At 34.8% G+C, this 72,089-nt stretch overlaps 4 protein-coding genes, 1 non-coding gene and 1 pseudogene across 5 annotated transcripts in view; 3 read left to right on the top strand and 3 right to left on the bottom strand.

The window, feature by feature from the left end:
* The first annotated feature begins 10,437 nt into the window (after positions 1–10,437).
* Positions 10,438–10,561, top strand: LOC115966152. Its single transcript, XR_004086340.1, has one exon. It is a non-coding gene; the product is annotated as a small nucleolar RNA snoR86 (small nucleolar RNA).
* Positions 10,562–16,542: 5,981 nt separating this feature from the next.
* On the bottom strand, positions 16,543–20,979 carry LOC115963403 (stearoyl-[acyl-carrier-protein] 9-desaturase, chloroplastic). Its single transcript, XM_031082393.1, has 3 exons — positions 20,745–20,979; positions 17,963–18,467; positions 16,543–17,463 (listed from the first exon to the last, which is right to left on the bottom strand). The coding sequence occupies exons 1-3, from the start codon at positions 20,867–20,869 to the stop codon at positions 16,903–16,905; spliced, it is 1,191 nt and encodes a 396-aa protein (XP_030938253.1). The 5' UTR covers positions 20,870–20,979; the 3' UTR covers positions 16,543–16,902.
* A 17,892-nt stretch (positions 20,980–38,871) lies between these two features.
* On the bottom strand, positions 38,872–46,091 carry LOC115965031 (annotated as a pseudogene).
* A 4,422-nt stretch (positions 46,092–50,513) lies between these two features.
* On the top strand, positions 50,514–50,843 carry LOC115965030 (uncharacterized mitochondrial protein AtMg00860-like). The gene has a single exon (XM_031084240.1). It carries the CDS (start codon positions 50,514–50,516, stop codon positions 50,841–50,843), a length of 330 nt encoding a protein of 109 aa, XP_030940100.1.
* Positions 50,844–50,990: 147 nt separating this feature from the next.
* LOC115965029 lies at positions 50,991–52,859 on the top strand. Its single transcript, XM_031084239.1, has one exon. The coding sequence runs from the start codon at positions 50,991–50,993 to the stop codon at positions 52,857–52,859; it is 1,869 nt and encodes a 622-aa protein (XP_030940099.1).
* A 19,090-nt stretch (positions 52,860–71,949) lies between these two features.
* Positions 71,950–72,089, bottom strand: part of LOC115965386 (stearoyl-[acyl-carrier-protein] 9-desaturase, chloroplastic-like) — a 4,356-nt gene continuing 4,216 nt past the window's right edge. The window contains exon 3 of the mRNA XM_031084592.1: positions 71,950–72,089. This exon is cut by the window's right edge and continues 424 nt beyond it. Within this exon, the coding sequence (XP_030940452.1) occupies positions 71,959–72,089 (131 nt within the window). The 3' untranslated portion in view covers positions 71,950–71,958.

The following is a 72,089-nucleotide window of genomic DNA, read 5'->3' as shown; positions in this document are numbered from 1 at the left end:
TGCATGTAATGAATGTTTTCAGTGATGCGTTGTTTGTGACGCTCATCTATCTCTGTCGGTTTCTGACTATGTAATGCACGTGTCCGAATAGAGGTCCCTATTAATTAGTACTTTCTTCCAGTCTGATTTTACTTTCTTTTTTTGTTGGGCTTGATTGTGTAGTTTTTGATCTATTTTAAGTATGGCCACAAGTTTTGACATTTGTAGTACAAAGCTGAATTCTAGGCCCATCAGATCCCAAGCCCAGTTTGTTACCAATGGATTCAGGCCCACCATGATTCCCTCTTCCCAAACTGGCCCACCTCCCATCCATTCGGCCCATAAAACATAAACGGGGACATATCTGTCATTTCTCAAAAAGCAACTCTAAGGGCCCGTTTGGTTATAGAGTTCAAAACTTATTGTTTAAAAAGATGTGAAAATTGTAGTTTAAAAAGTGTTATTGAAATACATGTTTTTAGTGTTTATAAAACAAAAAAATGTGTTTGGTATCATGGTTTAAATAACTTGTTTCAGTGTTCAAAAACATAAAATATGTGTTTGGTATGTGTGTGTTAGATGGTAAAAAAAAGCTGAACAAAGTACAAAATAAATATTTTTTAAATCAACAAAGTACAAAATAAATATAAAATATTTTTTAAATGCTGCCGGGTTGTGTCTGTGTGGGTGAGACCATTCTTTCAAAAAGCTAACCGGTGGGCCCTAATACTGTTCAACTTAATTACAAAAGTGCCACTCAGCAATAATTTTTGTTATTCAAAATCAGTCCAAAGGTGATTTCAAAAACTATTGTTTTAAACATATGTTTTGAGCAATATTTTTCAAACACTCCTGTTCCGAAATGGTCTACCAAACGTATTTTTTTTGTTTTTGAACAATATTGTTCAGTGTTTAAACACTGAGCAATATGTTTTGAAATCAATGACCAAACACCCTCTAAACCATCGTTTTCTAACCACAGCACACTTTTGCGTTTCCTCCTCAAAATCTCTGGTTCTCAATCGCCTAGCTTTCTATCAAATACGAGCATACCGGTCGGCGCAGTGGTCGGTGTCCACCTGTCTATCACACACACAGAAAAAGAGAGATCTAAAACCAAAATCAAACCCAGAAAACTCAAGGATTCAAACCACAAATCAAAACTTAGATCATAGGATTCAAAACCCACTACAAACCCAAATATAAAAACCCAAACAAGCTGAAGATTCTTGGGAATAACCATCGATTAACTCACCTGCAAAGTCTAATCAACCACCAGGCGATGGAGGCAGAGACAATACCTTGAAGATCTGACCTGGGTGACACCGCCGCAGCAAAAGCAGAGGTGGCTTGAAGATAAAAAGCTGAAATGGTGTTGGGGGATGGAAATCTTAGATCTGACTTGAAGGGGGTAGAAAAAATCAAACGGTGGTGCGGATCGGTTCGGCTCCGGCCGGTTTCGTCGGTGGCGGGCGGTGCCTGTACAGCCCTTGGCACTTCTCAATCGCCTAGGTTCCTGTCAAATACGAGCATACCGGTACTTTTAATTTTCGGGGTTATTTTTTTCTTCGAAAATAATTTTAGTAAATTAGTATTATTTTTAATTTTACGGTAGTTTTTTTTTATTATAAATTTTTTCGTCTATAAAATAATATATTTTTACCTTTGTGTTTTTTGTGTTTCCCAGTTTCTGATGGATAATTATCGGTCAATTTGGTTTTGGCCCGTTTGTTTGGGTTTGGAAAACCCATGATTATAGTCTCAAATGTACTTTTTGGGATATCCTACCCCTAATTGATAGGTAAGTGCCCTGAAAATGTCCGTGATTATAGTCTCAAAATGATGGCAAATTAACTTAGGGCATTGGATTTCTAGTATTGTTATGAACATGTACATTGGGCACATTTGCTTCTACAAATTTCGCAATTTTTGGAATTCAGCTCTTCAAATCAAATAAATTCATTACCACATTTATTCTCGGACCCCTCTTAACTGAAACAAGTAGCTGACCATGAAACTAAGAAAATAGTGACTTCTGAGTGTAGCTTATCCATTTAAATACCTCTTTCGTGTAAGCTTAATTGGTGTACCTTTGATTCATCAAGGTCAAGCCCAAATTGCTTGGTTGTAAATGAAGCTTCAATCACATTACCAGCAGAATCATACCCAACTACTTGATACCATTTACACTGTTACTTTTATATATGAGTACATCGAAATTAACCTTATTAACAATCGTGACGGGTACCCCCATTTCCCTAGCATCTGATCAGAAATCATCACCAAAACACACATTGCCCATCATCATTCCAATGATGAATCAATCAATCGTGCATATGGCGGATGGGGTTCTATAAGGGTTGGATTGGTTGGGTTCTTTAGCTTTTCGGGGTTTCTCTATGTAGGCCTAGGGAATAATTAAACCAAACCATACTAATCCTTTAGTGGCGGATTTGGATTGTCAGTTTGAGCCCAAGCCGTTTGGAGCATTTAGACCTCATCTTTACTCTCTAGTGACAATTCGGATTATTCTGGGTAAATGATTTTTCATTTGGGCATTAATATTCAATACTGTCCTTTAATATTACCTTTTGGAACAGCTTGTGCCAAAAGGCCCAAAACGTTAAAATACAGGCACAAATTAAGCTAATATTTTTTTTAATAAATAAATAAACACACCTCCCTAACAAGGGAGGAGGGAATTAAATGGAATGGAATGAACAATGAAATGAGATTTAGGTGTGTAAAAAGGAGTAAAGTTATTAGGGGTTTTGAGTGAAGTATATGGTGTACTTTGAACTCTATTACTCTTCCTCTTTGTATGTGTTTGTTTTTGCCGAGACTCACCTACTTTGAGAGAAAAATGGTATGATGTGTGAGATCCACCTGTTGCAAATGGTATGATGTGAGATCCACCTGTTGTAAGAGAGATAATGTATACACCCAAAACAAGATATAATTTTTTATCAACAAGGATTATCTTTCTTTGGAGAATAATATTAGAAAACTCAACTGGAGCAACCCCAAGAGAAAAACAACCTCCAAATCGAATTATGCCTATTTAGATGGAATTTAAAACTTATAACCCTCAAATTGACAAGTTTATTCTATTAAAAAAAAAAAAAAATCGACGTGTTTATTTTCCATGCGGAAATTGTAAAATTCTAAATTCTAATGTTGTGAAGCCAAACTAGGAGTTAAATTAAGAAATTCTATCCCCCAAATCCCGATTTCTTTATAAATCTTGGTCTTACCATACCCTCACTCAAATATGGATGGTGGCCTTTTTTTTTTTTTCTTTTTTTTTTTTCAATGAAATATTACCTTGAAAAATCTATCAAAAGGTATTAATAGGTCATGTTAACGAGTGCCGTATGGCATTGGTTAAAAATCCATTTTAGGAAAGTTTTGACATCACTTTTATGGGAAATGAAAAAGGCTATCAAAATATTAATTGCTTTTTTTTCTTTTTCCATAAAATATTTCTTTAATTAGATTCTTAATCAATGTTATACGGCACTCGTTAAGATTTCCCTTAAAAATATCCCTTTCGACTTTTGACAGATATTTCAAAATCATGGTTCATTGTGAAAAATACCATCATCCTTAATTAAGGGAGGGTAAGGTGATCTTGACCATGTGTTTGGACCAATAAAGGAATCTAACCACCAAGAAAAGTGGATGCCTCCGAGAAAGGAGTGATTTGTGGCCACTAACCACCAATAAATTAATAAAGTGCATGATCTTGACATGTGGACAATATTTACCAAAAGAAAAGACATGACCCGACATGAGAAATGTTAATGAGTGTCGTATGGCATTGGTTAAGAATCTAATTAAAGAAAATTTTTATGAAAAAAGAAAAAAAAGAAGAAAAAAAAAAGCAATTAATATTTTGATAGCCTTTTTCATTTTCCATAAAAGTGATGTCAAAATTTTCCTAAAATGGATTCTTAAAATCCGAATTTGATAAGAACGGAATAAGTAAAATAACATTAAAAGTAGTTGTATTTTATTATCGCCTCCATAGTTCCAAAAGTAGTTGTATTTCATTATCACCTGTGAAGGCAATAATATCTGAAATTGTTTTGCATCCTAACCAAATTCGGTGTAGGACTTATCATTTATAGAGTTATACAAGTGCCAGAATTCAAATACAAGAAGTTTGAATTATAAACAACTCTATCCTATATTATCTTATCTTATCACAATCTAGGGCTGTTACAATTTAGAAATTGAATTTAAACTATCACATTATCACGCTACAATTTTGAACTTGAAAATTATCACTCTATCACAGTTGCTGAAACATAGCTGGATTTGCTGCTAGCTGTTATGCTGACTGTGATCCTTAACATCGCCTTCCGCCTTCATAGTTCCAAGTGATCTCCAGTTAACCAACAAAAAGCAGCAATGAACTTAGATGGGTTTTAAATGCACCCAAAAAACTGCAATGCAAGAGTGTTTTTTTTGTTTTTTTGTTTTTTTCTTTTTATAGATACAATAAAAATTCAATCTGTCATCCACGTTATGATGGTTTTGAAATATAAGTGAAAAGGGATATTGTTAAATTAGTCTGAATTTGATAAGGAGGAAATAAGTAAAATAAGGTTAAAATTAGTGGTATTTTACTTTCGCCTTACGGCTTCTACTTATCCTACACCTTTCAAGTCATTTTACAAAGTTGAACTAAATTCAAGCTCAACAAGGTCTTCTTTTCTTGCTGATTACATTATTCAATAAGTGATTGTCATATCAATATTTTACTTAAAATTCAATACATCTTACTACACCTAATAACATCTCAATAAACTCCCAATTTGGTTGGATTTTATACGGGTATTAGAATTGATTGAGTGTAATTGTGATTGTTTTTAAATATATGATAAGATAATGTGACATGTTGGGATTGAAAAAGTAAAACATGAATTTTACATCACATCCTTACAGAATTTTATCACCTGTGAAGATCATGTACCTTCTTCTTCATCTTCATATTCAAAATGGTTTATTAATATATACTTTTATGTTTGAATGTTATTAAAGCAATAATGATCTTTGCCTAATAAAAAGGTTTAAGATGAAAATAGGTTATGAATTAGGGTTTAGGGGGCTAGTTGCTTGTGGGCAGCATGCTGTCTACAATTTTTTAACGTTTAAAACTCAAATCAAGAGAAATAGGGAGAGGAAACTTCTTGGGTCTTCTGTAATACAAAAATTTTAGGACCACAAATTTTTACACAATTTTTATCATAATTACCTATGTGGTTAAGTGTGAAAATAGTAAAAAATTGGAGGATCTATGTGAAAACAATGTTATGAATACCACTTCAATCATTGTTTCGGTTTGTCTATTGGGATGAAATATTTCAGTATACCAACCTATTTTCAATGTATCATTATTAAATTTCAGCTAATAATAATAATAATGAATTTAATATGCTTTTTTAATAATAATAAAAAACTTAAATAAAGTGGGATTATTATTAAAAAAATTATTTATAATTTTTCTACAAATTAAATTCATATTTTGGGTATTTGTAAACAGTACAATAAATGTGAAAACACCAACATGAAAGCACCTATTGCATTTGCACGCACCAAAGCTTAGAGGCTGTTTGGATGGCTTGTTTCCATAATTCAGTTCTCTATTTCCATAACTCATAACACAAAAATGGTAGGACCTATAGCTCAATATCCATTTGACTACACGATAACTCTGTTTCCATAACCCTGTTTTCATCACTTAATTCTCTGATTTTTGAGTTATGAGTTATGGAAACTGAAAAAATATTTTAACTATTTTCAGTTTCCATAACTCATAACTCAATGGTATTTCCGTAAATAGCACTACATGGAGGGACCCACTGTCAGTCATAGCCACAACTTTTGACCATCTCTTTTTTTTTTTTCTTTCTTTCTTCACTGGGTTCAGTGCATGCGTTTCTTCATGTTCTTTTTTTTCATTTTCCTTTCACACTAGTGGCTTCTTCTTCTTCCTTCACTACGTTGGGTTTTTTTTTTTTTTTTTTTTTTGTTTCTTTCACTAGGTTCTTTTTTGGCTAGGTTTTTCTGGGTTCAATTCTTTCTTCTTCTTTTTTTTTGGGTTCGGTGAGTTTGGGTACTAAAAAAAAAAAAAAAAAAAAAAAGCTGCACCAAGTGACAAGTATGGGGTCCACAAATAGTGTAAAAAATATTGAGTGATGGAAAGTGAGTGATGGTGCCGAACAGGTGTGAAAATTTAAGTGATGAGTTATGAGTGATAGAAATTGAATGATTAATTTTTGCATCCAAATAGTCTCTTACTTTTCCTTTTTTTCCCTCTCTCTCTCCCTCTCTCTGAAAACAGTAGAGATATTACTCATGTGTTAAGTGTAGTTATTAGTCACCTAAGCACGCAACTTATGAAGCACCAATTGCATTTTTTTTTTTTTTTTTTTGGTGCGTGTGTGTGTTTGTGGATAAAAGCACCTATAGGCTATAGCATTCTAGTCTAAAAACATCGGGAAAGCAATACATTGAAAATGGATACGGTTTGGATCCAATGTTCAGTTATACTAAACCTGTTGAGATTATAACACGTGTCCACTTTTGAACACATGTTTCCATCTTGATGGAACCCATTGAAAATAATCTTAGCAATGCATGTTCTCTCCTAATGATTTTTTAATTTTATTTTTTCCAACACCTATAAATTTTTTAAGAGCCCATGTTGATCAAATTCCAAGGAGACTGCTCAACTTTATATCTGCCGTTAACTCTGCATTTATTGATTTTGGTTCTGTATCCTTTAGTTGGGTTCATCGTGAAGTAAATTTAGCAGTCCATGAACTAGCTAAATGGTCACACAATTAATTTTTATTTTGGTAGTTTCGATCTTGGTCATTGTTCTCCTAGTGTTGAAGGTGATACATACTGCAAAGGAGCGAAACCCTTTTGTATTGTTTTCTTCTTTAATAAAGTCTTTCCATTAAATTAAAAAAAAAAATTTATTTTATTCACCCCCCAAAAAAAAAGGGATTGGGTTGCCATTTAAACCCCTTCCTTGCGATGGGCTAGCTATACAGCAACAGTATACATCAAGTAACCTTTTTTTTGGGGGGTGGGGGGGAGAAGCAAGTAACCTAATTTAGTGAGCACCATATACCTTGATCGAATAATTTATGGTGAAGTCCTCTTCAACGGTTCGATCAATATTTCACTTGGAGCGCACGGTGTGAATACAAAGTGCAGAAAATCTCTGAAACAAATTAAGCCACTGTTGATGAATGAGTACTCTGTGACATGGAACCCCAAAAAAAGGATATTTTTATGGAAGATGTGGTATTTTATGAGTAGTGTTAAGAACACAATATTTTAATAACATTTTTACAACAAATTTTAGGTTGTAACTTGTTATTGATTCTAATTTAGACTTATCACTAAAATTATTTTTTTCTCACCAATAACAGTTAAAAAAACAACCTATCACTTAGAATTTGTTGTTTAAGTGTTGTGAAAATAAATTTAGACATAACATTTTTCATATTGTATTTTCATTTAATTAAAATTATAAAGATATTTAGGATCCGTTTGGGATCCACTTATTTTGCTGAAACTGAAAACTTTTTACTGAAAATAATGTAAATAAAGGTAAAAGTTAGCTGAAATAGTACAGTGGGACTCATGAATAGTACCAAAAAGTGCAGTGAGACCCATAAATAGTAAAATAAGTTGATAAAAATAATCTTTGTCAAATGGATACTTAGGAACCATTTGGATTGCGTGTCTACACGTCCACGTTTTAGTGTGTTTTTTTTTTTTTTTTAACCATCGCCTCTTGCACTATTCATAGGCAAATGAACAGTATTTTCATTTGTGAACAGTAATCGAAAATTATTTTTTTATTGTTTTCAGTTTTCAGCAAAATAAGCGATATCCAAACGCACCCTTAGTATGTATGTCTATGATATCAACTTATAATAAGCGTCGAGGGAGGGGATCAAGTATTCAATGTGTGTGTGTGTGTGTGTGTATAGAATCTTATACTTACAAGTTTGTTCATGAATACATTATTATATTTAAGCATGACTTGTTTAATAATTGAGGGAAAATGCTAAAGTTACAAACTATTTGGTAACATTTTTTACAAAATACTAATATGATGAGTAGTTATTGGTAAATGAAAAAGTGATTTAGTACTGAACCCAAATGAGAACTAGTATGAATTGACAACATCAATAATTTGTATTGTAAATATGTTGTAAAATAGTTTGTAATGGTAGTATTACTCATAATTGAGTATAAACTTAAACTGGAAGTTGACTCACTGGCTAAAAAAAGAACATAAATATTTTTTTCCGAGAGAAATGATATGTCCACAATATTTTCACAACAAATCTTAAATGGAAAATTGTTACGGGTTGTTATTATTGGGGCAAAAAAGTAATTATAGTGTTAGGTTCAAATTTGAACCAATAACAACTAACCATCTATGATTTATTGTGAAAATGTTGTAAGAATGTTGTGGACATAGCATCTCTCTTTTTTCTTAATTGAGCCCTAACTTTTCGTAAACAATTTGATACTTTGCTTAATTTGCAGCCTCAAAGAAAAACCCAGGGGACCAAAGGTAAAAACAAAATCAAATATCACCTTCATAGTCCCAAGTGACCTCAAGTTAACCAACAAAAAGCAGCAATGAACTTAGACGGGTTTTAAACGCAGCCAAAAAATTGCAATGCAAGATGCAAGGGCTTTTTTATTATTATTTTTTTTTTATAGATATGATAAAAATTCAATCTGTCATCCACATTATGATGATTACTCTTTATTATTATACTAAAACACTTAATTGAGTTATCTATAACCCACAACAAGTGTTTTATATTTTTAATTAAAATCATTTGTACTAAGTTAATAGTTGGCCAATAAGGTCATGCATGTTGGTATCTCTCGCATTGGCAGACAACATGATTTGCAAAGGATTGTTACTATAAGGTCCCATAATAAATAATAATCAGACAATGTTTTTCCACAAATTGGTTTGAAGAAATTTCCTTCAACCCATCACTTAGTAATCCATAAAACCATTAATTAGTATTATTATTTAAAAAGTTATATGACTCATTTAAATATGTCATTTGGCTAAAAGTACATGCGGATAGTTTAATTAATTGTCATGCAGTGGGTTTGAGGAATTTTCATCCAAATCAATTTGGATATATACTTATTTCCATTAAATAATTTGGATTGAAAATTTTCAAACGAAAAAGTTTGGCTCTAAAGTACAAGCATGTTTAGAGCTATCTTTTTCCAACACACTATGCAACGATTGAATAAACCAATTTTAGACACATGACTTTGTTAATATGTTATGTAACTTGTTTAAATAGTATACGTTGATAGTCTTATAAAATATAAATAGCCACATAATGAGTTGGAAATGTTTACTCCAAAAAATATGTTTGGACGCTAACTTTTTTCATTTCTAAATCATATCTTGTTTGACGCAGTGCTTGGCCCAGTGTGAGAAAAAGAAGACTTTCATTTCATCATCGAGGCCCAAGGATAGAGCATAATTCCGAGTTGGATGCGAAGAGTTCAAATCTTCTATTTCACTCTTCTTGCTCTATTATATACTCCACAAATAAAAACATGTCATATGTCCATCTATTTTATTGAATGCTAAATTTATGCCTATTATTATTTCAATTATCTAAATATGATGAGTTATTTATTTATTTATTTTAGAAAATTGAAATAATAGAAGGTATAAATTTAGCATTCAATAAAATAGATGGACATATAACATATTTTTATTTGTGGAGTAAAAAGAATGAGACAGAAGATTTGGATTTTGATGGGAATGCTTGTTTCGTTTGCCAATTGCATTGGTTTAAAAAGCACCAAGAGGTTTACTATGCCTGACTATAGAATGGCCATTTTGAGTAGGCCTGTATATTATGATTTGAAGTAATTGGACCGAAACTGGCTCTTTTTAAGGGCTCTTATCAATTCACTTTGAAGCCATTTGAGATCTGCACCACTCTACGGTCACATGTCTTGTGCCAGTAACATTTTAACAAAGCTGAATTCTAGGCCCGCCCAATCGTAAGCCCATTTCGTTACCAATGGATTCAAGCCCAATTCTCACCCCTACGGCCCAACTCAACTTCCCCTAATAAAAATAAACGGGGGCATTTATGTCATTTCACACTCACACAAATTAGGGTTAGGGTTTTAGTTCCGTGGCCTATAAAAGCTACTCTACATCATCGTATTCCAACCACAACACACTTTTGCATCTCCTCCTCAAATCTCCTACGTTTGCTAGCAAATACGAGTAAAGTCTCGTTCTCTTTGTTTTGTTTTTGTTTTTGGTCTATGTTTCAAAATTTTTGTGAGATTGAATGTGAAAAAAAATTATATATATATATATATATATATATATATTTTTTTAAAAGAAGCCAATTTGCAGAGCAAGAGCGTCTTATGATAAAAATGGCGCAAATTGCATTGAAGGTTGGCAATATAAATAAGCGATTCTCCGTGCCTATTCTTATTTCCGTTTTGATTAAGGCCTCGAACAAGTCGCTACATTTTAATTTTATTCCACACAATTTCGATGTATATCTGAATCGATCATACTAGAATATGTTTCTTAGTTTAGATCTGATTTGCTCTGTGCTGGAATTTATGGGTTTTTTTTTAATGCGTGTTAAAATTTTTGAATGTTTTTAGTTGCTTACATCTTTGTATAATCTGTGAAAATTTTAGGCTTTTATGAACATTTATGTTTTTGACTTAGCATACCAGTATTTTTAATTTTCTGGGTTTTTTTCTTCTTTCAAAATATTTTAGCATTCCCTATCAAAATTTTTTTCTTTGAGCATATTAGTATTATTTTTTATTTTTTATTTCTTAAAAAGTATGTTTCTTTTCTTTTATGTTTTTGGTGTTTCTTTGTTTCTGAACCATTGGGTCCTGGTCGAAAGATCTTAAACCAAAGATAGATGCCTCTAATTGCCAAAGAGCTTAAACCATTTAAGATAGATTACTAAGAGCGAGACATTTAGGCCAATGGTGAATTAGTTTAAAAACTGAAAATTGTTATTAAAAAAATGTGTGGAAATTTTAAAAATTGAAAATTATTGTCTAGAAACACAAACCAAACACTCCCTTAAGATTGAAGTTCTTGTTGGGTATAAACTATCAAATTAATTAAAAAATGAAGGCAAGTTAACTGAGGGCATAGGATTTTGACTATTATGAACGTTTACGTTGGGCACATTTGCGGCTACAAAATTGGCAATGTTTGGAATGCAGTTCTTCATACCAAATAAACTCATTACCGCATTTATGCTCTGACCTCTGACTGAATCAAGTAGCTGACCATGAGCCTAACAAAATAGTGACTTCTGGGTGTAGCAAATTATCCATTCAAAAATCATCTTATGTAAGCTTAATTTGTGCACCTTTTGATCAAGCCCAAATTGCTTGCTTGCCAATGAAGCTGCAATCACATTAGCATCAGAATCATGCACCTACTTGATTCCATTTAGACTGTTAATTTTATATTTGAAAGCATCAAAATATTAACCTTATCAACAATAGTGAGGCGGGTACCCCCCCATTTGCCTGGCATCTGATCAAACAGAAATAATTTATTTGGCTGTGCTTCAATATATTCCAAAGCACACTACTTCTAGCCAACTTTGCGTCATTTTTTGCCATGCTTATATACTTACACCTCATATCTAAACGGGATATATTCTCCTAGCAAAACATACTGAATGACAGCTCAGAAATCATCACCAAAACACACGATCACATGACCCATCATCATTCCAATGATGAGGCAAAGGGCTAGATTGGTTGGGTTCTGGGGGATTTCTCTATATCGGCCTGGAGAATAATTAAACCAAACCATACAAATCCTTTAGTGGGGGATTTGTATTGTCAGTTTGAGCCCAAACCATTACAAGTATTTGGACCTTGTATCTTTAGTCACATATCGGATCATTTTGAATGAAAGATTATCCATTTGAGCATCTGTACTGTTACCTTTAATAATACTAGTTTTGAGGCATTGCACGTGACAAGCATTATCAAAATTCAAAAAAGGTTCATAATAAACGATACTACAATTATATCTAGACTGACTTTAATTAGAAGCTAATAGAAGATAATTAAAAGCAATACAAGGTAACAGAGTTAGTTGAGGACATTGAGAGAGGAAAATGAATTTACGACCGAAGTATTGGTGTCCTCTAAGGATAGAATTGTAGGGCTAGAGCATGAGACAAATGTAATCTATCATGTGGAGGACATGTTTCCATTATTCAAATGAAAAGAATACATAGTCATTCTTTTGAGTTGGATTTTCACATCAACCTTCTTCCTCTATCTTCTTGAGATAGATTAGAAAAATATCTGAGGATACTAATGCTACAAAATATTTGACCAAAACTTATATAAATAAAATCGCCCACCAAAAACTAACCAAAAAGAATTCCAAATTATAGACAAAAAGGTTCTAAATAGTAAATACAATGATATTTAGAGAGAGGTCATAAAACCCTTAGCAATAATCATTGTTGTAAAGATTTCAGGATTTATTTCACCTAAAAATATATATATTACTAGAACATTTGTTTTTTAAAAGTTGAAATAAAAGAATCTGAAGGTGTAGGAAACTTGAAAATTAAAGGTTTTGATTAAATTCTCAATTAACATCACATTAACCATGTCAATCAGGTAAGGCTATGATTCATGATAAATGAAACAAAAATAAACATTTTGTAAATCAGCATATCCCAGACCCATAAATTTTGAAATCTCAAATTCATAACAAAATCTTCAATACAAACCCTCAACACTCATAAGCTCCAAAAACCAAAATTCATAATCAATTTCCATATTGTTTGTAAATCTCATACCAATTAATTAAGATTTAAGCCCAAAAAAAGTTACAAATTTACGAATTTTCTTTCTTTTTCCTTATCTCTATCCCTACCGGTGTCTTGTGTTTATGTCTATCAACAAAGTTGCTGGCTGAACAAAAAGTCAACAAAGAAATAAGAAGAAGCAGTGGTGTGGTGGTTGCAAATTAAAGTGTAAAAGACAAAAAAAAATTGCCAGCAACACCTAAGACTTCACTACTTTTTAAGGATAAAAAAATAATTACGTTTCATATAAATCGAAACATGCCGTTTAAATCCTTCCTAAGTCGTTTTGTCAAATACAAGCAGCTAAACTTTCTATTTTTTATTTTTTATTTTTTTATAGAGAGATACAAATGTATAAACATTTTGAAACATTTGTGCCAAAAGGCCCAAAACGTTAAAATATAGGCACAAGGAAAAGACATTTTTAGAATCCTTCACAATTTTTTAAATGATTGCATAGTACGGAGAAATACAAAGTGAATCCATTTCCATTCTCAAGGTAAAAGCAAGAAATCAAATTTTAAATACCAAGATTGGACAAATCTCAGATGCTACAAGTCGTGGTGCGAGGAACTTCAATGCTACAAGTCGTTGTGGGATTGTCAAATTTTAAATACCAAGATTAGAAAATATAGGAAAGTAAAATGTACATTCAGAAATTAATTTCAAAAAATTAATTATAAGTTGTAGTGGGATGTTATAGCTTGTTATTGGTGGGATAAAAAATTAATTTTAGAGGTCGGTTTAAATTAGAACTAATAATAACAACTAATTACTTATGATTTGTTATGAAAATGTTATAAACGTAATATTTTTTTAAGATGAAGTGTTCAAAAAACCAATAAATTAACCTAATAGACTAAATGATAACATTTAAAATCAAAAAAGTCAATCAAAAAAAAAAAAAACAAACTTAGAGCGATCCTGTCAAAATTAAAATGTAATAAAAGAAATAAATTTCACTTCAAAAGAAGGCACCACCACATATATCTTTAACTATCTCTTGTAACTTTTCTTCAGGAACTAATACTTCTTTCATTCTCTTTCATCACCTTGTAACCTTTAATTCTATAATTAATGCCCAAATCTTACATTTCAAAGTTTGTATTTTTTTGCAAGTATTTCAAATTTAATAATATTTCAAATTCATTTATGTGGTCTAAATTATATTTTATGATTTTATATTTTTTTGATTATCGAAAAATATATGGATTAGTTTGGTTTCTCTGGTTTGTGAAAAATCCCAAATTCGAAACCAAATCCATAAATTTTAAACATTTTTAAAAACCAAACCAACCCAAAGAAACACGCTTGCTTGGGCTAGATTGGTCGAGTTGGTGGGCTAATGGTTTTGTGGTGGGAATGACTTCAATGCTACAAGTCGTGGCTCATGTTTTTGGCAACATTGCTACTAAAATTCGTTCCTATTTATGAGTGAGACACTATAGACTTTAGTGTCCACCGACAAATGGAACCAATAAAAAGCAGCTCATTAAACTTATAAATTCCGACAACGATTTCTACCTTTCCCCAAAATTTGCACCAACTTTTAAAGTCAGTGTAGGGAGTCAAGCTAAAATAATTGGGTGGCTTTAAATCTAGAATTTCTATCTTCCTCAAAATATACACCAACTTAAACAGACTATACAAAGAAAAGTCAAATAATATTAAATGAATTGATATAAACAATAAAAAATATTGACGAATGTCTTAAAAGTATTGATTTAAAAACTATTTATAGAAACATTTTATAGGAAAATGATAAAAAAAAATTAATTTTTTAATAATTTTTTATATTTTTCATAAAAATAGTATTAAAACTTATCTAAGGATACTTGTTAACATGACCTATAAATTATAATATTGAATTAAATCTAATTAGTTTTACTTTCTCAAAAATATGCACCAAATTGAAGAGAGAGAGAGAGAGAGAGAGAGGTGTGGAGTCAAGACTATAATGAATAAACGGATGTTGAGTATCAAATATTTGGATTTTGGCCTACTAAATAAGTAGCCTATATAGACTTTGCCATCAAACTAGCACCAAAACTTGGGGTCACCTTTGATCATACTATAACTAAGTAGACCTACTAGACTCTTGATTGGCTGGATTGGTCCATAGTTGTCTTGTGTTAAGGAATTTTGGAATTGCAAACTGGCCTAGCATTTGAATATTAGGGTAACACAACTCATTATTTCATTGGTGAAAAACTAAAAAAAAGTACTGTTTATTAAATGTTCTACTTTAAGGTCACTAATTAAATTCAATAATATCAATGCAATGTAAAAGACATTGTCTTTTTGTAAGAAAAATTATCGCTTGTTAATCAATATAATCACATGATTGAATTTTTTTCTAAAAAAAAAACATAATTGAATTTAATTAAGGACGTTTATATGGTTATGCCATTTCAAATGATGTAAACTTACATTAACGCGCATCTAATCAGGTGGGCGTTTTAAAACATCCAGCTCAGCTGTTCCCAAGCGTAGTCATAATTTTGTAACCAAACAACCCGATATTGACATCTTTTGTCCCAAGCCTATTCATACTTAAGAAACTGTAGCTGTACATCTGTACTTCATTTTCTGTCATTTTCTATACCGCAAGAAGTTGAAAACTGACCTAACAGTTCGTTATTGGGGAAACACTAATTGCCATTTATTTTATTCCAATAACTAGTAATTAAAAAATGACCCAGCATTTTTTCGGTTGACAAGTTTGGTTTATTTGGTTGTTCCTTGTCTTGTAAGTCATTATCAAACCCTCTAAAGCATGGTTTGGTCTGAGTTTTTTTCTTTTTTTTTTTCTTTTTTTAACGAAAGATTATAATAATTAAAATGAAGAACCATTCGTGTTTGATTCTATACATTATTTATGTTGCAGATGCCAGTTTTGAGTCCATCATATGTTTAAAGCTGACTTGCATGATCAAGATGTCATTTCACTTGAGGATCATGATAAAATTATTGCGGGACAAGTTTTTGCAAAATGAAATCACATTTCATTTTTTGCATTTTTCCCCCTCTAATTCATATTAAATTAAATCCTATTCATGTCAGATTCATGTTTGTGAGAACTTTCTTCTCGGCTCCTAATTAGGTATTGTTCGCTTTGGGATGGATAAGGTTCACACACAATACGGTACACCTTTCTTTAGGCCAAAGGCTTATAAAGCAAGAGTGAAAGGCGTCTCTCTCTGATGTGAGATTGAGCAAATTCGTGCAGGTGGGATGTACATCGATACACCTCTCACCCTTGCCTGATAAACCTTTAGCTTGAAGAAGGGTATACCATAGTGTGAGTGATCGGAGACCGAGACAAGAGTCCTCATATAATTTTATTCGTTTTAAATGTCACAGTACTATGTCAATTACTAAGGTTATCCATTCAGGTTGTTCTTAAATACAATGGCAGGTTCAATAAATATTCAATACCATAAAGATTTTTTTTTTTTTTGGGGGGGGGTGCAAAATAAAAAAGATTGATTAATCTGACTTGTTACATAGTACCATATATTTTCAATGGCCCTATGGCCTCTGCGGATTTCATATAGATTGTTCTTCACAGAAAGGCTAATGAATTAAATTGGGCATATATCATACGAATGTCAGTCATAATGAGGCAAAAAAATAGGACAACTTAAAGCAGTACTTGAGATTTCCATCATCATCAAAATTGCCATGAAGATTGTTTTCTTACACTCGGAACAAACTAAAAACTATGGAGGAACAGAGACTCATAGAAGACATAACACTGAAAAGAACACAACATTAAAACTACAGCTGCCCTTCTCTGCATATATCTAATGACACCACACAAGAAACAACTGTATCTACAGCCAGAGTCACTCCCCCAACAAATTCTCTCCACACTAGGAGGGAAGAATATAATAGGGAAACAAAATGCAACTTGAAAACTTCTACCTCTATTTATGATTTAGTGAGAAGGTATTTGCTGGGGAGTAAACCTTTTTTTTATTCCATAATGCATTTAGAGCTTCACTTCTCTATCAAAAAGCCAACTGAATGGAACAGTGGGTGCCTCCTTGGCCCTTTCTTGAGCTCTTTCCTCTAGCCTTCTGATTCTTGGAGGTAACCTACAAACATAATCCTGTGCTTTCCGCCCCTCAGCCGAAAGTCCAGTCATTTTTTCCACATTCCATCTGCCCACCAAAAACTCCAATATATCGGCATAGTCCCTGGCAGTGTAGACACCCAGCCGTTGTGCAACAGCAGAGAAGTGCTCAAAAAGGTTATCATCACGGCCATCATACATCAAGTGGGCTGGCATGGAGATCTTCTTCCTCATCATGTCGGCAAATGCCATGACAGTTCCATCAGGATCAATCTCAAATAGCTTTTCCACTATCTTGGTGTAGGCAGTTTCATGGCGCTTCTCATCTGCAGCAATTGTGCCGCATATTTGTGCCAATTTTGAGTCTCCATGTTCCTTGGCATGCCTGGCTGTGTTCCCATGGGAGATAAAGGTTGCCCTTTCTTGGAATGAAGTATAGATGAAACCAAGGTAGGGACTATTTTCAGTTCGGGGATCCTATCAAAAAAGATATAGAGAAAATTAAAGTTAAGGATCAAAGGAATTGTCATGGACTTAAGAAAAGAGTTAAAGAGAAAAAAAAAACTATTAAGACAACTAGATCAATTACTAATTTTTTTGGTAACATCCAATCACAAAAGCAAACATTTTGGAGAAAATAATTTGACCTGTACAAAGGATTTGTATTTTGGTTCAAAAACATGATGTTAACAGGCAAATAATGGAACCAGTGCTTGAAAAAAAAAATGCAATTAATAATAGTCACAACCCTCCAGCAGTTGGAGTACCAAACCAGTAACAGACATGAAGTGATTGATCGTATTTAGCTTTCCAAATGTGCATGTTTGTTTGTGTATGAAGCCTTAATCAAATAGTACACCAGTACATGTGAAAATGATTTCAGCAAGTCTACATGTGGATTATGCGTGGGGTGCATGCATGCACATGCAAAGAAGATTTAAGAAAAGTCTCATTAATTATGTGGCAAGGATCTCACCATTCCTGACCCAATCAAATACTGAATTGTCTTCTCAATTTGTCGCATGTCTACTCGTCCAGTCAGGTAGAGATACTTATTGAGTAGGTCCCCATGCCTGTTCTCCTCAGCAGTCCATGCCCTAGTCCAAATTCCCCAAGAAGTAGGGCTGGCACCTGTTTCATCCCGAACTCCATCTAAGGTATTAAGCATAGTTTGATAAGTGGGAAGAGCTTCTTCTGTAATCATATCTCCAACTAAAGCAACAAAGTAATCATCTGGAATTTCCTTTGCCCTCTCCCGTAGTTCCTTAACTTGATCATGAAATCCATCAGAGGCAGGATCTGGTAGAAAATCCTGTGGTTGCCAACACTTCTCAACTGGCTTCAGGTGAACCAAAATGTTCTGTTCAGCCCAATTCTCCATAGATTTAAATATTTCAATCTTTTGTGGTGGCATGGAGTGGGTGACTTGAACATGCACCTCCCGAGGAGGCGTAAAGGGCTTCTTGAGATTCTCAACCTCCCTGCAATAAATGAAGAATGTGGCATTAGATTGTCCTAGCACCTACTTAGAAAAAAAAATATAATTCAGGTTCTGCCCATCATATGGCAACAGTTCACAATGCCCGAAAGAAGCACACATGCAACTAATTATATGCAACTTATTTAAAGGAGAAGATCATTAAGGAGATCAAGTCTATGGCTACCTCTCCAACATCCCCAACCCTCCTTTCTCCCCACTATATGAAAACAGTACAAGAACTAAGGAGGATGTGTCCTCAGATTTTGTTAATCATATGAGGTTAAGTTTTCTAATGGGTGTAAAAGCCCATAGATTCAGAGACTAAATCACACTACAAGATCTTAAAGAATAACGAATGAAAATTCACAATATCATATTAAACCACCAACCAATTGGAAAGCAATCACGTAGGAAACATTTTAAGCCACAAGTAATAGTACCATGTCATAAAATAGATAAATATTATTAACACCAACAAAGAAAAACCAATAGGTGAAATGAAAAATAATGAATTTTTAAGTCCGAGAACCATTTAAAAGTGACAACATTATCTCAACACATACAAACATGATGAAAATATCATCCTTCATTATAAATAATGTGACCTACAGGTTACAGCTGCAACCTATAATGGAAGTCAAGAGGGCTGTGAGTGCAGGGACAAAGAACCAGTGCACAAAGTATAGGATCACCAATTCAAATAAGCAAATCCAAAGAAAATTTAGAAAATATAAATAAGATTAAACCAAAAGGCATGTAAGTTGCAGGGTTCATATTGAAAATCCCAAAGAGATATTTTGGGCAGGGCTAACAGACCATGGGCTAAAGCAATACAAGCCCACACTAAAATGTTTTTTTTTTTTTTTTTGTGAGAAAGGTTGAATGTCTCAGTAAAGCAGACCATGCAAAATCAATACATCAAGTCATTTTGGGTAGCCCACAGTGAAAAGGTTAACTTAGTAGAACTACCAGGGCAAAAGAAAAAAAGAGCCATTAAAACCAGACAGTGGACAGGTACAGATATGCATCAAGAAAGCTTCCACACGTAGACAAAACCAGTAACACTGCCAAAAACATGAGAAAACAACAGGTGGACAATCATGCATTCATCAAATAAAACCAATACATGTTGGAAAAAAAAATCTCAAATTCTCAGAATATACTCTTCCAAAACTAAAACCACTAATCAGGGGAAGACTTCAATTTTAGGTATATAATTTGTTTATTGTAGGCTGTAAGTTTCTAACACATTCCACCAAAAAGAAATTAGATATAAAAAAATGACACGTTCATTAACACAGATCAACTAAAAATTCAATAAATCAACCAAAACCATTACTGCCAACATAATCAAACCAAAATATTTTGGGGGAAAAACTAAAAAAATAAAAAAATAAAAAAGTTTTATAACGTGTATCACGAATTTGTGGGGCTTCAAGAAAGTACAACAATATAGTGACTAACAAAAAAAAGAAGAAGCATTTTTTTGCGTCAATATTCATTTCTCCTAACCAAGCAGTCGCCAAGAAGAACAAACAAGATAATCCACCATTAGAATGTTATCAATGTTGCAAGCTAACCTTTTTTTTAGCCCGAAAAATAATTATCAAGTACATTAGAAGAAAAGGCAGATACAACAGAAACCACCAAGAAATAACTACATACAAGAACCATTCCTTCCACAAATAAAGAAATATTTCAAATTGCATACATTTCATAATTGAATCATCAAATTGAATCAGACCCATCAAGAAGATCTAAAACCCTGCATTTGAAGCTACAAAACCTCTCAATTAGCTCACTATAAATATGAAGTAATAAATTTTTTTTTTTTTTTTTTGGTCTTAAAGCATCTCAAATAATTCAATCTAGAATGAATAAAGCAAGAGAAAGACCAATACAAAGAAACAACATTCATAAAATTAAAACAAATGGGACATTAATCAAATATGTACCTCCACCTCGGTAATAACGAAAACTTACTGCTAGAACATGAAAGCAATATTATTGAATTTGAATTAGCTAAATAACAACATAACATGATAACAAAGCAGCATAGGAATATCAGACAAAGATATAGAAACCCTTTGAAGATAAAAAAAGAAAACCCATTTGACACAATTCAAAGATCAATCACTTGCACACTCAAAGGCCAATAATAAGATGTAAAAACAAAAACCCAGATCCAAAAACAGCTCCAAAACAAGAAACAACACAAAGATCCACTGATTATTCTAGAAAGAAAAAAAAATGAATGGCTCTGGAAAAAGAGACTCACTTAGAGGCAGAGCTGAGGGTGGAAGCCATGAAGAACTTGGGAGATCTGAGAGTGGACTTTTGCTGGAGAGCAAAAGATGGCAGCTTTGGAGGTTGAGAGGTGAAAAGACTGAGTTTGAGAGCCATTGTTTTTTTGTGGGTTCTCTCTCAGCACTCTGTTTTTCCCTTTCGGCCTTTTATTTCAGCTCTCGGTTGTTTTTCCTCCACAAAAAGAGAAGGAATCGTTTGTTGTGTGAGGAATATATAGGCGAGGAAGGCAAAGGAAGAGCCATTTATAGCTGGCCATAGCTATACATGTCATTATCTTAGTAAAATACTAAAATGCCATTGCTTTTTTTTTTTTAATTAAAATTAGAAGAACTCTTTTTTTTTTTTAATAAAAAAAAAAATAAGAAAGTGGTGGTATTTCACTTTTGGAGTTTGGTAGGAATATTCCATCGTCTATTTGTGAAATACTTCAAAAATCTTATGTATGGAAAATATAATGAATTAATTTAACACTCATTTTGATATTAATATTTTTTTTAAATGAATTATTTTGAAAAAAATATTGTTTATAAAATTACCTCATTCTATTTTTTTTAATATTAAATTAATAACTTTAAAATGAGTTGGAAAATTATTATTTCATTTTTTTTTGGTGCGTTTTCAATAAAAAATATTTAGTAAAAAATTCATTTCACACTAAATAAAGAAATTTAAGAAATAATTTTTTTTAATTCAATTTTTTTGTATACTACCAAACACACAATTTTTTTTTATATACAAAATATAAATTTTACTTTAGTATAATCTAAATATATATATGTGTAAAATTATTTCCTAAAAACTCGAATCCCGATCTTTGCCCCCATACTCCACAATCACTTATATTTATAGAGTAACTATTGCACTAAAAGTGTGTGGTGATACTAAAAGTTATCTTTATATAAATGTTTTTAGAACAAATATGCTCCAATAATATAGCAAATTGAACCCAGAATATTTGGAATTTACGTCTCGTACCAATGAATTTTCCCTTGAAAGTAACGAAGTAACCATATGAGGTTCATTTTCTCAATTTATGGCTTTTCTAAATTTCGGTGGGTTTTGGCATACTAGTATTAGCATCTGCTACTGCTATTGTCGCATTCCTCTCAATTGATAGCTTCTTTATATTTCGGTGGGTTTTGGCATGGAATTAGTAACAGTATCTACCTGCTATGTTGTACTATTGTCGCTTCCTATGCATTAAATCGTGGACAATGAACTCTTTTTTTTGGCTAGAATGGACAATGGACTCATAGTCCTAGACTACTCCTACACCTAGTACATTTTTGATGTACCAAACTTCCAATATCCATCGGGGACCGCAGAGACTTTTACATGTATAAAATATATATAGAGAGCGGTATGACTTTGGTCGAATACATCAATGCATTAGAGAGAAGCCTAACTCTATATAAATATGCTAAAATTGAACTTAGATCCAATTATTTGCCCAAAAAAACTCGTTGAAAGGCCAAGTAAGGTTAGACGAGATGATCTGATTTTTAAAAAAGAGATTTTAAAAAAAAAAATTGCTTCTTTTTTTATTGGACAAAGATTTCCTTCAAACCAATTTAGAAGAATCTTCTTAAACTTATTTCGTGGTGACTTATAAAATGATCGACGTGTATTATTTAAACAAGTCACATGATTCATTAATAAATAAGTCATGTGACTAAAGTATTCGTGGATAATTTTATCATTTGTCATGTAGTGGGTTGGAGGAATATTTGTATATTACTTCAAAATCGGTTTGGAGATAAAGTTTTTATTTATTTATTTATTTGAAGACAAAATGCAAAGTTGGATGTTTACTTTTGGTGGAAAAAAAATTACATTCAATTTTCTAAGCACTTGCTACTTAATGGCACACGATCTCCCCAACATTCCTATAACTCTAGTTGCTTCTAAATCAAATTCTATATTAGAGGTACAATTCTTACTTAATATTGATATTAATTCACTTTTATTTTAATATTTTTTTATTTGCTCTATTATTTGTATTAGTAGAAAGACTAAGACAACTATTCCAAATTGTTGGTCCGATCCTATGTTCTATTTTGGGATATCCCAAAATTTTGTTCCGTTTCTAAAATTAATAGTTAATAATTTAGTGAGTTTTCTATTATGTCTCTACCAAAGATAAGTACTTCAAATGATAAAAAATTTTGAGAACTTTGTTAAGGGTAATTTTAGAAATTTCTATTTATTTTTAATTAAGAGACAAGGTAATAAATGATATTTCTTTTAAAATGTGATGTTCTTTTTTTTAGCATGACCAATAATTTGGGAAGAAAGAGTATATATAATAAGTAGACAAAAATGCAAAACTGACCTTCTAACTTTCATCGTTTTTTATTTCAATCCTCTAACTTTTAGTTTTGTCAATTCAATTTTTGTCAATTCAAGGCTCCGTTACAAAACAATAGAGATGGACTGTAGGTTTTTTCTCCGGTTGAAGTCTTCTTGCACAGATTGAGGAATAAAGAGGTGTAAGATCCTGTGGATTAGCCCGTCGGGTCGAACCACGTCGTCGGGCCAAACAATCTCGGCCAAGTCTATGAGTCAGTTCCCTTAATGTTTTTTTTTTTTCAAACTTTTCTTATTTTATTTTAATTCCGAGTTTATAAATTAAAAAAAAAAAAAGAGCAAAACGGTGTTGTTTCAAGCATATCTAATGGCAACGCTAACTGAGTTGTAATAGAATCTTGAATTGACAAAAATTGAAAGTTAGAGACTGAATTGTCAAAACTGAAAGTTAGAGGACTGAAATGAAAAACAGTGAAAGTTAGAGGGTTAATTTTGTATTTTTACCTAATAAGCACTCTATAATAATTAGGAAAGAGAGCTAATTTTAATATGGATATCTTAAATTTTTTCTCAGAAAAAAAAAATCTTAGTTAGATTTTGTCACATCATTGGTATTTAAACTAATCCATTTAATTTATCCATAATATGATATAAAATATAATCCAAGGTGAATATACTTTATTAACTTTAGAGGGTATTAGTTGGTAATAACATGAAATCAATGTCATCAAAAAATATATATATATATATATATAATTAAAATATGACTTTTTGGTACCCATTTTCCACAATTTTGAAAAAAAAAATTTCATTTTTGGTTTAGTTCAAATTGATTTTCCCAAAAGCATAAATCAAGGGGTAAAATGGTTGAATTAAAAAAATCCTTTCAAATATATCTCACTTCCTACCCCAATTTTATTCATAGTTAAAATTACCCAAACTTTTAAAATACGTTCCCATCCAGGTGGTTACTTATTTTGAACCAAAATATTATTATACAATAGAATTTACAAAGGAAAAAAGAAAAAGAAAAAAAGAGAAGAACTCCTTAAGCATGTCATTTAAGTGTAGTATACAAAAGGTCAAAATGTAAAATTAACCTTCTAGGTTTCACCTTTTTTCATTTTCAAGTATAGTAAATTCAATCATTGGTTAGTTTTCTGTTGAGTGCTACTGTCTATTTACCAAAACAATGCCCTTTTGGATTTTTTTTTTTTAATTTCTTAATTTTAAAAAAATTGAAAAACATTAATTAAAAAAGAAAAAGAAAAAGAAACTAAAGGGCTTAGGGGAACAACGTCATTCCTAGCCCACTGAATATCAAAAATCATCCCCACCACCATCGATACCCTAGCAGCCCGTGACTTGAGAAATTTGAGGGACTACAGGAGAAAGGAAAGAGGGGGGAAAGAGAGAGAGTGAGAAATCAACAGGTGAAAAGAGAAAGATTGAGAGATTAGGGGAGAGAGAGAGACCAAGAGAGAAAGAGAGATCAAGAGAGGGGGAAAAGATATCGAGAGCGAAAAGAGAGATTTTGCAACGGTTCCACTCTACTCATTTGGGCTAGGGTCTACTTGGTGGCTCTAGTCAGTACAAATTTGGGTAAGTTTTGAAAACCCAATATTTTTGCTTTTCAGTATGAGTTGTGTTATTTTAGCAGATAAAAAAAAAATGTCAACAAGATAATGTGTTACTTAATCACCAAAACTAACCAAGGGTGGGGTTTTGTTAACGAAACCAAATTTCAAGATGTAAATTTAATTTTCTCAAAGTGTAAAATCCAATAATGCTAAATTTCAATGGTGTACTTTGCAATTCACCTTTTTATATATATATATATATATATATATATATATTTAATTTGGGTAAAGGGGTAAAGAAGACTTAATCAAAATATACATATAAATATATTATACTATATTAGTTAGAAGATATGTATACGCTGGAGCATGGAGCAGCCTTGCAAGTCTTTGTTTTTTTTTTTTTTTTTGAAAAAGACGTTGGCTTTCATTCATTTAACTGAACAGAATCCTTTTTTTTTTGAGAAATAACTGAACAGAATCCTGATACAACGCATTAAGAGCTGGTGGAGGTGCATCCTCCATCCAGTACATATCTTCCCTTATATGTTTTGCATACTGAGCCAACACGTGCACCACAGAGTTCGCACTTCTATTGACACAGCTGAATCTTACCCATCTAAGACCTTGAGCCAGCCATTGGATATCTTGGAAAATATACAACCTTTTAAATCTCAGTTTTTTAAGGTATTATTTTATTTTATTTTCAACTTTTAACAAATAAATTTTTCAATAAAAAACTAACCTGAAGGCACATCATTCATTTTGGTTTTCACAGTGGGACCCATCAACGGTGAGAATGGAGAGCATGTACCCGATAAAGGGATATATAATTTTCCTCCCTTTCTTTACTCTCGTTTTTTATTTTTTATTTTTTGGGTAAATTCCACAAACCACCCTTGAGGTTTGGGTTAATACCAATTAGGTCCAAGACATTCCAAAATTGACCCATTTGATCCATAAAGACAATTTTGTCCCTGAAGACATTTTAATCCCTAACCCGTTAGCTATTCCGTTAGTCATTTTACCTCTTTCTTTTTCTTTTTCCTCCTTTCTCAAACGTAACAAGTCTGCTCTCTCTCTACTCTTTCATTCTTCTTCCCTCTAACCTCTCTACGTTTTTTGTTTTTTTTTTTTTGGCTAATCTAAACCTCTCTGCACTCTGCTCTTCTTTTCCCTCAGACCTCTCTCTCCAACCTGACCCAGTCTTCTCTCTCTGACTCACCCTTTTCATTTATCTATTTCTTCTCTCTGCAACGGCAGTGGTGCATGGGTTTGGTGGTCTGGGTTGGTTGTGGATCGTGATTATGGTGGTTGTTTGTGGTGGTTTTTGGTTGCCGGTGATGGGTTCTGGTTTGTTGTGGGTATTTTGGTGGTGGTGGATTCCAATCTGCGGCGGGTTTGTTGTGGGTTTGAGTTTTTTTATTTGGGTTTTATGGTCGGTGGTTGTTTAAGGTGGTGGTGGTTGTGGGTCTGATTTGGGGTGGATTTGCAATGGAGGTGGTTACGAGTTTTGATCTAGGGTGGATTTGCAGTGAGGTGGTTATGGGTTACGAAATGTTGATTGGAATTTTTGGATTTGGGTTTGGTTGGGTTTTGTTGCCGGTGTCACTGGGTTTTGTGGCCAAAGGTGGTTGCTGGGTTTAGTGGCCGGTGATGATGGTGGTGGGTTCCAATATGGAATGAATTTGCAATGGGGGTGGTTTTGGGTTTTGATGTGGTGGTGAGTTTTCTATGTGTTGGAGGATTTGGATATTGTTGGAGCAGATTTGACTGGGTTTTGGTATGGGTAGTAAAATTGTGTTGTGGCTCTTGTTGTAGTTTTAATCTAAGTGGTTGTGGCTAATCTGAGGAGTGGTTATGGCTGATCTGAGGAGAGAGAGTGAGGGAGGAGGGAAGAGGGAAGAGTAACAGAGAGGGACAGAGAGAAGAGAGAGAAATTAACGGAGGTTAACATTTAGTGGTGTTTAGGGACAAAATAGTCTTTATGGACCAAATTGGTCAATTTTGGAATGTATTGGACCTAATTGGTATTAACCCAAACCTCAGGGGTGATTTGTGGAATTTACCCTTATTTTTTTGATGAACATTACTCCCGATTTTTATGAGGTCACTGTATCAAATCAATCCTCAGCTGCCTTGTATGTATACCATTTTAAAAATCATTTTTCTGGTTTAAAACTGAAAAACTGTTATTGTATTGGAACATTAATTCGGCAAGTTCTATCCCAAAAACTTGTTTATGAAATTAATAATCAAAACTAGAAACTTTTTTTTTTTGACTGAATCAAAACTAGAAACTTTATTAAGCTTAGAAACGGAAAACATCATTTTTCTTGATCCTGAGAACAAGTTATTTGGAAGACTAACGAACAGTGTACATATTTGTACGGTAAGCACTTTTATAAAAAGTATTTTTTTTGGTTTTTTTTATATAATATAAAAATTTTACTCTACCTTAATTTATGTGTATAAAGTTTCATTTTAAAGGTTTGAACTTCAACTTTACTCCTCACACTACAAGAATTTTACATTTATAGAGTGACCATCACACCAAAATCTATGTATTCATGTGGAGGATAAATTATGCCGACCTCGTCCATTGTTGCAATGCTTCACACTTGTATACAAACTTTTTATTTTTTATATTTTTATTTATTTTTTTTATTTGTAGTTTCAAATCTATGTGTGTATGTGGGGCATAAATTATGGAGGGCATGGGGTCGGAATGGAATGGACAACATTGCAAGTCTTGGTGGTGGGTAGATTTCCCTAGTTGGGGGCAATTCTAACTTTTATTTTTATTTTAGAAGAGGAAGCATTGTACCTGAAATATTGAACAATTAATTATTTTCTATACACACATGGCACAATTGCCAAATTAGTAGCTTTCTCTATCCTGTCACTTCCCTATCATTTTTTATACTTTACATCTTTTTACTTTTCTTTCCTTCACAAGAAATATTTATTTATATTTCTTGTGAAGAAAAGAAAAGTGAAAACTATATTTATGTGTTTATTTGCGTATAAACTAAACTTACGCTTTTTTTTGGTTGCTAAACTAACTAAATTTATGCTTATTTTGAATATGTATGGTTTTAAAATAATAGGCTTAGCTTAGTTTTAGTACTTTATTAATAAAACATGTCCTTTTGTTTTAAGTAAACAATGATAAGTGGTAATGAATTTTAATTCTCATATTTTATTTAGTTAATGGATAATGTGACAGTCTCTCATCAAAATAAAATGAGTTTCCTTTTAAAAAGTATTGGAAGTAAGTCAAACCCTAAAATAATAACTTAGGCTTGAATATGATGCAATTACTTTGATCTAGTTTAGTTGGAATTGATTTACTTCAATCTAGTTCGCTTCGATATGATGTACTTCAAATCAATTTAGTTTGTGTTTGTTTGTTTAGACCCTTTAAAGCAGATTGTTTAACCTAATATATTAGCCAAGTGATTACTTAGGTTAATTATGAGATCTAGGTTAAACAATGAAAGATCATATCATGCAAACAACGGAAAAGTAAATAACACACAGATATGATCACCTAGGAAAGCTAATTAAACGAACCGCTTTAAGGTAAAAACTTAGGGAGGATTTGACCTAGTTATTTTCAAGGTAAATAAATCCACTAATAGAGAATTGAAGTTTTTATAAAAGATTTAACTCTAAAACTGTTGCTACCTCCAGTAGTAACTTACTGATACAACCATGTGCAAACTTTGAATCCACGGACTCTTCTCTCTTGAATTTGCAGCACACAAATTCCCACGCTTTGAGATCTCACTCAAAGGTTTCAGATTACCACTTGTTGATCTTGTAGCAACTAGATTTCTTCAGCACTTGATTGTAGTCTTGTTCCAGTAGACACTTGTAGAGTTAGAAGATACAGAACCTCTCAGATCTCACATGAGTAACTTACAAGTCTTCCATGAGTCTTCAAAACGTAGTTAGAGTTTTCCTTTTATACTTAAGAATGTTGGACTAAAACCCTAAACATTTTCGTGGGCTTGGGCCTGAATTAAATTCTTCAGAAATTATTTTTCTATGATTTTTGATCAATCGTTGAGCCTGATCTTTAATCGATCGAGCTTTAATGAAATTTAATTCCCTTTCCTACAGCTTGAATACTCCTAAGACTTGACTTGAAACACTTTGAGTAATGTCTAACACTTATTCTAGACATGTTTTTGTTCTCAATTTGCTAACATATACAAATTAAAACTTTAAACATTTAATCCTAAATCTTTAGAATCTAACAGTTTGATTAGGTTTACTTCAAATCAAAGCACTTTAATTCAGTCTGTTTATAAGAATTAGGGTATAATTTACTTTAAACTAGGTTACTTTAAGTTAAGTCAGGACTTTGAAATAATAGCATTGGAAATAACATAGAATTAGGAATTTCACTTTGTCTCTTGGTAATAGAAATCACTTATGATGTCTCATCTTTCATTATTAACTTGTGTATTTTCTCAAAAATTCCTCTTAATTGAGGCATTTCCATACCCAAACCTTAATCCTCAAAGTTAAATTTCACTTCAAATTGGGTTTTGCACTTCAACTCTCAAGTGACATGCAAACAACAATAAACGACCAAACATAATTAAAAATTAATTTCTACTCGAACATGTTATCTTATTTTATTTAATATGGTACATGTTTAACATTATTTGAACCTCAATAGTCAGTAGGATGCATTGTGGTCCTATGTAAAGTTTTATTCTCAAGGTTTTGTTCAATTACTTTACTCTCATACAAAGAGAGAAGGTAACTCAATTACTTATAGTTTGGCTAAATATACTAGTAATATTCTAGACTTTTTAGTATGGATAGAGGATGTTCTACCATAATTTTATTCTTACTTCAAGTTGATTTAGCCATTCTTTCTTAATTAAAGTCCAGTTTCCCCCTAAAAAAAAATTCTCATTTATGAACAAAAAAATGAACAATATCACTAAACTTTAAGTTTAAATAAATTTAATAGACTAATTAAATCAACGAAATAAGAGAGAACCCAAAATATTATACTACTAAAATCTACTCACTGCCCTTCAACTTACAAAAACAATCAATGAGATAGAAGTATTGAACCCAAAATAGTATGTCACATTAGTAGCTGGCTCAATAGAATGGAGTTTGTGGGTTTCAGTTAGCTTGACTGATAAAGTCTCTTGTTATCGAATAAAAGATTCAAGATTCAATTTTTGTCTATACTAAAAACCAATTGGTGTCTTGGTCTGATAATAAAGAACAATCATCAAAAGTGGACGCTATAAGTTGAAACTATTTCTTAAAAAAAAAAAAAATGTTGGTGTTCAAAATACTTGCTAATGCTTAAAAATTCCATGCACATACATGTTTATTTTACTTAGCTTTAGGTAGATTTGGGTGATTCCTTCACAAAATGACGGGTAAGTGAATAAATGAGTCAGATCAACTTTGAACAAATCAATTTAATAATAAGGTCAGGTTATTAACTCACTTCGTGTTAGGTTAGAAAAATCTCTCCACGGGCATGTTTATTCAATCTATAGGTTAGAGTGGGATAGAAAGTCTAGGTTAGGGATCAACTAAATTTTCTCTTATTAATACACGTTATATCTACCATTGGATTGATTCCTTCGTACTGTTTATAGTTAATTTTTTAGTAGGGAAAAATTCAAAAAATCTCCCACTGATTTTCCTCTGAAACATGGAACTCGATCCCTTCAAATTTTGAGTATAACACTTAATTGTACTATTGTTTTATGTGTAAACTTTCATTTGTATAACACTTAATCGCCTAGGGATTTTGACTATAATACGAAACTCCCTAAAAGAAAACTTGCATACTTTTATAGTTTGGAGTTAGAAGTAGGGACAGAGCTAAGAATTTTTGTTTGGAAGGACCAAGTTGTGACACTAATATAGCCATTTCACATATTTCATGTTGGCCCATTTACTTCGTTCCATTTAATTGTTATAGGCTTTTCACATTTTCACATTTTCAGCAAGATGAAGTGAGCCTGATATGAATCTTAAAATACCTTAATATGAGTTTTTTTAGAAACACCTTAATATGATTTTTTTTTTTTTTAGAATACTAAGTATTTAACACACACACACATGAAGAGAGGGGAGACCCTCAATGTGATTTTGATTATTAGCAATTGTCGAACCATCATAGGATATAGTATATATAACTTTTTTTTTAAAAAAAAAGAGAGATTAATGACTAGTTTTTTATTATTATTTTTTTTTGATACAAAGATTAATGACTAGTTAGTTCAACAAAATGGAATAAGTGCCAATTTAGAAGCAATAAGTCTGGAGACACAGTATATATATATATATATATATATGTGTGTGTGTGTGTGTGTGTGTGTGTGTGTGCATGACATGTTGTGATTAGTGAATAATAAATGTGATATTCTTTTGAAAAAAAAAGTGATATTATTTGTAAACCTAAGTAAAAGTAGTGTTACTAATTAATTCAATAACAAAAGATTATACCAATAGTTATAAAATATCCCAAAAAAAAGTTATGAAAAATGTTACATGATTGAACCGTAAACGAAGAAAAATGTTACGCTACTAGCATTATTTTTTAGGAAGGGCTTTGAGTCTAATTGTTTCAAGAGCTTGAAAAAACACCATTTTTATAAAATGGTTTTTATGAAAACTCACCATTTCTTAGATACAACATTTTTAAACATCTGAAATATTTCCACAAAATAGAAAAAATAAGCAGTTCCAAAATGAATATAGAAATCGGAACCAAAAGGGATAAAATAATAAATTTTTATGACAGGATATTTTTCTTTACAAGTTTTCCTCTTAATTTGGGAGGATGGGTTTTTGTGGAGCTAGGTGGAAAATCTCCAGCCACCCCCCTTTTCACACACCAAACAATGGAAAACCGAAAACTTGAACTTCTTTTTTGGGGGGTTTTTCTATTATTAATTCTTTTTCCATCGTTCAAGTTTTCCTTCAAACCAAACATATCACTAGTGACACAATAAATTTGACTATTTGTTTTTCACAACTAATTGAGATAGCAAGTTATAATTGTTGAATTATTATTTTTACATATACCTACTATTAATATTATTTTTATTATATATTAATTAAGAAATTAAGAAAAATGTTAAATCATAAGGTATTTGTTAAAAATGAGTTATTGTGAAGTCTAATTAATAAAAAATTAGATAAATTAATGATGAGGGAACTGAAAGTAATGCTAAAATAACAAGTAAAATTTAAAAAGTTATTTCTTATAGTACGTGTAAAAAAATTGACATAAACCAAAAAAATTTGATATAAAGCTATTTTTTATGGTTCTACACTGTCATTAATTAAAACAAATCGCCTCAACAAAACAATATTTATAAAAGAAAAAATTGTAAATTTGTTGTTGAAAACTGTAAATTTGTTGTAAATAATAGACCAGATAGACTTGGCTCCGTTTGGATACAGCTAAAAACTGAAAACTGAAACTGAAAAATACTGTAACAAAATAATTTTTAAATATGTGAATAGTATCGTGGAACCTATTTTTAATGAAAAAATTGCTGAAAAATGTATTTTGTGGGACCCATAAACAGTGCATAAAAATAATATTCACAACAAAAAAATCAAAAAGTTACGACTTGACCAAAAAAAAAAAAAAAAAATTCTGAAACGTAAATGTGCGTCTGAAAAGCAAAACGCGCTTTTCAAACGCACTCTTAGAATATAGTGTAGACTATAAAGCTGATAGCTCCTCTAGATAGCTCCCCCAGACACAAGTTCATATCACATCACATCACATCACATCCAAGTTTCAGACAGTCACTTCATTAATTGATTCTTAGTAAACAATTTTTTTTTGGGAAGGAAAATTCTTAATGAATAATTAAATAGCTGGTTTGGTAAGATGTAATAAATAAATAAATACATATGTCCACCTATTTTGTGAGTCAAATATCTACCATTTAAGAATTTTCTTAGGACGGTGCTTTTAAAATCTTTAACAATACTCTTGTTTTTGAGCTACTATAACGTCATAATGGTCAATGAACTTACAACTGCCGACAAATAATAATGTGATATTTTGAAGGGTTTTGATTAACTGTATTCTTAAAGTGATTGTTAGTAATTTATTTTATAATTTTCTTTTTTGAGAAAAATTCTTAGTGAAAAATTAAATAGCCGGTTTGGTAAGATATAATAAATAAATAAATACATATGTCCATCTATTTTATGAGTCAAATATTTACAATTTGAGAATTTTTTTAGAACAATACCTTTAATATCACTAACAATACTCTCTTTTTTGGCTACTATAATGTTATAATGGTCAATGGACTTACAGCTGCCGACAAGTAATAATGTGATATTTTGAAGGATTTTGATTAACCATACTCTTAAAGCAATTGTCAATAATTCATTTTATATATATATATATATATATTTTTTTTTTTGAGAAAAATTCTTAGTGAATGATTAAATAGCTGGTTTGGTAAGATATAATAAATAAATACATATGTCCATCTATTTTGTGAGTCAAATATCTACAATTTGAGAATTTTGTTAGAATGACGCCTTTAATATCACTAACAATACTCTTGTTTTTGAGCTACTATGATGTTATAATGGTCAATGGACTTACAACTGCTGACAAGTAATAACGTGATATTTTGAAGGGTTTTGATTAACTGTACTCTTAAAGCAGTTGTCAATAATTCATTTTATAAATTTTTTTTTTGGAGAAAAATTCCTAGTGAACAATTAAATAGCCAGTTTGGTAAGATATGATAAATAAAGACATATGGCCATCTATTTTGTGAGTCAAATATCTACAATTTGATAATTTTGTTAGAATAGAGCCTTTAATATCACTAACAATACTCTTGTTTTTGAGCTACTATAACGTTATAATGGTAAATGAACTTACAGCTGCCGATAAGTAATAACGTGATATTTTGAAGGGTTTTGATTAACCGTACTTTTAAAGCAATTCTCAATAATTTATTTTATAAAAAAATTAGTTATATTTTTTCTTTTACCATAAAAAATTTCTAAATCAATGTCTTAAGGCGTTCATTACTTTTTCTGTTTTTCCTATCTTCAATAGTAGGAGCTTTCTTCTTCTTTTCTTTGTTTTTAAAGGAGAGACATAATAGTTGGCCTAATAAACATATAATATAACGGTATCACATCGCGTCAAATTTTTAGAGTAAAACATTTTGGGTTATCATCCCCCCGTTCTAACCCCCCCACACAAAAAAAAAAAAAAAAAAAACCTATTGATTAGGGTTATGAGACTATCTTATGAATCGTTACTCTCATATTTAATTGGTGTATCCCACGAACCAATGTGAATATATTTTGAGAGGGAGCGTTGTATAAATTGGCGCATAAAATTATATATTGTGATTAGGAGCGTGCATAAATCACCAAGTCAGGTTGATTGGTTTATTTTTTTCATCTAAACTACTTGGACTGATAAATTTCTAATCAAATTCAATCCAATCTGTAAAGGTCAAGTAGTTTTGGAGTCTTTTGTTAAGCATAGTAAAAAACTCTTCATAGTTTCATTTAACTATTTTAAGCTTGTTATTCCATAAATAATTGCTATAAATTGGATCGAATATTTTAACTTCATCAAAACTAAGGGTGTGTTTGGTAGAGTGGAATTTAGGGAGGATGAAAAAAAAAAGGAGAAAAAATGAGGAGAGAAAACTTTTTGGAGGGTGTTTGGTTGAGAGGGGGAGAGGGGAAAATAATGGTGTAGCCTACTTGAACCCACCAAAAATTTCTCTCTAAAATGGGGAGAAAACTTAGCGGTGGAAAATCTTATGGGTGAAGGACAAAAATGCTCATGTGCAAGTTGCACATGAACTTCTTATGTGTTGTGTTGTTGTTATTGTTGTTGTTGTTGTTGTTGTTGTTGTTGTTGTTGTTGTTGTTTTTTTTTTTTTTTTTTTTTTTTTTTTTTTAAAATTTATTTTATTTTAAATTCCAGTTTTAATATTTGTTGATTTTGTTCCCACATTTTTTTTCTTTTTTTGTTGGGCTCCAATACCCTTGTGTTAAGTGTTTCTTTTGTTCTCATTCCTTTTTTTTTTTTTTTTTTTTTTTTTAAGGCATCATTTTTACTTTTTTAATAAATTTGGGTGATTATATTTTTTTTGTCATTTTTTTGTTTTGTTTTAATTGAGCATCATTTTTTTAACAATGGTATAAGAGTAGATTTATATAACTTCATTTTTTCCATCCCTCACTTTTTCACTCTTAACCAAACAAAAAGGAGGGAAATTAAATTTTTTTTCCATCCTCCTACTTTTTCATCCTTCCATCATTTTCTATCTTCCCATTTTTCCACCCCTGATCCTATGTTCAAAATACCAAATGGACAACAAATCAAAGATCAAGTGGTGCCATGTTAGGGGAGTTCATATTTACCCATATTTTCCTAATAGACTATACTCCATTTGACCCAAATGTCCCTATGTTTTCACTAGGATCCACTTTTTGTGTGGTTCTACTTCTAGTGGTGCCATGGTGGGCAAATAGGGAAATCTCTCTCTCTCTCTCTCATGTGTTACTTTTCTTTTTTAAGAAAAAAGTTTTGAAATGATTTCATGTGTATGTATATGTACAAAATTGGGTGTTTGGAATTTTGTTTGGATGTAATGAAAATTAGAACTTCTTTATTTTTTGGGCAAATTATAACTTACCTATATGTGGTTTGACTGAAATTTAAGTTGTTTACCTGTGGTTTGAAATTTAACACTTTTCTCACTTGAGGTTAGTTTAGTTAGAGTTTTGTAATCCACATTTGTTAAAAATAGGGCTAAATATGTAATTTTGCTATACTTTTATGTCCCTCTCCTCCAAAAACATAAAAAAAACAAACATAAAATACAAAATCAAATAAGGTCAAAAAAAATCCAGTGGAACACTTACATTATGAGATTTCAAACCACAGGTAGATAACTTAAATTTCGTTCAAACCTCAGGTGAGTAAAATATCAAATTTCAAACTACAGGTAGGCAACTTAAATTTTAGCCAAATCACATGTGAGTAAATTGTAATTTTCTTTTTTTTTTGAAAGATTATTATTTGTATGGTAAACAAATATGTTCAATTAAATTTTATTTTTTATTAATATAAGATGTAACCAAGGTTCATTTGTCTTGTCTCTCAAAAAAAAAAAAAAAAAACAAAAAAACAAAAGGTTCATTTGTCCTCTATGTACTGTGCACCGTGAAAGCTTGGTATTTTTGCTAGAACATAAGGTAAGTTCTTAAACATAAAGCGAGACCCATGCTTTTTCTTTCTTTTTATTTGTTGTTGAATAATACGTTTTATTGAAAAAAGTGACGGACCCAGCCCAAGACCCATGCTTAAACGTGTTTATTATTTTTTCCTACAAGATATATAAGATCACGTTTCTTAGTTATGTAATTAAGTGAAGAAGGAGATAAGATGAGACCACATTAGTTCAATTGCATATATATATATATGGTTGGGTATCAAAGCCATCTTAACAAAATGGTGAGATCTATATACTATACAGGCTTAGAAGAGAGTAAAATTAGCTTAGTAAAGCATTTATGTCCATGGAAATGGTGGTACTTGACGTTTGGCCATTCGTGGTTGATGATTTGATAGACTAATAAACCTTAGATGCTAAACACAACTATTGTAAAAATTTTTACAATAGTGCTACAGTACAATTCTATCTTTAGAATTGTACTGTAGCATAATTGTAAAAAAAAAAAATATATATATTTTAATCCACCGCCATATCTCTCTCTTCACTCTCTCTTTCTCATTTGCTCTCTCCGCTCTCTTCACATTCTCTCTGCTCTTTCCTCTTCCAAACCCAAACATCATCTGCTCTCTCCGCTCTCTTCATTCTCTCTGCTCTTGCCTCTTTCAAACGCAAATATCATCATCTCTTTCTCATCTGCTTTGTTTTTTTGGCTGTGATCGGTGCTTAAAGGAAGTGGTGGGTTTCAAACCCAAACATCATCCATCTCTTTCTCATCTGCCATTTTTTTTTTTTTGGCTGTGACCGGTGCTTAAAGGAAGTGGTGGGTATGGCTGAGGTGAGTTGTGGGTCACGGAGATCGGAGATCGAAGTGGGCTGAAGTGGGTTGTGGGTATGGCTAATTGGTCACGGCGTGGGTCACGAAGATCGGAGATTGGAGATTGGAGTGGAGATCGGAGATTGGAGATCGGGTTCTGTTGTGATGTTGGTTTTTTTTTTTTTTTTAATTGGGATTTTTGTTCCGGTGGGATTTTAGAGAAACTCATTTGTACATGTCGCCGGAATCAGTTAATCGAATCGCCGGCGGATATTTGGATTATGTGTGTTTGTTGCTCTGTTTAAGGTTTGATGGTTGTGTTTGTGCGTGTGTTTATGCGTGATGGTTCTGTTGTGATGCTGGTTTTTTTTTTTTTTTTTTTTGAATTGGGATTTTTGTTCCGGTGGATTTTAGAGAAACTCATTTGTACATGTCGCTGGAATCAGTTAATCGAATCGTCGGCGGAATTTGGATTATGTGTGTTTGTTGCTCTGTTTAAGGTTTGATGGTTGTGTTTGTGCGTGATGGTTTTGTTGTGATGCTGGTTTTTTTTTTTTTTTTTTTTTTTTTTTTTTAAATTGGGATTTTTGTTCCGGTGGGATTTTAGAGAAACTCATTTGTACATGTCGCCGGAATCAATTAATCGAATCGCCGGCGGATATTTGGATTATGTGTGTTTGTTGCTCTGTTTAAGGTTTGATGGTTGTGTTTGTGCGTGTGTGTGTGGTGATGGATTTGGAAAAGCGTAGGAAAACAGAAGTTACGGTTAGAAAAAAAATAGTAAAGAAAGATTATAAAATAATATTTTAATAAAAATAGAGTTTTAGGATGTAGGAGGTATTGTAAAATGGGATGGTATAAGTAATAAAGTGACTTTTTGAGATGGTATAATAGTATAGCATAGCATTCTTTGATGCTGATGCAGGCGTCTTGGTCTTATTTCAAACTCCAAAGGCAGGATCATGTTAGGTGCTTGGATTCAGGGAGTTAGCCGAACTACCTACCATTATGATAAGTGAGTCATTAGGAATGATCTAGCGGAGGCACGGCGTGTTAGCGAAGGGATCATATAACCTGCAGTGTAATGTATTAATATGCCTGCAATTCTCACAATATAACTTAGTATAAAAACCTCCCATGTTAAATCAAAACTCAACTCAACTCTATTTTTTTATGTTGAAGTTACCTCGTTAGAGATTACAAAATGCCTTTAACATGCCCAAACCTCAACCTGCCTTACTCCCGTCCATTGTAGGTTGGGGACGGTAGGTAGGCACCACTGATCTAACCTCGTCCCATCTCGTTGTCATCCATAATTCTAGTGTGAGACGTGTGAACAGTTAGGAGAACTACCTCACAGTTATTGACCATTTTAGCTTGATCAATTGCTAGCAAGAATTGTTCTCTCTTTTCATACTTATAATTCTTGCCTCTTGGCTTTTGTCCTCGGCTCTGATATCATAAATGAGGCCAAATTTAGCTCTATTCATAGGCAGAGGTTTCTAAGATACTCGATTTTAGCATTTATGGATTTGTTGATCGTCCTCAATCCAAGACAGTTACATGTCACACAAATAATAATTTGTTATCATCACTTGTCTCACTTATACGGTGCCCAGGACACCAGAGTAATCCAAATCCAAAGCAACCTTGATCCAACCCGATCATCCTCAGCGAGTTATCTTATTGGGTAAACGGTGGCGACAGGCAAAAAAGCCAGTCTAAGGTTGTATCATCCGCCTAAGTTATTTGTATTTTCTGGTTGGGTCCATGCCTTGAGCGGAATAAGAGAATTCCCCATTAAACAATGTTACTGAAATTTATGAGAGATACCTCTAACTAAAGAGGACAGACTTATAGGCCCCATACTTAATTAGCTAGCGACCCCAGCAAGAAAAAGAAAAGAAAAGAAAAGAAAAAAAATATCGAGTACACATAGGCAGATTGTTAATTTGGTTTCCCAGACGCATACTGATACACATTCACACAATTAGACAACACCAATTAAAGGTAAGAACATTGGCCAGCCATTTTCCTTTGGTAAGGAGATCCAATATGTTAATGAAAGAAACAATGTTTATGAACTTTCTTTTATTTCTTCTAAGAATTATTGTAAGTCTCACTTTTTATTTATTAAATTTGGCATAAAAAGTGAGCATTATTACATTGGCCAGCACCATAGCTAGACTTCTCTACCAAAAACCCAGCTGAAAGGAATAATTTGCATTCCCTTGACCCTTTTTTCATTCTCTCCCCCAGATTAATTTCTTATTCTTTGGGCAAATCCACAACATAATCCTTGAGCTTTCTGCCTTCCCTTGAAAACCCAGCTAGCTTTTCTATTTCCCATTTATCCATTATATCAATGTAGTGCAAGGAGGAGTATAGTCCCCAATTCGAATGGCAACAGTGGAAAAGTTTAGAGAATGATTTTGGTCATAGCCGTCATATCTATATCAAGTGTGCTGGCATGGTAATTTTCCTTCTGATCATGCCAGCAAATGACATGATTGTTTCATTAGGATATCGAGTTCGAAAAGCTTCTCCACTATTTTGGTATAAGCATTTTCATCATGGCGCTTCTCATCAGAGGCAATTGTCATTGTGCCACACATATTTGAGCTAGCTTTACGTCCGGTTCCAATGTTTCATGACAAGCTTGGCCTTGTTACGTACCATGGGAGACAAATGTTGCTTTTCTTGGGATGATGTGTAGATGATTCCAAGGTAAGGATTTGTATCCATGCCAACTTCCTATGGAAAATTATGAGAGCATAGATATTTAATCAACTTTAGTCATGTAATTATAGTACTATAAGGATCATATATGTATATTCTTTAGCAAATAAATAAGAGACCAAAAATCTTAGGTTTTTATTTAATTAGTCGTTAACCCGTGCAATGCATGGGATAGTTAAACAAAATTTATACACATTCACCTTTATTGGTACAATCATTTGAAAACAATTCTAACTAATAACCAAATGTAAGAGACACGTTGACTTACTATTTAAAGTAGCATTCTGAAGAATTTACACATATTGTGCAACTGAGCCTTAAAATTTAATTCCTGAACACCACAACTCCATAAAATTCATACTAATAATAATATTTTATGATTGCACAGACTATTTTTTTAGAGTGGTTGATCTCAACATTGGCGTGCATTTAATCTTTCACTAAAAGCAAAGGGAAGTAGATCATGTGCCTACATCTTTATGAGCAATTTTTGGCAGTCAGGCGTAACAAACGTGTAACCATTTTGTCCTATTCCTACCATCTAAGAACATATCCTCTCTTATAAGTTGATGATGCCAAGTTTTAACATATCCTCTCCTTTTTTTTTTCTTTTTTTTTTTTTCCCCAAAGAAATAAAAGGACTTTAAAGACATGTCCAATTTGTTAAAATGCAAGTGCTTCAAGCCATAGAACGATTTAATGAAAATTGCAACTCCATGAATTGAATTTGCAAATGGTATTAACTATTGGCTATTAATGCGATTATTAAGCCGTACCACATTGAACATGTTTCTCTATCAAAATATATAAACAAACTAACTTTACAAAAGCTGAACTTTATAAGCTAAAATCTATATCGTGAGTTGTAAATCTTGAATGTTATACTGTGCATTTAGGGCTTCCTACATCTGGAGAGAGAGAGTTTGCAGAAACTAAAGAAAATCTCTCTATAGCTTAACAAATACAATATACTAAAATCAAAGAGAAAATTTTTGGAGGACAAAATATTATAAATAATTTAAAAGAATTTTGGTTTAATTTCTGAACACCGCAACTCCATAAAATTCATACTAATAATAATATTTTATGATAGCGCAGTTAGAATTTTGGTTTAATTCTTGAACACTGAATTGGAAATTAATTATATGAGTATTCAATGGTGAACAAAGTACTATGTATTAATTAATATATAAACAAAACTAACCTTACAAAAGCTGAACTTTATAAGCTAAAATCTATACCGTGCGTTGTAGATCTTGAATGCTATAATATAAAACCACTCCGTTACGGTAAATCAGTCAATAATAAGATTATAAAGAATGATAAATATTCATACTCATATCCAACTTATAATGAATGCCAAATACACAAGAAGAACGAATTTTATATATATATATATATAAATAAAAATAAAAAAAATAAAAAATAAAGAGCCAAATGCATCTTACCTGCTCATCACTTGCTTGTTCAGTTGTTCCTTAGTACCTGCACTGTTGGCTTTGTCGGGTAAAACTATACTTTCTACATAAGAATCAACAAAAGTTTATTGATATCAGGAAATGTCAAGATCGTTAGAGAGCATGAGAGAAAATAGAATGCAATTATTATATTTCTTAACTTGAGAGAGGGGTAACGTTGCTAGGGTTTTGAGGAGTTATAATGTTTTTATTTTGAGAGTTTGTAGAAATCGTGGCTTTATATTTCTTAACTTGAGAGAGGGATAAGGTTGCTAGGGTTTTGAGGAGTTATAATGTTTTTATTTTTATTTTTTATTTTTTAAATATTGTGCTGACGTGGAAAATTGTGGTGCCAGCAAAGGCTTCGGTTTTTATATATATATATATATATATATAGATGAGCTACTCTAAAGTCTCTAATGTTCAGCACTTTTCAAGTATGGAAAAGCGTTATTTTCATTTTATGTTAAATAATTAAATTTATCCATTCTTAATAAATTAAAATTTTAGGAAAAATGATAATTTATCAAGAATAAGATTGAAACAACAATTTGTTTTATATATGTTCTTTTAAGTTATTTGTTTCATACCACGTTGTTTCTCTTTTTCTTACTTATTTGGGATAATTACAGAAAACCCACCTAAGGTTTGGCCCGTTTGCGCTTTGCCTACCCATGGTTCAAAACTTTACACTATGCCCACTTGAACTTCAATCTGTTACCTATCCGTTACCCACCTCTCCTTTTGCCGTTAGAAAAACATATTTTTAAGGACAAACAAACATAACAAAGATAAAAAAGTTAGGGTTTTTTTATTGCTCAAGAACTTCTGTGAGAATAGGATAGGATTGAGAAACAAATTCATTTTGTACAAGTAATCCATGGATTTTACGACCCATGTCGAGAAATCCAATCCTTGCACAAGCGGTGAGAGCATTGATAAGAGTAACCTCATCCGGCCTTGCATTAACATCACACTTGAGCATTGCATCAAACACTTCAAGGCATCCCAATAACAACGTCCTTGTATACACCCAGAAACCATACTATTCCAAGACACCACATCGCGAACAGAGAGTGGTATTTCATCGAAGACTTGGCGAGCATTGTGAAGCAAGCTGCAGAAGGAGTACATGGAAAGCAAAGCGTTTTGGACGAAGACATCGTGTTGGAGACCAAGTTTGAACGTGAGGGAGTGAAGCTCTTGACCTTTGTGGGAAAGTGAGAGACGGGCACAAGCTTTGAAGAGGAAAGGGAAAGAATGGCGGTCCGGGAAAAACCCGAAACGGCGGCGCGTGAGATTGTAAAGAGAGATGCATTGTTGTGGTGAAGCAGTAGTGTTATTGTTACTGTTATTGTGTGAGTAAGCTTTGAACATGAAATTCCAGGCGAAGATATTGGGGTTCTGAATTTGAGAGAAAAGGGTGTGAGGGAAGTGGAGATTGTTGGCATTGGAGTGTGGAGGAGAGGCCAATTGCACCATTGAGGGTGTGGGTTGTTGGATAGGATTGGAAGGAAGTGGGTTTGGGGAAAGTGGTGCAGAATTGAATTTGAATTTGAATTCAAGTTCGACTTCTAGTTTTGGGAGTGATGGTGAAGATTATGGGATTGAGAAACCAGGTTGGGGAAGAAACCAGGGAAGGCCAGTTTTGAAAACGTTGTCCTTGTCCTTGTTGTTTTTGTTGTTATTTGCTTCGATATATCTTTTGTTTAACATGGGGATTGGTTAAAATTCATTTTGCATTGAGAAAATTTGTTCTCATAGAAGTTCTTAAACAATAAAAAACCCTAACTTTTTTATCTTTGTTATGTTTGTTTTTCCTTAAAAATATGTTTTTCTAACGGCAAAGGGAGAGGTGGGTAACGGATGGGTAACGGATGGAAGTTCAGGTGGGCAAAGTGTAAAGTTTTGAACCACGGGTAGGCAAAGCGCAAACGGCCCAAACCTCAGGTGGGTTTGCTGTAATTATCCCTACTTATTTAAAAAGTAGTCAAGTGATTCAACTTAGCTAAACTGGTTTAATAAGTAAAATTGTAAGGTATGTAAGACTAAAATGCCACAAAAATAATAATTTTCTCAATTTTTTTTACAACTTGTAGTGGTAAATTGTAATTAATGTAACAGTAGTTTCACATGAAACCATCAGTAATATTATTTTTAATTTGCATCAATTATAACTTGTTATTTTAACAATTAAACAAAAAAAAGTTAGTGAAATTTAAATCGGTTATAACTTGTCACTTTAAACATTAAAAAAAAAAGGTTAGTGAAATTTATTATCTCATTCGACTTATTGGTGATGAGGGCTAAATCTAGGGCCTTCCATGGTCTAGACGACCAGATGTAGTCTAGACGACCATACAATATTGATTACACAGCAATAAATGATTTCTTAACTGACAAGTTTCAACGGTCAGAAAGAGCAATTATGAGCCAATTAAGTCTCCATTTAAGCTCAGACATATGTTACTCAAAACAGCTAGGAGAGCCATAATGAGGCTTCCAACAGCTGTACTAAGGCTATAAATAAGCCATCAAGCACCAGGAGAAAGACATGCACATTAAAACACACAGAATTACATTATGATTCTCTGAGAGATATTAAGAACTCTACTGACTTAGTCATCGGAGAACCATTGGCTAACGCCACTCCGGTGCCTTCCTCTCTCATCTTTATAGGGAACATAATCTTGTCAAAGCCTTGACGAGGTCCTCGACTGACGACCATTTTTGGCTTCATCAATTGGTACGCAAAAATGCCTCAGTTCCAAGTATGGTAATTTTCACAAAACAAAGAGAAAATGTTAGAAAGATGTTGCCATTCCTGACCCAATTAGATACTGAATTGTCTTCTCAATTTGTTTAATGCATCTACTTATCTTGAAAAGTAAAAGTACTTATTGAGGAGATCACCATGCCTACTTTCTTCAATAGTCCATGACCTTGACCAAATTGCCCATGGCGTGTTATCTACACTTGTCTCATCACAAAGTGCATCATAGCCTCACAGGCATTAAGCCATGATTTGTATGTTGAAAGGGGCCTTTTCAGTTATCATTTTACTAGCCAAAACAACAAAGAAATCATTTAGGATTTCCTTTGTTCTTTCCCTTAGTTCATTACTTGCTCAAGAAAACCTTTTGATCCAATCGGGTCTGGCAAAAAGTCTTTGTGGTTGCCAACATTTTTCAACTGGTTTAAGTAGAGTCAAAATGTTATCTTTAGCCTAATCCTCCATACACTTGAAGATTTCAACTTTCTCAGGTGGCATGGAATGGGTTACTTCAAGCCTGAGCTCTTGTGAAGGGTTAAATGATTTCTTGAGATTGTATTCTCCCACTCCAACATTGAACAAAAGCAATGTAATTTGGGTGTTTGTAGGTGCAAAGCCATAGTCGGCTTGACTGCATGTATTAAAAGTAATTGGTTTTGATGTCTCAATTTTTAATCTAATTGTATATGTGTGTGAAACTCTCTTCTAGAGACTTGAACCCCATTCCTTACCCCCCCCCCCACACCCTACAAGTACTTATACTTGTGGAGTGACCATCGCACCAAGGGCGTGCGGTAGTATGTCCCACATCAATTAATCCTTCATATTCTTGTCACACACACATTACACCCTTAAAGTTTATGATTACTTCAGTATGAAAACCAATAATTAGTCACAAAAAGTAGCAAGAAAACCATGATATGAACCTCCCTACAAGACAGTACTTAGACCCAAAAAAGATGAAGTTATAGTACACTAAAAGGGGGTCTATAATTTACCCCCAAAAAAGAAGAAGAAGAAATGAGGTCGATGCTGTAGAGAGGGAAAATTCCCGACTTATCACAAGCTGACACGTCACATTACCAAGTCCACAAAATACAGCCAATTACAAAGTACCATGTATTGCTGCTAGGTTTTGCTATCACTATTCAGAAGCCAACAGAAATTTGCCAAGTGTCATGCAAGAACCAATCACGCATCAGTGCACATATAAGCGATGACTCAAGCAGCCTCGCACGTGTAAGCGATGACTCAAGCAGTCTCGCACGTGTAAGCGATGACTTAAGCAGTCCAGCACGTGTAAGCGATGACACAAGCAAACCAATCAGGCTGTGACATGTGTCACCAATCAAGTTCTGCCACGTGTCGCTCACCCATCCCAAAACTCCTATAAATAGAAGCCTTCCTGAGACATTCAAGAGAACGAAGATCCAGACGAGGGACCAGAATCCAGAAGTGAAAAAGCTCTGGGAAGATCAAGCCTCAAAGCCTTCAAAAACTTCAAGAACTTCAACCCCAAAATCGGAGAACATTCGAAGCAGAATCATCCAGATCATCTGCCTAGATCCTAAAGTTCACGGGAATCAAGCCAAAAGTGTCCGAAAACATCAACAAATCACAAATCAGTGAAGATCAACGGATTCAAGCCTCTAAAGCTCCGAAGAACTTCCACCACAAACCTTCGAAGACGAAGAACGCACGAAGAACACGAAGAACCCTAAGAACAAAGGATTTCTAAACAAGCTCATAGCCAGAGATTCATTGTAATTCCGTTTCAGTAATCTTCGATCCATCCCTCAACCAAATTGAAGGATATTTTGTGTTCAAGTCAAAACCACATTACCACAAATCCAATCAATAAGTCTTGCAAGGAGATCGAATTAGAGGATCACTCTTTTGTAATTTCAGAGAATTGTACCACACAATCATAAATATAAATTCGCATTTGTGAAACTATTTTACTTGTTTGATTTATTTCAAATTAGAAATTTAGTCGCTTACAAATTCTGGCACGCCCAGTGGGACCTCTCTACCTCTCATCTCTTCCTCCTTCAAAAGAAAAGAAATTCGACATCATTTTGCTACTAGCTTCAATGGCCTCTAGCAAGAATGTCCGAAAATCAGTGGTTGATGATTCCAGTGCTGATGAGTATGTCGGCCCAATCACTCGCAGTCGGTCCAAAGCTCTTGATTGACTCCAACCTCAACCAACCCAAGAAAGCCAACCTCCTACTGTCACCTCTCTGGACTTGCTTGCAAATAGGAAAGCTACCACTAAAGATTCATCTGCCTCGAAAGATTTGGAGACCAGTAATGAATCATCCCCAACAAAGACCTTTTCTATCAACTCTTCACCCGTGATGAGAAACTTAAGGAGTGAAGTACCATTGACTCATCCTGTTTCATCATTTTCCCCGTCATCTATAGAAGTCATGCTAGTAATGATGACTAATACCTCTACCATGGAAGAAAAGATGGCTGAAATGGAACAAAGGGTCATCCTTCTCACAAAGGCACTTGAAGAAAAGGATGTCAAAATTGCAACCCTAATGAACAAGCTGGAGGTACAAGATTCGGGTGAATCAAGTCTTGGCCCTGAGCAGCCACCTGGCTTTACCTTCAAAGGAGAAAACGCCAAGGGTGATAAAGGAAAAGGAGGTGAAGGCACTTCTCAACATGGACATTCCACCTCAATGGCCTCGATATCTGTCCAACAACTGCAGGATATGATTACAAATACCATTCGAGCACAATATGGAGGTTCTTCCACAAGTTTTCTCATATATTCCAAACCCTATACAAAGCGCATTGATAACATGAGAATGCCAAATGGGTATCAACCTTCCAAGTTCTTGCAATTCGATGGCAAAGGGAACCCTAAGCAACACATTGCTCACTTTGTAGAAACTTGCGAGAATGCAGGGACTCAAGGAGGCCTCTTTGTAAAGCAGTTTGTCCGTTCACTAAAGGGGAATGCCTTTGATTGGTATACAGACTTAGAGCCTGAATCAATCGATAGCTGGGAACAACTTGAAAGGGAGTTTCTCAACCGATTCTACAGCACACGACGCACAGTAAGCATGATGGAGCTTACTAATACTAAACAGTGGAAGGATGAGCCCGTCGTTGATTATATCAATCGGTGGCGTTCTTTGAGTCTAGATTGCAAGGATAGACTTACTGAAATATCTGCTATAGAAATGTGCATCCAAGGCATGCATTGGGGACTTCTTTACATTCTTCAAGGAGTAAAGCCCCGAACATTTGAAGAGTTGGCAACTCGTGCACATGACATGGAATTAAGTATTTCCAGCCATGGAAATACGAAACCTCCCGTACCTGAAAAAAGGAAAGAAAGACGGGAAATAAGGAAAAATGTCAGGATTGTGAAAAGTAATATCAAAGATTCAATGAATGTCAATCCTGCCCCAGTCAAAATTTCAACAAAAAATGTGAAGGCCAATGAAAAGAGGCCTGAAGGAGGTCAACAACGTGAGACGCGTCGCTCATCACTTAAGGAATGGGAACAAAAGGTCTATCCTTTCCTAGATGCCGATATGCCTGAAATGCTAGAACAACTGCTCAAGTTGAAATTAATTGAATTGCCAGAATGCAAACGACCGGAAGAGATGAGAAAAGTTGATGACCCGAACTATTGTAGGTATCATCGCATCATAAGTCATCCAATCCAAAAATGCTTTGTTCTTAAAAAACTCATCATGAAGCTAGCCAAGGAAAGGAAAATCGACTTGGATTTTAATGATGTTGCTCAGTCAAACCTGGTCACATTTTCTTGTGGGTTACCTAGTTCTCTGTCTCCAAATACTAAGCAAGGAGCAAATACCACACTCATCCATTTTGGTTCTCTAGAACCGGTTCAAGTTCAGCTCTCACAAAAAGCACCTTATTATAATTCAAACGATGATAAAAGGTCAACGACGGATGAGGAAGAAGGTTGGACAATGGTTGTTCGCAAGAGATGGAAGAAGAAACGAGCATTCCCTCTTCATTTGATCACCCAAGAGTCCAAAAGAGCACAAAACCAGATTCAGCCTTGGTCAAAAAGAATGAGTGATATGAGGCAAAGGAAACTGGGAACAAAAGTATATGAAGATTCAGCACAAACCCGAAAATCTCGAAAGCTCATCACATTGGAAGAATTCTTCCCCAGAAAATTCTTTCAAAATAACTCAGCCAAGGCCGTCCACACAATTTCTCGTTGCGAAATCCAGGACGAAAAGGAGGACGTTGACCATGATGATCCAAAAGAGACCTTGTCATCTTTGGAGGAACTCCAATCTCAAGTCGATGAAGTTGAACCCTTGCAATCCTCCACATCACCAAAAGAAGTGCTTACCCGAGCTCTTGAGGAGCCAGAGATATACGCCCCTCATACCAATACGCTTCAACAAACACAGGGATGTTACGCATGCTCTCCAGACTTGACTTTCACTGATGAGGATCTATTGTTAGGCTCTAAGCCCCACAATCGCCCACTCCATGTCTCCGGTTATGCTCGTAAACAAAGGATCGAGCGTATCCTTGTTGATGGAGGTTCAGCCGTTAACATACTTCCAAAAATGACCATGAAACGACTGGGTTTTACTATGGAAGAATTATCACACAATCGTTTGGTCATCCAAGGTTTTAACCAAGGAGGACAACGTGCAATCGGCCTGATCCACCTAGAATTATCCATTGGAGAATTGAAAAGTAACATCTTGTTCCACGTCATTGACGCTAAGACGACCTACAACATGTTGTTAGGACGTTCCTGGATCCATGAAAATGGAATAGTGCCATCAACCTTGCATCAATGCTTCAAGTTCTTTCAAAATGGAATAAAAAAGGTCGATGCCGATTTAAAACCTTTTGCAGAAACTGAAGCTCATTTTACTAATGCAAAATTTTATGCAAAAGAAGACATTTCTAGAGAGGTTCTTCCAGTTGAGATCCCGTCTATGAAAAGTAAACAGGATGAAAAGGAGCATGTTAAATTCATCGCCAAAAAGGACATTTCTTCCCCAAAGAAAGGCCTAGAACCTTTCCTCCGGTATATACCATTATCACATCGCAAGAATGGACAATCACCATTCGTGGAATGCCTTCAACCTACAAAAGACATGGGGAGACCTGCAAAGCTCACGATGGAGGATGTAGCCATATTGAAAGAAAATCATATCATGCCTTTAACTTCATCCACAAACCCTTTGCCCTCGAAGCCGTTAAATGGATTCGTGAGGTCTTCGCAAAGTCCGATAGAGCATGGTATTCTACCAAGTGAGCGGACGAAAGAATGGTTCGACCCAAAGGCATATAGGCTGTTAGCCAAAGCAGGCTACGATTTCTCAAAACAAGAAGACTTAGGGAAGCTAATTCCAGAAGCCACCGGAGAAAAGATGCATGGCCTTAGCAAAACACAAAGGAAAATGCGGCTTGAAGGGCATGAAATTCCTATCCCAAAGACCGGATTAGGTTATACTCCCGAACAATCAGCTCAGATATGGATCAAGAAAAGAAGCGATCCTTCGAGTTCCCAATACATAACGGTGGAGGTCGGCGAAAGTTCAAATCAAAGAAAAGACCATTCTTCACCCCATGTCTCAATGTTTGATCACATCGAGGCCTCGTCATCACGAATCACAGTGTTCGACAGGTTAAATACAACTTGTTTAACACCAAATCGGGACACTCTTGCTTGTAAATCAGTCTTTGATCGACTGGGGGCAACGAAAAGGCCTATTGATAGTCATTCTCAAAGTTCAATAAACTTTGACGTTCAAGGGGAGAAGAAAGCCAATGATGAGATCCGCAGTAGCATTCCTTCATGCATGAAACGTAACTTTACCTTGGAGATCAACACTGAAGGATCGCTCAAAGTCAAAAGACGAACGATTGTACATACAAGTCAGTCACCCGTCCATGATGAGGAAATTGAAGAGGTATCATCCTCGTTTCATATTACAATAGAAGAGGGTACACTGTCAGACGCTGAAGCAACCAATGAAGAGGTCGATGAAGCTCCTCCAGCCTTGGAAGATGGAGGACAAGCTACAGTTGATGAACTTAAAGAGATCAATTTAGGAACTGCTGAAGAGCCCCGGCCAACTTTCATCAGTGCACTTCTCACCCCTGAAGAAGAAGAAGGATACCTCAAGCTCCTAGTAGAGTACAAAGATGTGTTCGCTTGGACTTACAAGGAAATGCCTGGGCTCAATCCGAGTATTGCTCTACATCATTTGGCAGTAAAGAAGGGCGTGCGCCTAGTTAAACAAGCTCAAAGACGCTTTCGGCCAGAGCTTATCCCTCAAATAGAAATCGAGGTCAATAAGCTCATTGAAGCAGGCTTCATTCGTGAAGTGCAGTACCCGGAATGGATCGCTAACATCGTCCCTGTCAAAAAGAAGAATGGACAAATCCGAGTGTGCGTTGACTTCCGTGATTTGAACAATGCATGTCCCAAGGATGATTTTCCATTACCCATCACTGAGGTCATGGTTGATGCCACTACTGGTCATGAAGCTTTATCTTTCATGGATGGATCTTCGGGTTACAACCAAATTCGAATGAATCCTAAGGATGAGCAGCTTACAACTTTCCGTACTCCTAAGGGAATTTACTATTACAAAGTGATACCATTTGGACTAAAGAATGCTGGTGCTACTTATCAACGGGCCATGCAGAAGATCTTTGATAATGTACTTCATAAATACGTGGAGTGTTATGTCGATGATTTGGTGGTTAAAACAAAAAGGAGGGAAGACCATCTGGTAGATCTACGATCCGTGTTCACCTGACTGAGAAAGTATCAGCTTAAAATGAACCCCCGCAAATGCGCTTTTGGCGTAACATCTGGAAAATTTCTTGGTTTCATTGTGAGGCACCACGGTATTGAAATTGACCAGTCCAAAATTGAAGCTATCCAGAAAATGCCAGAGCCCAAGAATCTACGAGAACTTAGAGGCTTGCAGGGAAAACTGGCCTACATACGACGATTTATCTCGAATTTGGCCGGTCGATGTCAACCTTTCAATAGATTGATGAAAAAGGATGTGCACTTTGAATGGGATGAGGCTTGCAGCAATGCTTTTGCACGCATCAAAACATACTTACTTAATCCTCCAGTTTTAGGTGCTCCTATCCCATGAAAGCCTTTGGTGCTGTATATTGCGGCCCAAGAAAGGTCTCTAGGTGCTCTTATGGCGCAAGAAAATAAAGAGGGGAAAGAAAGAGCCCTTTATTATCTAAGTCGAACTCTCAATGGGGCTGAATTAAATTATTCTCCTATTGAAAAAATGTGTCTCGCTCTTTTCTTTGCCATAGACAAACTGGAGCACTACATGCAAGCATATATAGTCCGTTTGATAGCAAAGGCTGATCCGATCAAATATGTCCTCTCCAGGCCAGTGGTTTCGGGTCGTATAGCTCGATGGGCAGTCTTGCTACAACAATATGACCTTGCATACATTCCACAAAAAGCTGTCAAAGGACAAGCATTGGTAGATTTCTTAGCTGATCACCCAGTTCCATCTGATTGGGAGTTCTCCGATGATTTCCCGGATGAAGATGTGTTTTACATTGAAGAAATGCCACCATGGATGATGTTTTTCGATGGGGCTGCACGTCGAGAAGGAGCGGGGGCAGGTGTAGTGTTTGTTTCTCCGCAAAGGCAAATACTTTTGTACTCGTTCTCATTAAGCGAACTTTGCTCTAACAACGTAGCTGAATATCAAGCATTGATTATTGGTCTACAAATGGCCATTGAGATGGGCATAGCGCAGCTTGAGATCTTTGGGGATTCCAAATTAATTATTAACCAAATCTTGGAGCAATATGACGTGAAGAAAGAAGACCTTATCCCCTATTGCAAATATGCGAAGAAGTTGCTAGCAAATTTTGAGACCACAACATTGGAGCATATACCGAGGAAAGAGAATAGACAGGCCGATGCTTTAGCTAATTTGGCTACTGCCTTAGCATTATCCCAAGAAGAGACAACCAAAGTCGCTATTTCCCAAAGGTGGGTGGTACCTCTCGTGGTTGAAGAAGAAGAAAAAGAGCAAGCCAACATCATTTCTGTATGCCTTGTCGAAAAAGAAGATTGGCGACAAGTGATCATTGAATACCTTCAACATGGAAGACTCCCAGATGATAAACGCCACAAAACCGAAATTTGGCGGAGGGCTGCTCGATTCATTTACTATAAAGACACTCTCTTCCGCCGTTCATTTGATGGATTGTTTCTCCGTTTCTTAGGAGAGGAGGAGGCTAAACAAGCCTTAGAGGAGGCTCATTCTGGAATATGCGGCGCACACCAGTCAGGTCCTAAGTTACATTATAGGATCAAACGAATGGGTTACTATTGGCCCACAATGGTGCAAGATTCTATGGAATGCGCTAAGAAGTGCGAAGCCTGTCAATATCACGCGAACTTCATCCATCAGCCGCCAAAACCTCTACACCCAACTGTAGCTTCTTGGCCTTTTGATGCATGGGGACTTGATGCGATAGGGCCATTACCAAAGTCATCCGGTGGCCACTTGTACATCTTGGCCGCAATTGACTACTTCTCGAAATGGGCAGAAGCTGTACCCCTTAGGGAAGTGAAGAAAGAAACGGTGGTCAATTTCATTCGAACTCACTTGATCTATCGGTATGGTGTCCCTCGATATATCATAACTGATAATGGCAAACCATTCTACAATAGGCTGATGACAGAGCTATGTGAGAAGTTTGAATTTAAACAATACAATTCCTCCATGTACAATGCCCCGGCAAATGGACTAACTGAAGCGTTTAACAAAAAACTTGGCAGTTTGTTGAAAAAAGTGGTATCCAAGACAAAGCGAGACTGGCATGAAAGAATCGGAGAAGCATTATGGGCATATCGAACAACATTTCGAACGCCTACTCAAGTAGCGCCATATTCTCTTGTCTACGGAGTTGAAGCCGTTCTTCCTTTAGAACGCCAAATCCCATCATTACGGATTGCCATTCAAGAAGGATTGACTGGAGAAGAAAATGCCAAGCTCAGGTTGCAAGAATTAGAGGCACTTGATGAAAAAGGCTCGAGGCCCAACAACGCCTTGAATGCTATCAAGCTCGTCTTTCAAGTGCATTCAATAAAAGAGTCAAACCACGATCATTCCAAGTTGGTGACTTAGTCCTCGCCGTTCGAAGACCTATCATCACAACTCATCGTACAGGCAATAAGTTCACTTTAAAATGGGATGGACCTTATGTTGTGCAAGAAGTCTACACCAATGGAGCTTACAAGTTGATTGATAATGATGGTGTAAGGATTGGTCCCATCAATGGGAAGTTCCTCAAACGCTTCTATGCTTGAAAATCGAGGATTGCTCCTCGGTAAGAGCTTAAACTACCCACCATAACGCTGCAAGGGTACATGATGTCTTCCCATTACCTTTGAAAGCGTACAAATAAAGAAAAATGAATCCCACTCTATGTTACCATTTGCGAGTGTGGCGTAGTGGTTGGATGCCTATGTCGCCCTTGAGGCCAAGGTCTCGGGTTCGGTTAGTGGTGATACCCACTATGCGCAATTGGTACCCATAAAATATTGTGGGGCGTAGGGCGAGGATTACGCACGTGAGCCCTCTTTTTTTTGCCAAAGAAAACAAGATTGATCTAGACTTCAATGAAGTTGTCGGGTCAAATCATGTGACCGTTGCTTATGATGTACTTTCAACTCTCAAGCAGGGGGCAAACACTAACCAAGCTCATAAGTTGATCAACAATGACGATGCAAGGATCGGCCCCATCAATGGGAAGTTCCGCAAATGCTTCTATGATTGAAAGTGTACCAATAAGGAGAAATTAATCCCACTCCATGTCAACAATTGCGAGTGTGGTGTAGCGGTTGGACGCCCGTGTCACCCTTGAGGCCATCTCGGGTTCGATTAGTGGTGATACCCACTATTACACACTGCGCTCCCCTTTTTGCAAAAAAAAAAAAAAAAAACACATAAAAAAACAAACAAAAAAAATCAAAAAAAAAAAAACAAAAAAACAAAAACAAAAATCTTTTGAACTACGTGATGACTTGATCCCTCTCCGGGGTACGTAGGCAACTTAGTTTCTTTTGCTGAGTTCAGTCACGCACTAAAAAAAATTATTATTAAAAAAAAAACCAAAAAGAAAAAAAAAAAAAAGAAAAAATCATTAAAAAAAAAGGATCATAAAAAAAAAAAAAAAAGATCATCAAAAAAAAAAAAAAAAGATCATCAAAAAATAAAAAGGAAATCATCAAAAAATAAAATAAAATCTGTTGAACTATGTGATGACTTGATCCCTCTCCGGGATACCTAGGCAGCTTAGTACTTGTCACTAAGTTCAGTCACATGAAAAGAAGAAGGATGGCCAGTCTAACTTGAGGAGTTTTCCAACAGTCATCAATGCGCTTTTAAGGTCCCTTCGGTTGGCAAGGCATTGCTCAATAGGATGATCAAAGATCGGCGTAGTAGAAAATGAAGACTGTAAGGAGTTGACGTTGCTTAACTTTCTTTGAAATGATGATAAACATAGGTTGATGCTTGGTTGTGGAGTAAAATAAAATCTCCAACCTCTTTTGCAAGAAATGAAGTCTTCATAGCATTGCCCATTTTCTGTGGCCATCCTCCCACATCTCTGAGGTATACTTTGCATCATTTATCTCCTGGGGGCATCTCCTTGTACCTTCCAAGTCTAGGCTACATCCTCTCTCTTCTAGGTTGTGCCACTTCATAGCTCTGAAATTAGAACCACATCATCTCCCTTCTGAGTGGTGTCATTTCACATCATGTCTCTGAAATCTGGATGACGTCAACTTCCTCCGGAATGATGATTATATATCTGAAGTCGGTGTGCATCATCTCTCCTCTACGAGCATGTTCGTGCAATATCAAAATTCTTGGTAGCATGTTTCAACATCTTCAAAATCTTGGTAGCATGCTCTGGCGTCTTCAAATGTTATGCACCCTTGATGTCTGAGTTATGTTGCCTCTAAAAAAAATTTTACGACTCCAATGCAAGTGCTAAAGTGAAGAGTTGTGTGGTTCCATGGCAAAAATGAACGTTGGCACGGTTTCGGCGAAAATGGAGTGTTGACGTGGCTTCATGACTTTGGCACAAATGAAGTGTTGTCGTGGCTTCATGACTTTGGCACAAATGAAGTGTTGTCGTGCAAATGAAGTGTTGACGTAGCTTCATGGCATGGATGAATGTTGTCACGGCTTCAGTGCAAATGATGGTATGACTTCAATACAAGTGCAGGTGCGAATGGAGTGTTGTGATGGCTTCATGACAAAAATGAAGTATTGACATGGCTTTATGGTAAAGATTCTTGATGTCTGGCTATAGTGCTATACGCCCTTGATGTCTGAGCGATGTTGCCTTTGAAAAATTGCTTTATGACAAAGATGAACGTTGGCACAGTTTCGGTGCGAATAAAGTGTTGACATAGCTTCAATGGCAATGTGGAGTGTTGACATGGCTTCATGAATGTTGACATGACTTCTGTGCAAATGAAGTTTTGACGTGGCTTCATGAATGTTGTCACGGCTTTGGTGAATGAAATGTTGAGGCAACTTTATGACAAAGATGAATGTTGGCACGAATGAAGTGTTGACGTTGCTCCATGACAAAGTTGAATGCTGGCACGGCTTCAATACAAGGACAGATACTGGCACGGCTTCGTGGTAAAAATTCTTGATGCGGCTACGTTGCAAAGACTCTTGAAATGGCTGCGTTAAAAAGACAAGTGTTGGTGCAGCTTAATTGCGAAGGAAAGCATGCTACATAACAAAAACAAGCAACAACAAAAAGCTTATCAGAAGAAAATCTCATGGCACGTCTTAAAAAAAAAAAAAAAAAGTGTGCTTCAGTTTCAATCACTAGCCTGTCAAAAAAAAAAAAAAAAATAAAATAAAATAAAATAAAATGTTAGTACAAACAAAGCATAAAATATATATATATATATATATATATATATATTTCTCTACACTTAAAGATACTACCCACTGCAAGCTGCTTGTACAATTTAATGAATACTCGGGTGGTTTTATATAGAAAATTTCTGAGGTAACAGACAAAAAAAGAGAGAGGAAAAATGCTGCCACCAAAATGTTTAAAGTCAGCCTTTGCAACCCGAATGCACTCAAAATCAAAGAAAACTGCACTGAATATTGAAATGCAACGTCCTGTCAGAACGGCCACCGCCAATGTAGACCAAGGTGACAACCAATCCAACAATGTCTGTGGACTCCATTCTGGATTTCTAAAGTTTCTGACAAGATTTCACAAAGAAATCAACCCACAGAAATCTTCTAAGGACTTTGGTGTACAAAACCCAGAAAAATCTTCAGCAACGGAGCCGCCACGCACCGCCACGAGTGGCCATAAATTCCTAAACGTTCCGCGAAGTTCCTCGTTCAAATCTGCACAAATCTGAGAAAATTTTCACAAAATGGGTGCCACCACTAGATCCATCGGCCCACGATTTACAGAACCCAAAAATTTCAAGCCCAGAAACGGCCGCATCTGCCTCCATGCGCCGCCACAATCTCTCAATGAACCGCGACCTAAGCCTTCAAGTTTGTGCAAACCTGCTCAGAAATTTACAAAACTGACCATACAGGGGTCTTATACGGCCTTAGATCAACAAAACCCAAAAATTTCAGGCCCAAAAGCCCAAGCATGCGCTGCCACGCGCCACCAAAAGATTCGGCGGCGCGGCCTTCAGACCCACGCGCCGATCAGGACCGCCAGAGTTCGCACGTGCCACACGAGTCCTATGACGTCATGGATAACGTCATCCTTCACACGTGCCCCACGTTCCAGCACTATGACGTCATGGATGACGTCATCCACTGCTGACCCGTTTGTCCAAGTTCAACCCGGACCGACCCAGAAATCTGACCCGGTCTGAACCGCCTAAAAAAAAAAAAAAAAAAAAAAAAAAAAAAAAAAGAAAAAGAAAAAGAAAAAGAGAGAGAAAATGCTTGGACCAAGCAGACTTTTGACCTTGACCAGAAAATCAAAATTTTCAAAACGGACTTGCCCCACTCGATTTTTCGAGTACATTCCGATTTTGGGACCCGTTTCTTCATTCGAAGTTCAGAAATTGTGCAAACATCCAATTTCCAAAAAAGTTGACTTTTGTGCAAATGTTGACCAGAAAGTCAAAATTTTCAAAACGGACCTGTCCCACTCAATTTTTCGAGTACATTCCGATTTTGGGACCCGTTTCTTCATTCAAAGCTCAGAAATTGTGCGAACGTCCAATTTTCAAAAAAGTTGACTTTTGTGCAAATGTTGACCAAATGTCAAAATTTTTGAGATGGACCTATCTTGCTCAATTTTTCGAGTACATTCCGATTTTGGAGTCCGTTCCGTCATTTGAGACTTGAAAATTGCAAAAAATGACTCAATTCCAAGTGTTCAAAACTTAGGTCCTCAAGAACAAAATTTGAGATTCATCCATTTAATTGGGATCCCCGCAGGGTTATTCTCCAGATTTCATCAAGGCTTGCCTTTCAAAGTACAAATGAACTCTCACAAGTGTGTCTTAAAATTACACTAGGTCATTAGTTCAATCTGCTATTCCCGTTCGGTGCCTACCAGTCTCCAACTTACCATTTCGGTGCTTACCATTCCCACCTACCGTTCCCACCTACCATTTCCACCTACCGTTCCCACCTACCGTTCTCACCTACCATTCTCACCAAAAATTCTCAACTACCATTCTTAACTACCTACCTGCCATTCTTCATCTCTCTACTATAAATAGGAGGGCCGAGTTCATCAAAAAACTCATCCAAAAAAAAAAAAAAAACACTGAATCATGAAATGAAGATTTGCCTCTTTCAGATTTTCAAATCCTCCTTTTCACAACCATTTCTCACTATGATCTCATCATTCTCAACACCTAGCAACCGATTTTGCTTCATAATCGGTTTGAGATCAACCCTCCCATGGTTCGGTCGAAACCCTATTTACAACATCATTGTAGTTTTGAGATCTAAACAAACTTTGTTTCTCCACTTAACGACCACCTTTGTCCATAAAATTACTCGTAACAAGGTCTGCATTTTGGTTCCATGTTTCCTTGGACTTGGTTGGCCAGGAAATCCAAGTCCAGCGGACACACCTGTTCTTAACCTCAGGGCTCCTGTAGTCTCTTTCCAATTGCTTGGTCTTCCAGCAGAAGCAGTAGTTCGGAACAAATAGTAACTTGTCTGGTTTCCAAACCAGGTTCACAAGTTAGCTCCATCTTTCATTTTTTCTGTGCTTTTCCAACAAGTGGCAGTAGATGAAGATGGTAAAAAGTGTTGGGGTATCCTACAAATTGTTTTCCATCCAACACTTAAAACAACCTCCAAGGCGCTAGCTCATCAGAATTCAGCCTTTGGTGCCGGTAAATGGTCATCAAAACTTTATTCCATGTCCCCACTACTATGGGACCCAAAGGTCATCGTTGCTGGTACCTCAAAACTCATTTTCTGAAATTACTCCAACTTAAAATCAGCTTGAAGAATTTCAGAAAGTACTCTTCTGAAATTACTTCAACATAACATCCGTTAGCATGGTCCCATTACACAGGCACATTCAATCACTTGCCGTCGGATCTCATTCAGCATGCAGTCAGTCACATATCCAAAGGTGTACTTCCCATAAACATCTACACCAGAAGGGTCCTAGCATACAGGGCCAGCACCATGGTGGTGCGCATTCAACCACTTTCCCACCTGTCCTCGTTGTAATCCAAAGCATGATCTTCTGAAATAACTTCACCAGAAGTTCTTAAGAACACGAGGCTAGCTCCATGACCCTGCATGCTGTATCCAGCCACCATTCTCTCATCTTCCCCATCTTCTACACCCTGTGATCGCCGCCAACGGTCCAAAATACTCTCTTGAAATTACTTCAACTTAACCTCTGCTGAGAAGGCTCCATCACGCGAGTACATTCAAATACTCGCAGACCCATTTTCGGTCTCATCAAAGCCTTTCATATGGGTCGGTCTGCTCTTCGAAAATTATCTCATCCTTCTGAAAGCTCCACCACCTTCAACAGGTCCACCACCTTCAACTACTTCACTTAAAGAGTCAAGTACCAAAAATCCATTTTTCGAAACTCATTCCCACACCACACTCCGAGACTGTGTGCGTGAACGAGTCTCGAGGGGGCATTTGTAGAGAGGGAAAATTCCTGACCTATCACAAGCTGACACGTCACATTACCAAGTCCACAAAATACAGCCAATTACATAGCACCATTTATTGCTACTAGGTTTTGCTATCACTATTCAGAAGCCAACAAAAATTTGCCAAGTGTCATGCAAGAACCAATCACACATCAGCGCACGTGTAAGCGATGACTCAAGCAGCCTCGCACGTGTAAGCGATGACTCAAGCAGCCTCGCACGTGTAAGCGATGATTTAAGCAGTCCAGCACGTGTAAGCAATGACACAAGCAGACCAATCAGGCTGTGACATGTGTCACCAATCAAGTTCCGCCACGTGTCGCTCACCCACCCCAAAACTCCTATAAATAGAAGCCTTCCTGAGACATTCAAGAGAACGAAGATCCAGACGAGGGACCAGAATCCAGAAGTGAAAAAGCTCTGTGAAGATCAAGCCTCAAAACCTTCAAAAACTTCAAGAACTTCAACCCCAAAATCGGAGAACATTCGAAGCAGAATCATCCAGATCATTTGCCTAGATCCTAAAGTTCACGGGAATCAAGCCAAAAGTGTCTGAAAACATCAACAAATCACAAATCAGTGATGCTCATAATTATAGATAACACTTAGTTCCAACAAACAAATATCATCAATTCTAAAAGATTCATTTCTCTCTTAAGGATCCAAAACTGAGTTAAGAATAAGAACCTCCAATTCATGCTTCTTGTAATTAAGAATTTATTGCATCATAAAATATATCAAATCGTTAGTGAGGGTCTATAATAAAGTTATCTTACTCAAAACCCAAAAAAATTAAAAATTAATTTTTTATTAATTTTTTTGAGAATCCTCAAATAATCATTTAGGTGGAGTTATTTAACATGTCAACATCCAAAATGAACGTACCTAAAAGAATTTTGTTTTTATTTTGGGAGAGAGCTACTGGTCATAAATACGAATTAGGTCATAGTGGAACTAAAAATTTAGCTTTTTATCTCCATCAAAAGTTATTTTATCAATTTTACCTACGCACATGTTGCAGCAGTGGATCTATTTAGCTTTCAACACAATAAAATAATATAACTACTACAATAAAATAATATATCCTACTACCTAAAAAACATCTACAGCACCAACCATAACCACCTCTACCATTAACTACAGCCACCACCACCACCACCACCACCAGTCCACAGTAGGCAAAAAAAAAAAAAAAAACCCAAATCTCCAATCTTTTTCCTCAACCCAGACCAAACAAAATCACCAATCACAAACAAAATAAAAAATCACCAATCACAAACAAGCACAACATTGGTGAGTTGGGTCAGCAGAAGGGGTGGGTTGATGAGCTCCATGGGTTTCCCAGTCAGGTACCCAATATCCATGAGCAAGCACTCTGATCGGCGGAGTGGGTCTGAGGTGGATGGCGACATGGGTTTGAGGCTGATCGGCAACAACACCCACAACTACCACCACGAAACCCACCCAAACCACCCACTGATGCCGACGAACCCAGCCACCCACCGACGCTAATCTACCCACACAACCACAACCACCACCACACCACAACCCACAACAAGAAGGAAAAAAAAAAAAAAAAGTAAGGGTGAGATGAGTTGGTGGCGTGAGCCGGTGGTGTGGGTCGGCAATGTGGGGTGGGCAGGTAGCGGTGAGAGGAAGTTAAGAGAGAGCTGAGAGAGTTGAGAGAGAGAGGTGAGAGTTGAGAGATGATTAGAGTGTAGAGAGAGGTAATATTTTAATCGAGGGCAGGGAATAAAAATAGATATGCACTGTAGCAATGGAGCTAAAAAAAATAGCTTTAGCTCCACTGCTGGAGCATGATTTTAGTGTTTGAGGAGCTAAATATAGCAATATACTAATATAGCACCACTGTTGTGAGTGCTCTAATAGTTCCGTCCTCAAAGATTGGTACTTAATTAGGTATTAAGATATGACTTCTCAAATTATTATTATACTAATCCATTCATTATCCATGAGATGTCTTAAAAACCTCATTTATTGGTGGAGTGAGTGGAATTGAGTGGGAACCATTGTCCTTAGCCCCACCACAAATCCCTCTACCTTTGTACTTTTTTTTCCTTTTGTGTTTTTTTAATGTGTATCTTTCAAACCTCAAACCTCATTGAAAAAAAAAGTAGAAGACTTCATTTTTTTGGCGAAAAGCACATTTTAGTCCCTACATTTTCAGGCTATTCCCATTTTAGTCCCTAAATTTTATTTTTACCGCTTTTAGTCCCTATCATAAAAACGCTTTCCGTTTTGGTCCCTGCCGTTACTCATTTAACAGAAATATCCTACGTGGCAAACGGTCCAACAGTAAATGCTGACGTGTCTATTATAATAATATTTAAAAAAGCCACGTCAGATAAAAATAATATTAAAAAATGCCACGTTAGCAATTTAATTTTTGAAAAAAACCACATCATATAAAGATAATATAAAAATTTCTAACCTAATTATTTTTTTAAAAAAGAAAAGAAATTAGTTAAATTAAATTTTTTTCCTTTTTTTTGGAAGAACGTGTTCTTCATTTTTCTTCCCCAACTAAGCTTGCCAGAAAATTAAAAATTAAAAATTTACTTTTCTTTTCTTGCATTTTCTTAGAAACCGAAACCATAAAATCACTCAGATTTACAAAATAAAAAGATATGCCCATAAAAATTTACAAAACACAAACATTCAACAAGATTTTCTTATGCTTTGAAACCAAACACAAAAAACACAAAACTCAAACCCAGATTTTCGGCCTCCATGCACAACCAAACCCAGCGAAGCCTGAATAAGATCTTAGAGAAAGTGTAATGAAACCTAGCACGACCACCACCACATCAAGCAGAACCCAGCCACCACTAAAACTCGGCAACCAACGAAACCCAACTACCAAAAAGACCATCACGAAACCCAGCCACCAAACAGACCCAGTAAGCACCAAAACCCACCACCAAATGGATCCAGCAAACACCCAAAAAAACCCACCACCAAAGCCGGCCACCGATTCAACTCCACAACCGAAACCCACCACCAAAACGTCACCACTAAAACCAAAATTACACCGAAAAAAACCCACCACCAAAGACGGCCACCAATTCAACTCCACAACTGAAACCAACCACCGAAATGCCACCACTAAAACCTAGCAAACACCGAAAAAAACCCACCACCAAAGCCAGCCACCGATTCAACTCCACAACCAAAACCCACCACCAAAACGCCACCACTAAAACCCAAAAAACACCGGAAAAAACCCACCACCAAAGCCGACCACCGATTCAGCTCCACAACTGAAACCCACCACCGAAATGCCACCACTAAAACCCAGCAAACACCGAAAAAAACCCACCACCAAAGCCGGCCACCGATTCAACTCCACAACTGAAACCCACCACCAAAACACCACCACTAAAACCCAGCAACCACCGATTCGATCCAACCAAAACTTAGTTAGATGAGAAGAGATAGATGAGCGAAACATGCTGTGAATAAAGAAAGAGGAATGGGAAACGTAGAAGAGAGATATAGAGGGAGAGATGGAGAACTGTTAGGAGAGAAAGAGGAATGGGAAACATCTCCTGAAATGTTCTTCATGTTCTTCCAAAAAAAAGGAAAAAAAATTTAATTTAACTAATTTCTTTTCTTTTTTTAAAAAATAATTAGGTTAGAAATATTTATATTATTTTTATATGATGTGGTTTTTTTCAAAAATTAAATTGATGACATGGCATTTTTTAATATTATTTTTATCTGACGTGGCTTTTTTAAATATTATTTTAATAGACACGTCAGCATTTACTATTGGACCGTTTGCCACGTAGGATATTTCTGTTAAATGAGTAACAACATGGACCAAAACGGAAAGCATTTTTATGATAGGGACTAAAAGCGGTAAAAATAAAATTTAGGGACTAAAATGGGAATCGCCTGAAAATGTAGGGACTAAAATGTGCTTTTCGCCCATTTTTTTTTAATGTTTTTTAAGTTGATAAGTATAAAATTAAAGCAAAACAGGCATTAAAAAAAGAAACCCAAAAAAAAAAAAAAATTGATCTTTTAAGTATTATATATAATGGATATGCTATTTGTGGGTACCTAAGGCATGCTTGCAATGTCCTAGGCATGCTTGGCAACGTCCTTGGCCGACCTTGGCATGCTTTGCAACGTTTTAGGCATGCTTGGCAACGTCCTTGGCCGACCTTGGCATGCTTTGCAACATCCTAGGCGTCCCACATCAAAGAGAAATCCCCCCACTTTCTACCTTATAAGCTTTGAAGCGAAGGAGTAGTGTACCAGTAGCTCTGTACACTACTCCTTCGCTTCAAAGCTTATAAGGTAGAAAGTGGGGGGATTTCTCTTTGATGTGGGACGCCTAGGATGTTGCAAAGCATGCCAAGGTCGGCCAAGGACGTTGCCAAGCATGCCGAGGATGTTGCAAAGCATGCTGAGGACGTTGCAAAGCATGCCGAGGTCGGCCAAGGACGTTGCAAGCATGCCTAAGCATGCCTTAGGTACCCACACTATTCTTTATGAGTTTTCTAATGATAAATATTGGTTTAGATTCACATGAGTGATCTTTTATTATCTAAATTTGTTTTAAGTATCTATACTACTATTTAAGGGGCTTTCCCCTATTTGAACCGGATTTTTTTTGTTCCAAAATACCCCTAAGCCTACATTTAAGTAAGGGCAACTCAGTAAAAATACATCTTTAACTCCCACTAAAATATTGCCTACAAAATAGGACCACTCTCTTGATGATTTTCAAATTACTTTATCCATTTATTAAAAAAAATTTAAAACAAACTCATGTTTATTTGAAAAAAAATACATCTATTGACTAAAAAAAAATGCTGTTATTGCAAAAAAAAAAAAAATAATAATAAAATAAAATAAAATAAAATTCCCATGTAAAACACTATCTACAAAATAGGACCACACTCCCAATACACTCACGTTAGTTTTTAAACTGCTCCATTAACTTCCTAAGAACAACTTTTATTAATTTCTTTTACATTTCCGGTTTTTATTTTTTGAGTTTGAAGCTATATCCTTCTTCTTCTTCTGGAAATATCAAACTAAACGAATCCGGATATGTATAAATTGCTTTGCTGGAAATAGACTTGATTACCTAACTGGATAATTATATATGAGCAAATAATTTTCTTTTATTTATCTGATTTTTTTATATTATTATTTAAGTTTTCCAATCTCATATATTCAATTACCGTTTTTAAATATTTGTTTTGGTTTCTTATATTAAATGCCTCTCAAACGTGTATTTGTGATAATGAGATGTTACTGTCACAACCATGCTCTTGATATCATGCTTCCACCAGATTAAGAAGGGCACAACATAGCTGCAATTATGTTTCAAGCCACTAGCCTCTCCTGCTTTGTCAATATCTCACCAACAACCAATTAACACCTATTTGGTGAAATCCTGATTTCAGAATATGTATTTGGTTGTCTCTTGCCACATAACAATTTCCATTTGTTTGGTATTTATTTCTCTTTTTAATGTCAAATTGTTCTTTCTTTCTTTCTTTTTTTTTTCTTTTTTTTTTTTTTTTTTTTTTTTTTAATTCAATAATTTTGCATCTAATATGACAAATGAGATCTTTCTTTTGGTTCCTTTTATTTATATTTCTTCATTTTGGCTTTTGTTAATGGCTATCTAGAAAAGTTTTTCATTTTTTTTAGTTTCCTTTCTATTTAGAATGATGTTGTTTCAAAGTGTCTCACAAGATTAACACAAAATTTCTATTTAAATTCTTCATCTGCATGCTAGGTGCCCAAGTTATTGAATCTTTAAAAAGTTTTTATAAAATATGTTCACTACATTGAGTATTTTCTATTTGTTTCATGTTATTCACGTATGTGAGTATTTTTTAGAACACTTTCTTTTAATGTGAACCTATATGCCAATAGAAACTATTAGAAAATCCAAAAGAAAAGGGAGAAAAAAAGAAACTAAAAAGCGTATAAAAATGTGCATAGAGTGTATGAAATAAAGAAGGCTACACACAAATGTTCTTTTGATGGTTTAGAATGCAGCTGACACATTTTGTTCATTTCTCTTTATCATTTTTGTATGCATATGGATATTTTTATTTTTTGTTGATAAATATGTATATGAATATTGTACATACGTTGTTTTTCAATGCCATGTAAAAGGTTATATGATTTTGATATTGCATCAAAATAAATTGTTGAGTTTGATTTTGAATGCTTTAATTGCTTCCTTAAATAAAACTAGCCTCTGAGCATGAGCTCACACGTGTGCTTAAAGGCTCTTCTATTTTTTGGGTAAAGGTTAATAATTTGCATTTATTATAAATTGGGAATACTATATTTTTCAATCACAAAAATACCTAAGAGTGTGATGAGTGTTATGCATTTGTACCAAATATTAAAATCATTAACCTTTCTCCATGCATAACACTTATCACACTCCTAGGAATTTTTGTAATTGAAAAAGGTAGTAATCCTAATTTATAATGGATGGAAATTATTAATCTTTACCAAAAAAATAGAAGAGCCTCACGCGCGTGCTTAGAGGCTAGTTATATATAGTAGTTTCTAATTAACTCAACTAGTAAAATTTATTGTTGTTGAATAAGAAATTTGAAATTTGAACCTTGCCTATACCAAAATCAATTGTTATCTTGGCATGATGATTATTAAAAAAAAAAAAAAACAATTATTATAAAGCGGACGTCATAGATTGAAATTCTAATTATTGCTCATTTCTTATTTATTTCCAATAACTCTATATACTAAGACCTAAGTCTTATTCATTTGTAGATGGAGCTTCAACAGAAGCTAAGTCTAGAGGGAAATTATGAGCATTACATTCATGCATAACTTCCATACCAAGGTTAGCATGGTTAATAATATCAGTCCAAATATTAATATCTATCATAATATTAATATATATATATATATATATACACACACGCATGTCATGCATGTCTGGGACTTTCAAATTTACATTATACTCGAGATGAACAAGAGTGATATTGTATTATCTAAATTGGTCTTAAGTTAATGATTCCCATTTTCCAACTAGTTTCATTGGTAAAAGTATCATTATCACTACTTTTATCAGTTGAACCCCACTTTTTTTTCCTTTTTATAAGAGAGTTTTAACTTATAACATTTGCTTCTAATGATAGTTCTTTATCATCAAATTAAGACACAAATCAATTTTTGGTGTAGGCAGGAATTGAACACCAAATCTCTTATTCAATTATTAGAGACTTTACCACTTAAGCCCCACTTAATTACACAAATTTGAGATAAAATGTATGTGAGACTTAAGTTTTCTTATGGTGGATAAATTTTTTTATTATCATGATCATCATCATCATCATGATCTAACCTTCGAACTTTGGAGCAGTAACTTCACATCAAATATTAGACTCTATAACGCATATTAGGGGTTTGAAGTTTGGTCTTTGAAGGACAATGGCTAAATAAAAATGATATATATTTAACTCAATTAAAAAAAAAAAAAAAGTAAATTCCACTAACATACCTTGAAGTTTGGATTAATGCCAATCAAGTCCAAGAATTTTTAAAACTAGCCAATTTGGTCCTTAAAACCAATTTAGTTCTTAAACAATTTTTTTTTTCTCAACTATTTTAGAGACTAAGTTGGCTTTAGGGATCAAATTAGTTAGTTTTAAAAAATCTTGAACCTAGTTGGCATTAGCCCAAACTTCAAGGGCCATGAATGGAATTTACCCAAAAAAAAAAAAATCTCAAATGGCAGGTGTTGAGGTCTAAAAAATCACAACACCCAGGCCCAAAGAAACCACAAGGGGCCATAGAAAGTGAACCTAAGAAAAGGTGGTAAGCCCAAAAGGCTTGAAACCCAAAAGCCATAAAGGGACAAGCCTTAAAGCCTATGAGAAAAGAAGGAAGAAAAAGAAAAAGGACCCAGCCTTTCAAGATCGAAAGATTGAAGAAAGACCGATGTAAGGAGCTGAGTCGGGATCCTCGGAGACTACCAAAGGCTCGGGATCCTCGAGATGTGTAACACAACTAAGATAGGATTAAGATAGCTCAAAGGAAAATGCCAAAAGAAACACAAGAAACGAAGGGCAGAAATGTCCTTCTCAGGCACCAGAGATGCAGCAAGAAAAGCAGACAACTTAAAGTAACCACTCACGATGCAAGGGAACGGTACCTTGGGAACCAGAATGAGGAGCTATAAAAAAGGAAGTAGCAGCAAAGACCTTCGAACCAGCAGAGATGGATTCCGCTCACTTGGGAAAAATGACAAAGAGGAAGGATGGCCAAAAGCTGAATCATAAGGGGCAAGAGGTTTTGAGGAACGTGAAATTAGGAACAAGTGCACTCCGGAATGAAAAGTCAGCCATGGGCTTTCAAAGAACAACACCAAAAGGGGGAAAATATGATGTACGGCACCGAGGTGCCCAGACCCAATTGGGCCTTGGATTCAGGCCTAGTAGCATGACCCAATTTTTCAATCCCTTTTTATTCTACCCTCACAAACTACAAGTCCAAGTCTCATCACCTAACCACTGCTCGGCGTAAAATGCCCGAATAATAATGAAAGACTGAAATCCGAACATACCATAGCATGCTCGGCAGTTTCCAGGAAACATCACTACCAGGTATATTTGCTTGAGTTGGAACCAAGTTCCAAAGCCACAATCGCTGCATTCCACTCTCACCTAAACATCCACTTACAACAGATAATATTGGACCTTCACTTGCACTAACTATGGCAGTAATCATGATCTCTCCACTAATTTAGAGCAATAAATAGGAGAAGTTGGGGAAGGAAAATGGTTTTTTTGTGAGGTTCACAAAAGAGATAGGGAAGAGAGCAAAACAGCGATTTAGAAAGAGAGAGAATAAACTACGTTAAGTCTCTGTGCCGAGAACGACCCATAGTAGGAAATCCTAGGCCCACCTTATAAGTAAGTTGTGAGCCCAAGTGAGGTTAAGCCCAACAGCCTCATTTTCGGCGGGCACATATGAGAAACAGGGAAATGCTCAACCTTCTAGGTGATGGGCACAGAACGGGCTCTAGTACCCAGGGAGCAAAAAAAGGGAATCAATAGTTCCTCAGGACCTTAGAATGACACTATAAAAAGGGGGGGGGAAGGCAGCCAGCAAAAGGAGAGGAATTTTTGAGCGAGCAATAAAAATCTCGACAAAAAACCATTAAGACAACTCTTTCAAATTTAAGGGAAAACAGTGAAATATCTCTTGGTATCCCAGAAACAGCCACTATAGCACATACTTGGATTCAAAAGGGTTCAAATTTTACAAGTCTTAAAGGCTTGGATGGCTATCAAAGTCTGTAATTTTTGAGCTTATTTAAACCTCGTATCACGTCTTAGTGAGTGCATTGTAACCATAACTAAGAAAAACTAATGAAGTATCTCTTATTAATCCAAGGATCCCTAACAATTGTTTTGTGTATTTCTTGATTACTTTACACTCCTTTGTTGTTTTCATTGTTGTTCAATACAAATATTCTCGTTTTGCTAGTTTATGTGTATTATAGGAAACATGCCCTGTGCAACACTTGGTTCTTAAATAGCCCCTTTAGCTGCGGTGAACCAAACCTAGTCCGCCAAACTACAACTATTTGGCCTAGGATCCTTAGGCTAGTGTGCTGAAGAAAAAGGCACTCTCACAGCAGGTAAAGAGAGTACGCGCTACATATATATATATATATATATATATATATATATTTATATTTTTTTTGAAGAGTGGAAGCCATGCAAAACTTAAAATGTCATGTTCACACCACGGGTGGGCTACCACGTGAAATGTTGGATGGGAGTATAAATGTATGATTGAGTTTTAAAACCATTTCTTCTCTTCTCAGCCTTTGATTTCATTCTTAGTCCTTATTCCTTACCAAATACACCAACTTCACTTATGTAAGTGACAAGAAAGCCTAACTAAACACCATCTAGATGAGCCTGAAAAAAAGTGGAAGATTGTTAATCACTCTTTATGTGTGATTATGTATTTCGTGCTTTGAATTTTCTTCCTACATGGAAATGACAATTTCAATTTTGAAAGTAAAGGAAATAGCTATTGTCATTTGGAATTGACATGTATGAGAGAAATGATAATAGAGATCTATATCGTATTGTTTCCTTTTTTTTCTATTTTATTTTTATCTACAATCTACATAACATGTCAATTACATTTCTTTTAGGAGCTTATCCAATTAAGATAAGTTAACTTAAAACCTGCCATTATTTGTTTTGGACTACCAATATTCCTTTGTAGCCCAATACTAGGTATATTCTGTTAAAAGAATTGATAGAACAATGTTTTCCAAATAACATCCTATACCACCAAATCCACGTTAATTACATGGAAATATATTATTTATTCATTTCACTTCTACTTGTAATGACCATCTTAAAGCCTATATCTTTGTGGTGCACTCTAAACACGTCCTAAATTGGTTAAGAGAAAATAGGAAGTCGGGCTTGATACTCCTGCAAAATGGGCCTTTAATTAGGTCATATCTTGCCACTTCCAATCTAAAAGCAAACATTAAAGCCCAAAATCCGAAATAACAAACAATATAAGTTATAGGATAGAGTGGGTTAATCAGTAAGGTAAAAAAGTACTTTTCTTGGCTACAAGGAGTTTTGATCCCAACCCCCCACAGGCTTGTGGCTTAGCTTGTGCCATTCAAACCTATAAGGTTTGGAATCTCATTTGGAGTAGCCTGCATATCGAATTATATTGGAAACCAAACTCTTTGTGAATAAAGAAAGGCACAGGTGAGTAAGGTTCTGATGAGAGTGGAAGAACTAAGCAGTGCATGTGCATGCAATTAGATTTTGATGAGAGGAGTTACTATCCCTTTTTTTTCAAAGGATGGGATACTGTCATACTTATAAATTTGTTTTGGAAGCTTTTAGTCTCTATAACTTTCTATTTTGGCTGGTTAGTCTCACTTTCTTCCTTGTTGTGTCCTTGAGCTGACCGAAACCTTCACTTATACCCAAAATGAAGGGAATCCCAAAGGCCAAAGCCCTTGGACAATGGACTCTTGATTTGTCCCTATACTTGTAACCTTTATTTCTGCTTTGGGTAATTAGTGATGATGAGATAGTATTCCTTCATTCTAGTCAGCAATGGAAGATTCTTTATCTCGACAGAATGGGTAGCAAGTTGCAGCAAAAGTTGCATACGGATGTTGACTTTGGTATGAACAAAAACGGTGGTTAAAGGTAATAAATGGTAATGGGAGCAAAAATGTGCATACCGATGTTGACTTTAGTATGAACAAAAACGGTGGTTAAGGGTAATAAATGGTAATGGGAATATGGGATCAATTCAATGGCATCGAGCCCAAGGTATTAAACATGCATCTTGTAGCAACTTTCCTTTGATTCTTATGAAACATGAGTTCCGATGTTGACTTTAGTATGAACAAAAACGGTGGTTAAGGGTAATAAATGGTAATGGGAATATGGGATCAATTCAATGGCATCGAGCCCAAGGTATTAAACATGCATCTTGTAGCAACTTTCCTTTGATTCTTATGAAACATGAGTTCCTATATATATATATAGCATCTTGTAGCAACTTTCCTTTGATTCTTATGAAACATGAGTTCCTATATATATATATATATATATATATATATATAATTTTATTTTTTATGAAAAATACTATGTCCACAATATTTTCACAATAAATTCTAAGTGGCAGGTTATTATTGGTTGTTACGGATGGGTTAAAAAGTAAATTAAGTTTTGAATTCAATTTAGAACTAATAACAACTTTCCATCTATATATGATTTGTTGTGAAAATCTTGTAGACGTAACACATTTTTATTTATTTATTAGAGGTGTGGTTTGAGTTACAAATCTCTTGACATGTGAAAACCTCATTAATAGATTGAGATGCTCAAAATTTTTAGGATTTTTTTTACCATAACAATTTGAAAATACCAACCATTTATTAATAAATGAGTGGTTTAGATTTTTCTCACATCATCAGTATTTATATGTGCATTAATTAACAATATTTCGATCCTTACCAAAACTCCAAAACTTTTTCTTCCACTTAAAAGTTCAAATCAAGATATTTATATATATAAAAATTAACCTGAAACTATAGCAAGGAATCAACCAAATGTAAGATTTGAGAAGATTATAAAGAGAACTGCCGAGGAGATAAATATCTAACGAGTCCACCCACTCATAGATTGTCGGTTTGTAGACTACTAAGAGATTATGGGTCCCACACATGTATGGGTCCCAAAATATATGAGTGGCTAACTCCATACAACATAATCACAAGATATTTACTAGTTACGGTGGGATTATGGTAGTGGTACAAATGTATTTAAAAATTTTAACAAAACAATCAATGTGGAATTGTATTTAAGAATAAGTAAAATCATACCCAATCAATTTTAATATCTATATATAAACTCAACTAAATTAGGAGTTTACTGAGGTTTTTTTAGGTGTGGTAGGATGTATTGAATTTTAAGTAAAATGATGATGTGACAATCTCTTATTGGATAGTATAAAACATAAGTTTTACATCCTGTCTTTACTAAATTCGAACTCTGTAACATAAACTGCCATGTCAATCTATAAGATGACACAAACTTTGGAGAATGATTTTATTCTTTATAAATCTAACATTAATCTAAGTAAAATTCTTTGGTTATAATTAGAGAGGGCTAACATTGCGATTTTATTTTAATTGTAGCTAAGTGATATTGCTCGGACTTCTTTACGTGGACAACTAAGTTTCAGATCTCCCTGCCTGATTATTGTAATATTTAAGATCTTAAAAAAAGTGAAAAGAAGGTAAAAGGAAATAGGATCGAGTTTTTGTAGGACCACAATTTTTGTGTTACAACTTTCACCATAACTTTGATATAGTAGACTATAAGTAACTAGTTTTTACTTTTACAAAAACTCACAACTTTTTCTTTATTACTCATAATTAACCACATTAGAGTTGTAACAAAAATTGAAGCACAAAAGTTGTGTTCACATATTTTCTGAATTGGACCCGTCTAATAAGCTAGCTACACCACTCTACCTGAAATCCAGCTGAAAGGAATAGTGGGTGCTTTTTGGGCCTTCGCTATAGCTCTCTCCTCTAGCCTTCTCATCCTTTGAGCCAACCTACATATATAGTCTTGGGCTTCTTGTCCCT

This window comes from Quercus lobata, chromosome 10 (genome assembly GCF_001633185.2).
Source record: "Quercus lobata isolate SW786 chromosome 10, ValleyOak3.0 Primary Assembly, whole genome shotgun sequence".
NCBI classification, from domain to species: Eukaryota; Viridiplantae; Streptophyta; class Magnoliopsida; order Fagales; family Fagaceae; genus Quercus; species Quercus lobata.
Note: the sequence above shows the minus strand (reverse complement) of the source record. Positions and strands in the feature narration are given on the sequence as shown.

What these genes read in the sequence shown, in the direction of transcription:
- LOC115963403 (XM_031082393.1), bottom strand. Translation starts at nt 20,869, where the DNA reads ATGGCTCTCAAACTCAGTCTTTTCACCTCTCAACCTCCAAAGCTGCCA. An exon ending in ACCCTCAGCTCTGCCTCTAA is followed by an intron (nt 18,468 to 20,744) that starts GTGAGTCTCTTT and finishes CATTTATTGCAG; the next exon opens with GGAGGTTGAGAATCTCAAGA. An exon ending in ATTTGATTGGGTCAGGAATG is followed by an intron (nt 17,464 to 17,962) that starts GTGAGATCCTTG and finishes CTTTTTTGATAG; the next exon opens with GATCCCCGAACTGAAAATAG.
- LOC115965030 (XM_031084240.1), top strand. Translation starts at nt 50,514, where the DNA reads ATGAACCCCCGCAAATGCGCTTTTGGCGTAACATCTGGAAAATTTCTT.
- LOC115965029 (XM_031084239.1), top strand. Translation starts at nt 50,991, where the DNA reads ATGTGTCTCGCTCTTTTCTTTGCCATAGACAAACTGGAGCACTACATG.